At 38.4% G+C, this 72,089-nt stretch overlaps 1 protein-coding gene across 1 annotated transcript; it reads left to right on the top strand.

Annotated features, from left to right (window-relative positions):
- Positions 1 to 13,306: 13,306 nt before the first annotated feature.
- neurl1b (neuralized E3 ubiquitin protein ligase 1B) lies at positions 13,307 to 67,897 on the top strand. The gene is made up of 5 exons (XM_002941547.5): positions 13,307 to 13,743; positions 53,800 to 54,360; positions 60,360 to 61,064; positions 62,234 to 62,353; positions 62,641 to 67,897. The coding sequence occupies exons 1-5, from the start codon at positions 13,713 to 13,715 to the stop codon at positions 62,883 to 62,885; spliced, it is 1,662 nt and encodes a 553-aa protein (XP_002941593.1). The 5' UTR covers positions 13,307 to 13,712; the 3' UTR covers positions 62,886 to 67,897.
- Positions 67,898 to 72,089: the final 4,192 nt, after the last annotated feature.

Raw genomic sequence — 72,089 nt, 5'->3', positions numbered from 1 at the left:
GAACACAGAGGGTATGAATTTAAATGTTATATTGCCAAATGCATACTCCATGTATATTTTGTTGATTTAGCTGTGGTATATTATTCTATGGTTTGTTGTGAAGAGTATGTTGTCTTATTCCAACTTGCTCTGGAAACAGAATAATTAAGGTTTGATATTAACATTTACTTATAACAAATCTAACTTGCCAAAGGTAGATACTAAAAGGTACTGGGCCGTGCAGCAAATCTTTCTAGGGCCACTCCCCATTCTTCAAACCTTATGGAATGTTATCACATACATCTAAATGATCCAAAAATATTTTCTAGCAAACAAAAACATTAGTTGAAATGTTAACAGGTAGAAAAGCAGCAAGGGTGGTTCTTCACAGTGAGGTTGTGGAATGCCCTGTTGGTGCTGTGATGATTAACGCCTTTTTGAGTGGTTGGATGATTTTTCAAACAAGCATAACATCCAAGGCTGTTGTGATAATAGGATCTACAGTTAGTTAGTATATATATCAATATTTATATTTTAAAAATATTTATATATGTTTGTATAGCTTTTACAAATATAAATAAGTGCAATTCTCAGTGTATGCTCCTCACTTCAGATACCTCGTGTCCCAGGTCAAATAAAATTCAATAAATAACTCCAAAGTGCCCTCTTCTGCTTTAGACTTAGCGATGAGGTCTTATGAGGAAAAGAAGAAAAGAAGAAAAAAAAAAAAAAAAAAAAATATAGTGTAATACTGTTATTACTTCACAATGTGCACTCTCATGTGCTTTTTAACACCAGTGATGACTTTTACTTATATCACCCTTTTGTGCCCAGTTGTGATATCCCTTTCCGATTGCCAATCTACTTACAGACCCCCTTGGGTTTATATGGCATCCAATTGGTTCACTTGTAGCTCACGACTCTCTGCTTTCCCACCTCTTAATTTCAGGCAGTATTAGGAACCACTTCACATAGGTAAATTTCCAACTTTAGCAACTTTAGGTTAATTCCACGACCTTTCCGCTTCCCTTCCCCTTCTGTGCACTTACTGTGGGATAAATGCATACGCCATATGTGTAAAAACTAAAATACTTTAATATAAATAAAACTTCCCAATACACTCACAAACAGAGTATAGGATGCGCATGTCAGGAGTCACTGGTATGGATCAGGTGGCTGCTCCTTTTTCTTTCCCTGTTCCCGACCTGCAGTGTCGTTTCTGGGTTCAGCAGTCCTGCCCTGTATAGTGCTTCTCCTCTGCGTCCTCTCTCACCGCTGACGCGTTTCGCCACTTCCGGCTTCCTCCTGAGCGATGACCTCACTACATCCTGGCTATGTTTAAATATCCCACAGTTCAAAATGTCCAAACTTTATTGTACCATTTGTTTGCACAATGTCTCTAAGTCCATGTGTTCACTTTGTGCTTAGAGAATTCAATCAATTCCAACTTTATAAGTATTAAAACAGCATAAAAAACCAATAGATTTTTATATCAGCATAAAACAGCATAGAATAGCCAAAAAATTTTTTTTTAACCCTTTCATGTAAAAACACTTTTTTAACCCATTCATAAAAAAATTATTTTACATTTTTTAAAAAAAACTTTTTAGGAATCACAAAAATGCCCTCAGATTGTATATATATACAATCTATATCTATATATATATCTATATATATATGGATATATAAATTAAAAACATTAAACCCGCTAGGCCTAAATATTGATTACAATCTGAGGGCATTTTTGTGATTCCTAAAAAGTTTTTTTTAAAAAATGTAAAATAATTTTTTTATGAATGGGTTAAAAAAGTGTTTTTACATGAAAGGGTTAAAAATATTTTTTTTGGCTATTCTATGCTGTTTTATGCTGATATAAAAATCTATTGGTTTTTTATGCTGTTTTAATACTTATAAAGTTGGAATTGATTGAATTCTCTAAGCACAAAGTGAACACATGGACTTAGAGACATTGTGCAAACAAATGGTACAATAAAGTTTGGACATTTTGAACTGTGGGATATTTAAACATAGCCAGGATGTAGTGAGGTCATCGCTCAGGAGGAAGCCGGAAGTGGCGAAACGCGTCAGCGGTGAGAGAGGACGCAGAGGAGAAGCACTATACAGGGCAGGACTGCTGAACCCAGAAACGACACTGCAGGTCGGGAACAGGGAAAGAAAAAGGAGCAGCCACCTGATCCATACCAGTGACTCCTGACATGCGCATCCTATACTCTGTTTGTGAGTGTATTGGGAAGTTTTATTTATATTAAAGTATTTTAGTTTTTACACATATGGCGTATGCATTTATCCCACAGTAAGTGCACAGAAGGGGAAGGGAAGCGGAAAGGTCGTGGAATTAACCTAAAGTTGCTAAAGTTGGAAATTTACCTATGTGAAGTGGTTCCTAATACTGCCTGAAATTAAGAGGTGGGAAAGCAGAGAGTCGTGAGCTACAAGTGAACCAATTGGATGCCATATAAACCCAAGGGGGTCTGTAAGTAGATTGGCAATCGGAAAGGGATATCACAACTGGGCACAAAAGGGTGATATAAGTAAAAGTCATCACTGGTGTTAAAAAGCACATGAGAGTGCACATTGTGAAGTAATAACAGTATTACACTATATTTTTTTTTTTTTTTTTTCTTCTTTTCCTCATAAGACCTCATCGCTAAGTCTAAAGCAGAAGAGGGCACTTTGGAGTTATTTATTGAATATGTTTGTATAGATAGGTCTGTATGTGTAAATATATGTAAATATGTGTACTAAGTTTCATTTGAAGGGGTTGAACTTCATGGACCTTTGTGTTTTTTCAACCCAAATTTAATATGTAACTATACATTCATAAACTCCAAGGCTGGCGCAGGACTGGAACATCCCATGTACTTCAGATCTCATGATAATTACTTTAGAGTTGACATGGCATTCCACCCTGTTCAAACCTAACTTCTTAATGGCTGTATCTTAAAGACTTGTGGGGCATGTTTCTGGCCTATTATATGTTGTATAACATTTCCAGAAAGTTAATTCTCAGGTCACAGAGCATTTACACCTATAGTCTTTTTTTCATCCACCAGAAGAATTCTTGGCAATGTGATACATCCAATGGCAAAGTGCCACATGTCTTTTTGTTTATCACACAATCATTTTTAACTGTTCTTTTTATGGAACGGCTTCTCAGCAGATTTACTGCTGATCTCTGTTTGCAGAGACATATGATTTTGTAGCCTGTTTTGGCACTTTCAGCAAGTAAGGGGTTTCTTTCCATCTTAAATACAGTAAGCTGGCAAGACTCCAGAAAGGAATTACCTAGGTAGTATTGCTTAGAATTACATATGTTATCATACATATTAATTCTGGCTCACTAACAGTTCTACTTACTTACTATTATAATTAAAGGACTGGAAAATCTTGTTCTGCTAAGACAGAACTAACAATGTGACCACATCCTGTATTTTTACAACCAACCAGAATACAGGCATTTCCATTATTGTTGTTGTTTATTTAAATGCATGTATTTTATTTTGTATGCTGGATAAATATACACTTTTTAAGGTTGCCTCAAGGTTCTGTAATTGGTTTGTTGCTGTATACTCTTTCTGTCTTTGGACGAGCGTATCCATTCATTGGCTTAAAACATCATATTACATAGATGATATCCAAATATATTGATTTACCCCTTCACTCACTCCTGAACTTCTAACTCAGATTTCTGTCTTCTCTCCTCCTTAATGAATCAACATGTCACAAATTAAAAGATTTCAAAAAGGAAGCGGTCATATTTTCACTTAGGGGTCAAGACACACTGGGTTACTAGTAGAAGCTACTTTTTTATGACTACTAAACTCCAGAAATACCCTGCCATATACAATCATGAGATCACTGAGATATAATTATCAGTAAATGATCAGCATTGTCTATTATAGTAGCCATGACAAGTAGCTGCTACTAGTAGCTCTGTGTGTCTTCACTATAAACCTGTCCCTATTACTCTGTTTACGTTTAATACTCATGGCATGCTTTAACCCTTTTGAATCAGCACCCAGGGAGTAATGTTAGATTCTTCCCTCTTATTTTTTACTTATATCAACACCATATCCTAACCTGTCAGCAGCGCAGCAGTGTACCTGGGGCCAGTTTTTAAAGTTGTAGTCGATGCAAGCCAGTTAAGGGGGCTCTTATTCCTGGGGGGGGGGGGGGTGTAGTTCTCCTTTAAGCAACAGCTTAACATGCAACATACTACTAAATGATACATGTCTTTACAGGTGTCTTATTAGCTCCCCATTTTGGATTTTGTTAGGAGTGTCAGCGTGTTCTGAGCAGCTGTTGAGAAGTTAAGCTTAGGGATTGTCACAAATTATCAAGCTGAAAATGAGGTTTGTGTATCATATAAGCTGATGGTACAGGACTGATTACTAAATTCTGATGATAATTGCACTGGTTTCTGAGCTGCCATGTTATGAAAGTCTGAATTTATTACTAAATATTCAGGCCTACTATGCTTTTGGGAACTAGGTGTGTTATTCTTTGAATAATAATTATTGTAATTATATCCTTGTAACCTTTTTCCAATATATTTTACCTGATGCAAGACTTTAAAGCGTGGGCCCATTTAAGCAAAAACATTAACCTCTTTTATTATTACTGTACCTCCTTCACTACATAAAGCCTTACCTGCCTATCAAAAGTATCATCCCATAATATTTCTGTAATTGCTACCTTGAGTTCCCCATTTTATTTTCCATGCGTCTTGCTTTAATAAAAAAATAAATTTTTTTCGTTTTTGTCTTTGCTGTTATGTTTAAATAAAGTATGGGCAATTATTTATATACAGGTGGGTATTTTGAGCCAAATTAGACTCGCTTGACCAACCCTCTTCATATGGGTGACCAGCTTTACTCTATCTCTATGACTGATCAGAGCAATTAGAGAACACTCTGACACAGAGGAATAACTGAGATAAATTATCAGAGAAGATAAATGTACGGAATTATGTATTAAGACTCTCCATTTCCCTTAGATCAATCTACAGTTGGGGTCCCACAAATATCAGGAATACTCTCTCAATCTCCCTTTTTTTGTTTCTGTCTCTCTGTTGCATGCTGTTTTCCAGGGTTGTTGGATGATCCATTTTTAACTCACAAGAACGCCCGTGTTTCCTAGGATACAAAGATATGTATGCTTTCAGTCAATAGAGTGACAGATTGATATATACTCTAGTGCTTCTTATTCTCTCTACAGCCATCTTGTAGGGCATTCTTCATAACTTCCCTCAGGGTAATGATATAGGGGAGATACAGTGTTCTGTGGTGTACTACATTTTTATAAAAAATTTAACTCTGTTTTTACTTAAGACTCCTCTGTTAATCTGACAAGAAGTACTGATGGCAGGACTTCATTATTGTACAAGAATTGATCCATGATTGTGCATGGATATCCTGAATTTTATTTTTTTATCCATGTTTACATCACTGTCTAAAAGCTTCTAGGCTTTTCAGCCTAAGGTGGCCCAATGCCACCCCCTCTCCACTTCTTATCGTTAGTATAGAGAGCATAATTACTCTTCCCTACACAAAAAACAGAATTACTTCACATTGCTATACTTTGCTGTACTTGTAATGATCCATCTGGAGTCTTTTTCCATGTGTCTAGATTTTTAGTTCTTTCTTGCTTTTGCATTTGTCTGTTAAGCAAATAAAAAAAATAAAAGGGGCAATAAATAGTTATATAATTAAGCTGGGTTAAAAGAAGACCAAAGTCCATTAAGAAACCTCCTCCAAAAGAATCCCAGTGCACATACATACACAAACTCATACAGACTAATTTATACACTCATACATATAAAGTATATATACACTTATATCTATACTAATTGTAGATTTTCAAACACTTTTGCAATTAGAGAAGCAGAAAAGGTGATTTTAACTGATGCAAACACCAACTCTCTACTTGCCCAAGTGGAAAGCTGCTTGACCATTTCTGAAGATGATGCTTTCTAGCACATGCATATTTTTCAAGCTGTCAAAATATTTTAGGTGATTGCATAAAATGTAGCAACTCCTTAAAGATGCTGTATTTAAAAAGCTGTGGTTTCTGTTGCTGCTTTTTATGCACGCAGATATTTCCACCAAAATTTATTTGAAGCATTTTACCCATTGCTTTTTAATGGCTTCTGCAAGGTCTAAAGTTATGTAAAATATGGCATTCTGGCCACATAAAAGATAATAAAGCAACTACATTTTTTTTAAATTAATGATTTCGGCAATTGTATCAAATTGAGCATAAGGACAATTACATAGATTCATAAATACTTTTTTATTTTACATAATTTCTTTTATGCAAAACAGCTTAATAACTCCTTGACAGCCCCATGGTACAGTATAGATATTTCTGTTTTTAATATTTACCTTCAAAAATGTTCTTTACAGTGCAGTTCCTAATCTGCTAGCTCAGTTTCACTGCGTGTCCAAATGTCACCAATCATTACACTTACTAGCCAGTTTCCCACTGAATGTCAAAAATCATATTATAGGATAATAATATTTTTGCTTTAAGCCAGGATAATTAGTCTGGATTATTTTTTTCAAACCACCCTCTGCGGCAAATTAGAGAGGCTTCAGATGGGGTTTTTTTGCCTTCCTCTGGATCAACTAGTAGTTAGGCAGGTTATATATAGGCATTATGGTTGAACTTGATGGACATATGTCTTTTTTCAACCCAACTTACTATGTTACTATGTTACTATGTAAATACACTTGGAAGTATGTTATGCACCTGGAGGTGCAGAACAGACTAAAATGATTTAAGGGTGCTTTAGACAGAGGACCCTTAGTTGCCAAAATAATAAGGGTTTGTGTCTAAATATTGCAGTCTTAATTATGTTTCCTTATTTCTTAGTCCAAGGCCCTTTCTCTTGAATTTGGGGGTTAGTTATCAGCCCATTAGAGTCCTTTTAGGATGTCCATTGTTACAGTGGACTAGAATCCCCTGGTATGGGGATAATTATGATTTGGCAAATGCACAACACCTTTGTCTTTAGTGAATGCAAGGGCATAAGTACAGAGGAAGCATAACCTGCAGCTGCAAGGGGCCCAGGAGTGTAGGAGGCCCAAGAAGACAATATTTATGAGCAAATTCAATATATCTTGGTAGAACAAGTCAACTAACTTGTGCCCTAAATTGAATCTCCTTGAGGGCCCAGTAACATCTAGATGTACCACTGAGTGAATGGATTGTAAATTAGGGTTAGGGTTGCCACTACTTTGGGGAAAAAAGCAAAATATTTACCAGCCAAGTGGCAACAATATTGGAGCCAGATAAACATAGGAAATTGAATTACCCCTCAATAATTTCACCAAACATTCCGGGACCTGAGCCCCAGGATTTTCATCCCCGAATATGTTAAATTATGTTTGCTATGTTTAATTTTACTTCATCTCAGACCACTGAATAGTGCATTCATTAAACACATTCACACTGTGATATAAGACAGTGACATGATTGCAACCCTTCTCCTCAGTCTACCCACACCCCAAAAGCATAAATAGGTGATTCATATTCTACGTTTAAGCAGTGGCATGATGTAACATGCACACAGTTATACTGAAAAATAACCCAATGCTGCACCAAGTCAGACATAAACTATATCAACAAGAAGTGAGGCACCTAGTGTACAAGCACTAAAACCTGTTTGGATCCCTGGAGCCCAGCACAAAGCATTGTGGCCTCACCGGTAAATCTTTTTCATAAGCTTTTTCATAGCCTTACTTCAGTTGTATGCCCTGTACCACTGGCCTAACCAGAAATTTCTCATAGGAAATTCTTTTGTAGAACCCCTCTCTTCCAACTTTTCAGGAATATGATTCATTTCCAAAAAATACATTGGAATTGCGACAGGACATCACTGTGCTCCCCAGGTAGATTGACTTTACATGTCTGTATGCAAAATAACAGGCCCTATGTTTTAAAAAGCAGTAATCTTTAGGTTTAAATGTACATAAGCTATTACAGTTCCTGGTGTTACTAAGGGGCCAATTCATAGGTGCAAAATCACATGTTAAGAAGATTAGTCAGAATTTTGCAGGAGTTTATAGAGGGTGGGGAAGTACACAATTTTTTATTTTTATGCCCATAAGATGAAGTCTCTTGTGTCATTTCAGTTAAAAAAATTACAGTCTGAGCTGATGGTGCTAAGCCCTTTGAATTTAGCTACAAGCTTTGAGCTCCACAGAATTTGTATGAAGCCATTAGTTTATAGGTATTCATAAGAATATTTTTTAGTTGCAGCAGCTAAATTAAAGCTCAGTGGAATGATACAGGATATTCATTAATTATACAGCAATTTGGTCTTAAGTATGCTTGGTAAACTAAACCACAGCCACTTAGCCACCAATGCAATGCTGCATTCTGTTGCAGGTGCATACAACTGCCATTAGTTCAGGCTCTAAGGGAGAATTTAGTGATGAAAGGATTACAGCCATGTTGTGGGTATGAAGATGAATTTTAAAAAAAGGAACATTATTTTTTCAGTAAAAACAAAATTAAAAAAAAAACATTTTTGAGAAATAGCCAGCCTGTTGTAGATAGTTAATAAATGCTATACATGGTATAAATTGATTTGTAACATTTTTCAGAAAACTGTTTAAATGTGTCAGTATTTTTTCTTTGAACAGTTGAACCTTATTCTGTTTAATGGTGTGTTGGAGCTCAGCAGTACAGTGCCCTAACAACCAGACCCAGATTTGTGGCAAGATCACAAAGGCCAGAATCTGCGGTGACAAGATTTTAGGGGTGTCATGATGCACCCTGGGGGCTGGGTGGGAGATTAACAGCTGTCAAAATCAAATGCCTGCCCTGTGTGGCTCATTTCTGTAAGAAGCAGGTTGCAAGAGGGTGGGATTTGTGTAACAGGGCACACTAGCCTAGAGGTGCAGCACATTGAAATCTAGCCCTGTTATCAAGCTTCTAAATTACTCAACACTGATGCAAATTGCAAAGAAGATTAAGTATGCAATTAAAATATAGATAAATATAAAGAAAAATGTTTTTATTACTTAGCAAAAGATATACAAGTTGGATTTACAGCCATTGCTGCACTGTCCTTTCCAATCAGCCAAGCAAAGTAGCTATAGATAGACACAGCATCTATAACTATGCCAAAAGGGGTTTACCTTTTTGATGTTTTTTGTAAGGGTATAATAGAAAAAATGCAGATAAGGGTAGAAAGTCATGTTTTTTAAACAGGGGTGGATTAAAAGTGCCCTGGGCTGTTATCAACATGGGAAAAGTAGGTGTATGTTTTAAAGGAACAGTAACACCAAAAAATGAAAGTGTATAAAAATAATTAATATATTATATACTATTGCTCTGCACTGGTAAAAGTTGTGTGTTTTCTTCATAAACACTACTGCAGTTATATAAATAGCCTGCTGTGTAGCCATGGGGGCAGCCATTTAATTTGTAAAAAGGAGAAAAGGCACAGGTTACTAAGCAGATAACAGATAAGTAGCAGATTCCCATTGTATTCTACACGATTTATCTGGTATCTACTTATGTAACCTGTGCCTTTTCTCCTTCTTTCAATTTAAATGGCTGCCCCCATGGCTACACAGCAGCTATTTCTATTAACTATAGTAGTGTTTCTGAAGCAAACACACAACTTTTACCAGTGCAGGGCAACAGTACATTATATTTTAATTATTTTAAAACATTTTTATTTTTTAGTGTTACTGTTCCTTTAAGGTATATGGTGAAACTGCTTCTCATTAATTCATTTAATTGTTCTTCAGATTTTTAGACATGTCCCTATTCTTACTTGTTAATTTATGCACAAGTAAGATATATTTTCCCTAATTAGAAAAGAGTTCTGTATTAAGCAAATTATCAGTTACAGTTAACATTTTAGCAGCTGTAATAAAACTATAAAACATTTTTGAGGATCAGATGGCACAGGAATAAAGGGAGTCTCAAGTGGACAAACATATGCCAAACTGTGCTGCAAACATGTGACAAATGGCTCCAAACATGTTGTTTGAATAATAAAAAGGTTGCAGCAGCAATTTGTGCATATCCTAGCCTATCTGTATTTCCTATTTTTATCTTAAAGATTTATTTGGGACAGAAAGGGTGTAAGAAATTTTGGACTGGAGGGGTGCTAACAACTCCAACATTGCTCCAATGGTATACACATATATAACTATGATAATGCAAAATCTATACCACTCCTAATTAAAAAGGCTATGGTTCCATGCAGCACAACCTAACAGCAGACTCACAGGTCAGTGCTGGAAGAGTAATAAAGTTAAAGCATAGCTTTTATTGCAGTCTATAAAACCATAACATAAAAGGGAGCCAATCTGAAAATTAGCCTTGATATTCTCACAAATATGTAAGGGTATAATTAGCAAATACAGTATTTACTATAATTGGATACTATGAGCCATGCCTATTGTGTGACTATTCTTGCCTATTATCCAGTGATATAAACTTGGTGATCATTATGGTTGAACGTGATGGACGTATGTCTTTTTTCAACCCAACTTACTATATTACTATGATCTCTGAGCGAAATGTGCATCAGGTGCACAGATGTATTTTAACAAATTTTTTGTATGGGGACTCTGTATTCTTCTTTCTGTGGCCAGCACACCAGAATTTCTGGTTAGAGCAAACTCATCAATAAACATGTGTTGCAAGATCAATGACCTTCATTTTTTGGGGTATCCGTTGTTTCAGTAGTAGATGTTGTCAGAACCAACAGTGCAGAGAACAGCAACCAACAAACAGATACTGCTTTCAACAGCAATTACTTTTATAAAAAAAAAAGGAATTGAAAATGTATAATTAATGCATATTAGAGAGTTGCTCAAAATTAAATTTGCTTTCATTATCCATTTATTCATTTCCAACCCTTTAACAAATGAAATATAAGAGAGATTAATATAAAATGAATGAGACCTTGCTAATTTGACCAGTAGAGATTTCAAGCAATGGATCAATCACACTGTGTTATTGGGCTGGCTTTGTGTTGGCATTGCAGCTAGTTTGCCTACCACTAATCTGCACCTTTAAATTTAGGTAAGAAGAAGCCTTCATTCCTTTTGTGCAAAAACCGTAATATTAGAGCTGAAAACACAAGCTACCTCTTTAGAGTAAAACTGTTTTTTCAAAAGTAATCCATAGTCATCCACTAGAATAAATATATGTGTTTAAACTCTCTTCTGTTAGTTACATGGGATTACAGATTTTATAAATTGCTTACTGGAAGAATACTGAAAGGGCACTATCTGCACGGAATTTGTACAAAATAGCAACACCTTGATATAAAAACCCTATGTTACGGTTTTTAGGACCAGAAAAAATGGTGTATAATCCAAAAAATTGTAAAATCAGGGAAATGCATTATGCACTAAATGTTGGGGGCACAAAAAAAGCATACAAACAGGAAAACTTGAAATCAGAGTATGTAAAATTGAGCATTTGTTGTATTATTAAGTGACAAATATGGAGAAGGGCTAATCTTTGCCTTTAGAGATGTTTTGGTCCATCTTGAAATGAGGTCCTTTAAGTCATAAACTGTGTATACTGAGATTTTGCACCACTCTTCAATGAAAAAACCTTCAGTTCTTCAAGAAACAAAGGAGACAAATGTATTTACAGTCTGCTATTCATTTATATAGGTGATAGTCAGTAATGTTTAGATCTGGTGATTGCAGACCATGAGAAGCAAATTACTTCTTACTGGTATTCTTGAAACCACACTGAACTGAATTGAATATTAATCAGCATGATCATCTAGAAACACTGGCAATCATGAGGGAATAGTGTTTCGACCACAGGGTGCACCTGTTTCTCTAAAATCGTCTCGAATTCCTTGCCTATTATTTGTCCGTGATATCCAAACATTGGACCTAATGACTCCCATGTGATTGCTGCCTGTTTCATTATGGATCCAGCAGTATGTTGGCATTCTGTGTTGACGACATGCTTTGCTTTTCTCCATATGTCCAGATGTATGAAAAGGGTGAAAGAACACTCATAACACTCTTTCCATTGCTAAGGGGTATAGCTTTTGTGCTCCTTATACCAGTTTATGCACCACTGTAGTTTGGCCTTGGAAGCAAGTAGTTACTGAACAGCAGGCTGCCATAAATTCCAGTTCTGCAACACTCATGAGTCATGACATACAAATTTTATTGAGACTGGGTCACAGGGGTGCTGATATAATCATATGGTAATATCTCAGGCCACAGTTTTGTGGCGTTAAGTAACTATCTTAAGTGTACTTCTTCCTCTGTCAGTGAGCTTTGTTGTGACTGCTGTTCCAATGTACCAGATTGTCTGTGTATGGCACATCATTTTCAATTCCCCTGACACATTAAAACATTTTTATAGATTTTGTGAATAGTAAATGAAAATCTGTTGATTTCCTTATGTTGCTTTGAAAACTCACACACTGAGGCGCTCACAGAGTCTTTCATAGTTTGTACATTCTGATAACTGCCAAGCAACTTCGGTACATGAATCAGCAGTGTAATTACCTTTATCTGCCCCCATCCTTTTCTATGTGATATTTCCCTTATCTGTCTACCCCCTATATATTCTACCTGTGTTTGCGGCAGATACAACTGGATGCTCAGCTTTCCTGTCACAGTCCAAATCTCACTGTCAGGTTACTTAGCTCCCTACTATTTGTGTCAAGCTGCAATACATGTCCAGAACTTAGTCAGATTTAGATTAATATTTTAGCATTTAAGTCCTAAAAATAAGAAATCTGACAAAGTTTTGGCCATTAATAATGGATATGGTCAGATAGGCAATACATGCACAGCTATTAATGTTATCTGATAGAAATTTTCTAACCTGCCCTATCTGACTAAATGACCGATCACTGTGGTACAAAAATTGTTAGAATGATAATTCTAAACCCACACACAGTATAAAAATTGTACAAAGCTTTGTTTTATACAATTATATCTGCGTGTGTATGGCCAGCTTTACTGTGACAAGAAAATAAGATTTGGGCAGGGAATGCTGTAAGTCTTCTCAGTAAAGTGATGCACAATAAGATGGCACTATATAAATAAAGGATAATATTGTACAAGTGGGAGTACTGAAGCATTATCATTACTTAATGATAAACTTTCTCATACTAGAGAAAGGCATACCTCATAAATACTGTAAACAAATATTTTAAACATGGCAGACGTTAGTGTGTTACAGATGCCCTGTCATTTGCAGGGTTCTGAAAAATAACGTTTAATATGTCAAAAGATACCCCAATTGTTTCTCTTGTATTGGGGTCCCATAGAAGAGCACTAGGACTATAGAATTATTATCACCAGCCCAGCAACCGAACCGACACACGCTTCCCCACAACCCCGCTGAGCCTTTTTTTTATTTATGGAGACAGCTCCAGAGAGTCAGGCAGAGTCGGCTGGTGGGCGTGTCGTACTTTCCAGGAGGCGTGCCCGGATTTACAGCTCCGCCCCGTAGTGCTTGAGCAGGTCAGGCTGTGGGTGCAGTTAGACGGCTTGGGGCGGCTGTACAGTGAGGAGGGAGGCTGGGAGAAGGCTGCTACTCGGCAGCCCCGGCGACATCAGCGCATCGTGCTTATACACAGTGGGAGCTGCCAGTATCCTATACCAGAGAGCACAGGGTTAAATGGACCTTCAGTGCCCGGAACAGGGCAGTGTGACACCTTCCAGCTGCTGCACCCATTGGCATCAGATCGGAGTATGGGGAACACGGCGCACAAAACCTTGCCAGGTGAGCCACCAGCAAGCACCCAACCTGGCACCCTGCTGTGGGTGTAGGCGTGGGACCATGTGGGTAACAGTGGCAGTAGAAACGCATTTTACGATATGAAAGAATGACACCTGCCTGTTTCCTTGTGTTGTGTGCCGTGCCAACCACTGCCCAGGTACACTGGAACATGGTCCTAGCCCACTGCTGGATAACGCTTGCCCCTCGGCTACAGCTCCGGTATCATTAAGAGCCGCAGCTTAGCAGATTCAGGTGCCACATGCAGTGTGCCCATGCTTCTGAGTGCAAGCTCCTGTGCCAATGTGAACTAAGCCATTCACAGGGAATGCTGCCATGTGAGAATAAATAAAGACCGCTACACAGCTTAAATTCGATTCCTTCCAGTGATTCACTATCCTCCTAAACCTGTACTTTCATTTAATGCTTTGGGGATAGGAGATACTAGGGCTAAGAATTAACCAAATACACCTGGTGCTATCACAAGGGCTATGATCAAAGTAGTAGTATTACTACCACTTGGCAACTGCTGGGGGGGTCACTGCTTCTATCTGCCTGTCTATCTACTCTTAATATGCATGGCTATGTATCTTGACCTATATCTGTTTTTATACCTTCTCCATCTAATTGTGTATACATCTAATCCATCTAATCAGTATACAGGTCTAAAGCTAGCTAGCTCTCTACTTAACCAGTATATCTTCTCGGTCTGCTTTTATCTACATTTCTTAAGCTACATCAGTTGAACAAACTAATTAGTTATAGTTAAATATTCTTAGTTATAGATCTTATATCAGGTGACATTACCAGGGGAGTTAGACTTGAGAAACTCCAGATAAATGTCAGCAACCTCTGTCAAAGACTGTCACAGGATTCTGGGAATTGTAGTCCAACAGCAGAGGGCAGTAGCATTTTTGCAGTGTCTTAATTGTGGTCTTAAAATCTTTAAGGGGTCAGTTCAATTTTGTAAGTCTGCAGTTCTGTGTTGCGGGGGGGGGGGGCAGGTAAACTGATCTGCAAAGAGTCCAAGTAGAATATTCTGAGAAAAAGAATCCATGTGGTTCTGCACATTATACATGTAGTTCCTGCAAAAAAAATCTTTCTTGCACCCTGGCAGTTGTTCTCATCTTTCTACCTGGAGGGCTGGGTAGTTCCTGGATAGGGAGATGCATTATTCAGTTTATAAAGAGCCGTTCGGGGGTGGGAGGGGCTTTATTTAAACTTTTTTGTTGTTTCTCTCAACGGCAGTTGCTATGTAGCTTGGTGTGTTGCTATGTAACTTAAAGCAGTGGTTGAAATCGTGTCTGTATCAGGTTGAAACTGTTGGGAATCATGGACAGGTGCTGTATGCAATCCCCCTGATGCACAGGAATCTTACGATAACAGAAAAATAGTGCAACCCACTCTGCCAGGGCACTGGTTTTTATTTCACTTTTTCGTGATAAGCCACTTTAATTGCTATTGAATTCCATTTGCAGCTTTTTTGTTGTTGAAGAATGTAGGGAAAGTCCCTATTGTGTAAATCATGTGCCAGCTATTCCCATTATGCATTTTGTTTTTGTGATTGTAATTATGTTGGTTCCCAGTATCAGCCAGTCAGGGCAGTATCGCTACCTGCTGCTGCCATTTGTGTGGCTTTATTTCATATGAATGTCAGGTGTTTTGTATGGACATACATTGCACAGACAGTGGCTGCTTCAATATGTGGAGTGTAGCTGGTGTTCTTACATTGCACACTGTTAGGGCTCAAACATGGGGGTGTTTTACAAATGCAGTTGTAACTTTGCACTGGTGCAGTAGCCCATAACAACTGATCAGGTATTTGCTTTTCTTTCTTTAACTGGATTAGACTAGATCTAAGCTAGTTTCTAATGGCTTGCTATGGAATATTGCACTTATTCAAAACTGTGTCTCTCAGTAAGCATTTAGCCACTTACTCATTCATTCATTGCTCACTATGGCCTTTACACTCTGCAGTACAACTCAGTGAAGCCTGTTCACTAAGATGAACAATGTCTGCTGGCCTGAGGATATGATTTTATAGCAATTAGAGTTATTTTATTACATGACTTCATATGGACCTTAAAACTGTTATTTCTATTCAACAGAAACACTTGAGCGTGATCTATGAACAGATTGCACATAGCTAGATACAACGTATAAGTAATATGAGTGGCAGGCAATCACAAGGCAGGATAGAACATCACATGAGACATGTCTTAAAATGGACCATTGCCCAGTGATTTATAAAAATGGTAGAATTTAGGCATTATTGGTAGTTTTCTTGTTTTTTTCCTTTATGATACAAGCCAAACTGTGCAGGAACTTTGCAGAAAGAAGCACTTTCTACTTGAAGCTCTTTCAACTAGATTGTAAGCACCTTTATTACATCCCCAAGATGTTTTAGCCACAGTGTCATAAAAGTGCAAAGTTTCCTAGGTTTTTGTTAATCTATAGTGACCAATTAAAAGGAGCATTTAATAGTGAAAACAAACTGATTGGCTGCTAATAGTTATTAGACCTGGGCAAACTTTGTCCTCTAGGGTATCCGTGCTTCCCCAGATGTTACTTTACAATGCACACACCTCTAAACTCTGCCCTTTTTCTTATTATCCCTCTTTTGCCATTTGATTGTAATGCTTTTATCTTAGTCTATTTGTGTTTATAACCTTAATTACTCACAAGGAATTCTGACTGAACTCATTGTACTCCTGATTGTAAATGGTTTGTGGGCTTTTCCCTGCAATAGAACATGCTATACATTGCATTTAGTGACCTTGTGACCTAAGTATATTAATTGATAACTTGTTTCATGCTCACAATATCTCTGACATTAATAAGTATTGGTTAATTTTATTACTGTAATGGAATGTATCTGTACCACACCTACAAGAAGGCTATTCCATGTATTAGTTACTCAATGTGCTCTGTGTTTCGTCTCTCATAAATTGACATAGGCAATGAGACAGAAGGAACTGATGATGGGTTTAAACTGGTGCACATTCATTGTAGAAATTGAAAGGCAATTCAAAGCGGAGTCTAAATCTTTGGCTCACCATATAGTGTAGTCCCATAGAAAAGCCACTGTAAGTAGAAAGAGAGCAATCTGCAAAATAACCCTCCAATTAACCTGTGGATTGTTCAACAAATAGAGCAGGGACAATATTAATGGGGTTAATATCCCTGGGAATGGACTGAGGCTTTGGGACAGCATTTGTAGTGGGTAGAGATGATTTTCTGTTGTGGTGGAAATTATAGTCTCTGGGAAGAGATTATGGTCTTGGGAAGGATCTGTAGCTGGATAGCAGGTATAGTAGTGTGCGATTCTGCCTTGTAGTGTGCCTAATAGTAATAGTAACCTTGGGGATAAAACCTCTGGGAAGGAACTGTAACTGTGGAATAGTAGTTATACTCATGTGAGATTGTGCCTGTAGTAACAGTGGGATAATTGTCTCTGTGACTGTGGCATAGCAGGCATAGCAGGTATAGTAGGGAGAGATGGTGCCTATAGAAGCAGTGGGTTAAGAGTCTCTGGGAAGGGACTGTAGCTTTGGCATAGCAGGTATAGTAGGGAGTTATGGTGCCTATAATACAGTAAGAATAATAGCCTCTGGGAAGGGACTGGGGCTGTGGGATAGCAGGTATTGTAGGGAGAGATGGTGCATATATTAGCAGTGGGATAATAGCCTCTGGGAAGGGACTGTGGCTGTGGGATGGCAGGTATAGTAGGGAGAGATGGTGCCTATAGTAGCAGTGAGATAATAGCCTCTGGGAAGGGACTGAGGCTGTGGGATAGCAGGTATAGTAGGGAGAGAGGGTGCCTATAGTAGCAGTGGGATAATAGCCTCTAGAAAGGGACTGAGGCTGTGGCATAGCAGTTATAGTAGGGAGAGATGGTGCCTGTAGTAGCAGTGGGGGGGGGGGATAATAGCCTCTGGGAAGGGACTGTAGCTGTGGGGTAGCAGGTATTGTAGGGAGAGATGGTGCATATATTAGCAGTGGGATAATAGCCTCTGGGAAGGGACTGTGGCTGTGGGATGGCAGGTATAGTAGGGAGAGATGGTGCCTATAGTAGCAGTGAGATAATAGCCTCTGGGAAGGGACTGAGGCTGTGGGATAGCAGGTATAGTAGGGAGAGATGGTGCCTATAGTAGCAGTGGGGCGGATAATAGCCTCTGAGAAGGGACTGTGGCTGTGGGATAGCAGGTATAGTAGGGAGAGATGGTGCCTATAATACAGTAAGAATAATAGCCTCTGGGAAGGGACTGGGGCTGTGGGATAGCAGGTATTGTAGGGAGAGATGGTGCATATATTAGCAGTGGGATAATAGCCTCTGGGAAGGGACTGTGGCTGTGGGATGGCAGGTATAGTAGGGAGAGATGGTGCCTATAGTAGCAGTGAGATAATAGCCTCTGGGAAGGGACTGAGGCTGTGGGATAGCAGGTATAGTAGGGAGAGAGGGTGCCTATAGTAGCAGTGGGATAATAGCCTCTGGGAAGGGACTGAGGCTGTGGCATAGCAGTTATAGTAGGGAGAGATGGTGCCTATTGTAGCAGTGGGATAATAGCCTCTGGGAAGGGACTGAGGCTGTGGGATAGCAGGTATAGTAGGGAGAGATGGTGCCTATAGTAGCAGTGGGGCGGATAATAGCCTCTGAGAAGGGACTGTGGCTGTGGGATAGCAGGTATAGTAGGGAGAGATGGTGCCTATTGTAGCAGTGGGATAATAGCCTCTGGGAAGGGACTGTGACTGTGGGATAGCAGGTATAGTATAGTGTGTTAAAGAGAATAGAATATTGTATCTTTGATTGCACTGAGGTTAAAAAGTAACTGATCTTAGTGAAAGGCGTGAGAGTTGTTACCATTTACATGAGTACATGATATACAAATGGATATATATATGTCAGGGTAAAATGAGATCACCTTTTATTTGCTTTAGAACAGTGGTTCCCAACCTTCCTAATGCCGCAAACCTTTAATACAGTTCCTCATGTTGTGGTGACCCCCAACCATAAAATTATTCCGAAGACCATTGGAAATATGTGTTTTCCGATGGTCTTAGGCGACCCCTATGAAAGGGTCGTGAAAGGGGCCCCGACCCACAGGTTGAGAACCGCTGCTTTAGAATGACCCATTTTATTTCAGGAGTTGTACATGTGGGCAAGTGTCATATGTTATTGTATGAAGCTGCAGCTAAATTTATGTCCCTAATTTCTTTGATGGATCAGAGGACTAATTCTTCTTAGATTAAACATCATGGAACAAATATGCTTGAAGCCGTGTCTGGAGCATTTATCAGATAGAACTTATAGCAGAGCACCACAGAGCAGACATCTTCATGTGGAAATACTATTAAGTAGGGGCGGCATCTGCTTTGGGCAACATTTCATTCCTTCTTTGAGGATTATCTGTATGCCTGAACGGCTGGAGAGGGAACAGATGCAGCAGCAACTCAGCTGCTTTTGTCCCACAATTGGTACACAAGTGGTACAAGGGGAACAGCTGAGATGCCTAAATTGAATCAAGACATTGGCCTCCAGATAAGTTGCATTTTCGAGACATAATCATGCTCAGGGCGATCGATAATATTTTGATTGCAGCTAGTAGTCTATTAGAGAGGAAATACTCTGTATTTATATGCATGGATTATCTTTTTTTGGCTGTCTATGGAGAATCCTCAGAAAGAGCAGGAAGTATGGCAGCTCTCATTTCATACAGATATACATGAAGGAAATGTATTATACACAAAATAGGTGTCCTTATATTCTGCAACTTAAAAATACACTTTGTTAACAAACCCAATGAAATAAATATATAGTTATAAACACATATACACATTCACAAGCATGTCCTTCTTCGCCTTTTGTATTAACACCCTCTGTATTTCCATGTAAAAATACATGACAGTATAACTGAGGAAACCTTTTATGAAATCAATAAAAGTAATTACAAGGCATTTATTTGCGCGCGCCAGGTTAGTACACACCTTTATGTGTGCGTCGCGTTAATTTGCCCATTTACATGCATGCGTTTTGTGCGACGCAGGAACTGATGCGGCCCAGTGCCAAGCAGTCCGCGGCCCGCCGGTTGGGGACCCCTGCTTTAAATAGCATAAAATATTGGTGTGGGTTTAAGAACATATCTTTCTATAGCTATGTGTCACCTTGGGGCCGTGGCAGACGGGGATTTCGGTGGTGGGATGGCATTTTGGGGAGATTAGTCGCCCGCGACAAGGGAGATTTCTTGCGGGCGAGTAATCTCTCCGTCTGCCCCGGCCCTTAAAAAACAGAAGATTCCTGTGTCCCCAAAGACAGGAAAAGGTGATGTACCGTGCTAGCCAGTCAAAATGTTACAGGGTAAACCTTTTGAAATAAAAAATAATAATACTGCATATTTATATTGATGCTTTAGAATGGGTGCTGCCTGCTTGCTTATACTACTTAGGCATCTTGTGGCCCTTAGACAACCACACAACAGTGATTGTAGTTACATGAGGCTTACAATAGCTGCCTATGTTTAGTGTCTTCGCTGAGGCAAGCAATATGGGTGCTTCCATTAAAATATGCAAAGGTGTTACTTTCTTTTATATGTAACATCTGTTTTTCTGACTTTATGTAAACAAATAGAAAATAACTCCTATGTACAAAAACATATATTTTTAAATGTTGGTTGCTTTGGTCTTTTTTTCAAGATATTTTGTTGGGTTAAGGTAATTGTGACCGTGCCAAACATCCCTGTGTTGGTTCTGCAGAAGTGCATTGCTACAGGGAACATGTGACTTTTTCGAATTTTATAAAATGCAGTTGCACATTTAAAGAAAGGGGCATCTGCTATGAAAGGCAGCGGCAGCCACACAATGAAAGCCTCTGGCAGATGGTCTTTGTGTGTGGATAGAGGGAGCTGTCAGCTGACCCTTCAGCAGAATGTCTGGTCTTTTCTGCTTTTTTTTTTCCCCTTGCTAACCCCTTGCATTGGGCCAAGACTCCCAGGAGGCAAGAAGTTAACTATTACGTTGCCTGGAGTTTGTAGTGCATTTACTTGGATGAGCACTACACCCAGTAGCGATCAGAAGGTTTTCTTGTTGATAGAGAAGCAGTGTCCTATCATTTACATGCAACTTCTGGTTCTCCAGAAGTAATCGGCAACTCCCAGAATCTTGTTCTGAGTTGTAGCTCTACAATAACTTGAAGGTTTTATATTGCCCATCACAAAAGATAATGCAGTTTTTAGGGAAGTGTATGTGATACTGGATTGGGCTTTTGCTTTAATGGGCATGGGGATATTGTGTTTTTTGTGTCTTTTTTTTTGTTTTTGTTTAGGGGGGGACAGGGAAATATATTTGATTGAGACAATATATGGATTATCAAGAATAAGCTGTTAGTACAGATAATTTAGCAATAGAAATACACCCTGGTTTTGTGGCTTGAACCTTATACAGTAACACTGTGCCACCTACAATAGGCTATTATTAGTACTATAGCTTTTCAAGGGTGGCAGTATTGTTACAATGCTGATCCATTAAAAGTGGCCACTGGCTGAACAATGACAGAAGACCCCTCTTGTAGCCCCTGTGTCCCTCCGTGCTAATTTTCAACCTAAAGAGACAAATTTCTTGTCTTGCTTTTTTTTTTTTTAGACCAATGAAAAAACAATAGTTTTTTCTTAAAAAAAAAAATACAGCTCCCACCATTGCTAGGCTGCTCGCACCAAGAGGGAGCTCCCAGTATGGACAGCCATGTTGTTTGCCATGCATGCACATAATGAGTTTGTCTCCCCACTTTCTCATTATGCGCATGCACTTGATGTAGGAGCGGTGGATGTAATTCATCCTCTTACATCACATGAATACGCATGATGAGAGAGTTGTGGCACTCGCTCATTATGCACATGTGAGTGTTACAACATGGCTGCTCTCCTGGGGTGGTGGGCAGCCTAGCGCTGGCTATTTTTCCCTAACTGGAGTGAGGGCTTTATTAGCCCACACCTCTGGAACATAGAGGAAAATATGTTCACTTACTATACTTTTGGAAAATTATATAGCAATTAGGGATGCACCAAATCCATTATTTTAGGGTTCGTCTGAACCCCAAATCTTTTGTGAAAGATTTAGCCGAATACCGAACTGAATCATAATCCTAACTTACATATGCAAATTAGGCTTCAGAAGGGTTTAATAGAAGAGTGCTACGCTCACGATTACAAAGGTTTTTTTACGCCTGCGTTCATGTAACCAAACGGCACATGATTTTTTGGATTTGGTTCTGCCAGACACTTGGATTCAGCCAAAAAAGGAGGAATCTTTGCCTAATACCAAGCCAAATCCTGGATTTGGTGTATGCCTGGACAAAATTCCCATGTGTCATTAAGTGGAACTTGAACAACGTTTTTTGGTTTATAAGGCAGTAGTCTAAAAGTAAAAATTGAGTTGAAATTAATAGAAAACTACACACATTTTCTAATGTTACATAGTACATGTTATTGCTTGGGAACTAAACTAGACTAAAGCTTTGACATCTGTGGTTTACATTTTTGATATAAATATAATGTTGTTTATAGTCAACCACTTCTAAGTTCACACAGGCAGATCACCCTTTTAAATGTGTTGAGAGAATGGCCAGATCCACTTTGGCTAAATACCTCTGATTAAGTTGTGGTACATAATGTGTTTTCTCTTCTGTTTTTCTATTAGCTTGTTCTTTGTTCTTTCTTTCTCAGCATCTTCCTTTTCTATGCATTACATACTGGCCTGGCTGTTTAATGCATTAACAATTGGAAACATGAAAGTCTCTAATAAGCCGAATGTTTAAACCTTCTTGGCATATTTCATTCAGTGTGGTTTAGCCCGTATTATTCTATACAAAAAAAAATCTGGATGATGCATTATGTAATATTTGTAAAAAGCCTCATGATTACTTGAAGCAATAATATACTCTATATTTCACATATGTTTCTGTTTAAGTAGAAAACCCCTCTCGTAGCATTCAGCTCGGCATTCACCCTCTGAACGCCTCATAATGTATCAATAAACTAAGTCACTTTAGGGTTTGAATAACTTCACAATGATGTCTATTTCAATACAAAGGTTTTGTTTGGAAAGATTATCCTTGCACCCCCCCTGAAAAAATGCCTCCTGTGAAGGGTTGTTCAGCTCAGTTTGTTTAGTACTGGATGTGTTCAAGAGCTCTGCTAGGAGCAACAGTTAATTGTTAACTGTAAGTGCATACATAATAGTCCTCAATGGCGTGTGCAAGGCATTAGACTAACCCTAACACTCTACAATTGCCCTTCTGCAACGGCAGTTGTTAACTTGCAAAGAACAATCATTTTTATGGAGTGGTAGGGTTGCCCATTATTACATCTTCTTGTACAGTGTGCATGCGTCCTTGCTTTTGTACTGAGCGATTTTCCTGAATTCTGGAGATTGCACATGTGAACGGATTTTTATAATCAAACTTGAGTATCAGAGGGATGAGGTAGCACCACAGCATAGTCAGGGTGTGCGGACACACAGCTATATCTGGTGGTTTAGATGCATTTGAGGAAGCATCACATAAGCTGTGTGGGGAAGTATGAAAAAAAACCACAAAAGTTGTTGTCTACATACATTATCTCATTTGTGACTCTTGGTTTGTGGGTTGGATCTAAGAACTCTGAGCATGTTGGAGATCTCAAATCAGATTTCAAATCTATCTCAAACCAGAAACTAGTGGTGTTCTGTTCTTAGGAACTCCCCTTGCTTGGTTGGATTTCCACATAAAAAGAAGTCTTTTTTTTTTAACATGCCTCAGAAATTCCTCTTCTGCTTTTAAGTGTGGTGAATAAAGTGTTTTATGGCTGTGTAAATTTGAAGTTAATCTAAGATTCATCCCTGTTCATCTGTGCAGATTTATTTGGGAATCTAGAGAGTGGCTCCCTCCTTTTGCCTTTAACCCCTTGTTTGCCAAGTTGGGTCTACCTTGCAAAAATATCCTGAAACTATAAATTATGAGCCTGGTTTCCCAAAGGCAGTGCTACCATATGCTCCAAACAGGTTGGGTTTAATATTTGCTTCCCCCAAAAAGGAAGAACATTAAAGCCATTCTCCATTGCAAAGAACACGAATGGCATGTTATTAAGATTAGTGAGGGTGAGGCATCCTGGTACTTCTGTATAAAGCCTCTGTGATCTCTGACTGGCCCTGCACTTAGCTAAATATCACTGTACACATTACATAGTTACCTCAGTCCTAGAACCACATTCTAGTAGTTCCCATTTTAATAGATCCCAAACATGTTTTTCTCTTCTTGTCGACAGCTCTCTTTCTCATGAGTGGTTCTGCAGTTACAACCATTTTGTGCATCCACAACTGGCTTTAAACAGCTGTACCTAAACAATGATCATATGCTGTGCCACAGGTACACTGGATTCCATGGTTAATAAAAATATAGAGCTGGTTATGTAGGCACAAATAGCTGAGGGGCATAGTGAGAGGCATAACTAAATGATAGTATATAAGTGAGTTACTTTAACTACATGCATTATTTACTAAGGCCCTGAATGTGCTCTTAAGAGCAAATAGGTTCCAAGATGGATTTAAGGAGAAATGTTGGCTATGTGTTCCTAATTGCTGGTTTCTTTGTCAGTTGTCTGTTGGGGTGAGCCCAATGCACATAAGACAGGCCATCTCCCAGTGTATATTACCTGGTTTACATTAGAGTCATAATAAGAAGGAAACTGATGATTTTGGTCTCTTTACTGTGAAAAAAAAATCAATAATTAATTAAGGTTAAATGCATACAGTTTGGCTCTATACGAGGTAAGACAGACATCTGTTTTACTTTGTGGGTGGTTATGTCTCAATGTTTTTTGTGAAGCTCTACAATATGTAGTTTTCATACGTGACTTCTTTATAATGGAGGACTCAAGTACAGTATGTGAGTTATTTTGTTTTTGAAATTCTAGCAGCATGTCTAACAATAACACTAAACAAGCTGTACACGGTATGTTACACAGCAATTAAAAATTCTTGCAGAGTTTCTTATGAAGAGATATTCATTAATACCTTGGTTAGACACATGTTTAGAAGAAAACAAGATGTGACCTTGTGTATGCATCATAAAACAATGGCCAGCTGCATTTCCTTTGTGCTATGTAAGGCGTATGAAAGAAAGGCAGGACTTTGTTATGAGAGGGTGGTTCCCCTGATAGGGTTGGTGGCATTGTTGATTGTTCAAGTGTATTATTACATACATTATCCAGTACTCTGTGCCGGAGCAGGTTTACTAATCATGTTTACTAATCAATCACTAATCAAGGGTTATGACTTATGTGCATAAACATTTATGGGCTTATTTATCAGTTTTTGAATTTGAGTTTGTTTTTTTAAATCGAATAAACTTGCATATTGAATGTTTGCTTATTTATTAATGTGGTAAACTCATGCGATTAAAAAAAACTCAATACCTCAAATTTTTCGTGTTTACAAACTGGAATAAAACTCTAAATCTCGAATATCTCAAATTGAAAATATAACTTGACTTTGCCTATGACAACTTCCTTTGACTTTTATAAAAACTCACAAGCTTTTAAATGGGAGTTTTTGGGTTTTTTGCACTTAATAAATACCAGACATTCAAGTTCTTGGACCATAATTCAAATATGACATTTTTTTAGCACACAAAACTTGAATTGTGAAAAAAATCAAACTTGAACATTAATAAATCTCCCCCTTTTATAAAGGCATATTTGACACTATAAAACTAATTTTTGTTTGAGCAAAATAGATCTTTTCCTCAAGTCTCCTGTAGCCCATCCCTCCAAGAACCAAAGAAATGGATTCCACAAGGATCAACTTTATGAACAATTTACATTTTTATTGACCAAATTTTATTGGCAGATCCCACATTTTATTTTTTAGCCCCTCCGTCTCTTCTTATGGAAGAAAGTTTGGTTCTGCTAGTTGGTAAGGCTAAAAGCATCAGAGTGCCAGAGAAGATTTTCCATGTGCTATACTTCCTAAAAATAAATTGTCCGTGTCCATTTCCAAAATGGTCAGTTAAAAAATGTTTTGTACTTCAACCTGAGAAGCCTGTTCAAAAGATGCCCTTTGTGACATATTCCACATGGGTATATATATAGCATCTTTAGTGACAGCTGCAAATGCATATGGAAGAGCACTGAAGGCAAGCATTGTATAGCCGCTTGTTCACACCTGCCATTTACTTTGAAATACATACTTCACCGTGGTTCAGGGAACACTGGTTATCTTAGGTTTTGATGGTTCTCTCCTATTTTGGACTTTTAAGCAGAGCGTGTTCAAAACAGAACATTACATTTTTTAACAGATTTTATATTATTTTATTCAATTTATTTTTTTTGTTAAATCTAAATAATGTTAGTAAAAAATTCATGTCATCTTTTCATTGGATCATAATGACTTAGATACTTTTTTGACTTACGTTATATTCAAAATAAAGTATATAGTGTATAAAGCAGCCCCACTGTACACAAGCGTGCCCACTATAAACACTGTATGGTGTGTGCATACCAGCAACCAGAGGTATGTGGCTTTTATGAGTGGTGTCACTGCAGGGTGGATGGTCTGCAGTGACACCACATAGAAACAGTAACCAAGACCCTCAGGAAAAAATAAACAATGTGGCTAAAAAGAGCTCATGTGCATATGCAGAATCAGTAAAGGGAATGTCATCTAATCCTTATGAGGGTATAGTTCATTGGTGGCACAGAACATTCCTTACCTGAATATTTGTATTTTTCTACATGCTAGTGGAATGCCATGCTGCTTACCTCAGCAAGTGCAGTTCAGGGTATTTTTGATGTGTACTATGTTTACAGCAAATAGAAAAAAAGCTACATTTCTGCATAGTTGTCCTTTAGGAAAAACTACAAATCCCCTCCCTTCCAAAAAAAAAACAATTTTTGAGCATTGCTGCTTGCTTTATCTTGATAGATTCTCACAAGGATTGGCCGATAATTCGTTTTATATGCGAGTTTGCCTTTGCCAACAACCCCACCTTAACTGACTTGGAGGAAAAAATGTAGGCCATCTCAATTTAAAAGTAAATAGAAGCAGCAATGGCACATAATATGCCTTTCCTCTCTTTGTTGCCGTAGGGAAAGGCGTTGGTATATTTAGAACATGAATATAATATTAAGCCTTTGATCCTTCATCATTCTCCGTGCCAGGTTCATTCTCTATAAAACCCAGTGTGCAGTGGGATGAGCCCCTTCCTTTTCTTTTTAAATCTAAACATTTTTTTTTCCAAAGCGTCATTTGGGATATAGCAAGGAAACTGTCAACATCCTGAGCAGCTGCATTTTTTAGAATTCCACGATACCTCCTGAGACTGGCAGCCATAGTATGGGGATATTTTTGGTCAGACTATTGTCACTCTTTGAGGTCACTTGCATAGTCTATGCAGCCCTATCATTTGAAAAAAAAATAAGTTTCTGATTCTACAGCAACCATGGGTTTTTTTGTGAACAAAGAAACGTAAATTCCCTGGTTTACATTTTTCAGTAAAATGTTATTTGTCCCTTGATTTGCTTTCACCTTTTCTTTTGAAACCGTTGGCTTTGTAGAACATTGTACAAAAGATCTGTTTAGCTTTGTAAAGATCTAGAAACACTGAAATGAAAGTGTCTATGAGGAAAGCTACAGAGGTGACAGAGGGAAGATATCTCTGCATGCAGGCAGAAAGAGAATGAAATCAAGCCCTTTTTATTATAAAATGAAACTTCAAAGATTTTGTAACATTTTCTTGCTGAGTTTTTAAAAAGTCTACCCTCTTTTCATAAATATCCTGCCTTGTAAGTAAGTATTCTTCGAATCCAGTGTTCAGCTTAATAACCATGACTAAACTTAATTTCCACGAGAGGCAGTCATTTATTAAGAAATACGAATTGAAAAAGCACAAACAAAAACAGTTGGCGAAAAATTCGAAAAACACTACTTTTTGTCACACAAAAGCTGTGATTTTTTCTTTTTTTCAGTCGTACTCTCTGAAACCTCTGAAACCATAAAGCAAGGAAAAATCTTCCAGTTGTAAAAGGGACATCTGCCATTGACTTCTACATTATCTCAAGTTTTAGCTGGTGTGTTTTTGCAATTGAGTTTTCAGCAACAAAAAAACCCGAACTGAAAAAAATTGAGTATTAGTAAATGTTTCATTTCTGTTTAAATGAAACTGACAATTTTTATTAGAATTCATGCAGTTTGTCATGATTTGAATATGAAAATTAGATTTTGGATTCAGCCAAAATTATGCATTTGGTAAACCCTTACAAACAGGGCCTTTTGATCTAATGCTGCCATTTGTTAACGTTTGTTTATTGCCTTGTTTGTTTCTGGTTGCCACATTATTTGTATTCTCCCCAGTGCATATTATAATAGCGCAGAATATTGTGAGCCACAGGATCAGTGGAGCTTGTGATACCTGAATCATGCCTATGGAGATGATCTCCCTCAGTTGAGGCAAGGAACATGAAATATATAAGTTGGTGTTGAGTCAAAGGTTTGTATATTTGCAGGGGAAAAGGCTGTACTTTCCTGAATAACACTTGTGTAATATAGTGAAAGCTGCTTTTATACTGTACTTGTAATTGGGATTTAAGTGGACAAAACTTCCATTCATCAGAAAATTGGTGGTTGTGGATACCAGCGAGTGAACACAGGGAGGCCAGTCAAAGCGACAGAGCCATTAATAGTTTCTTCAGAAGAGATCCAGCTTGTTCTGCTTCTATTCATCTTTATATGGGCAGGGTCAAATCACATTTACAGGCAAATGGTAGCCTCCAAAACTAAGCTGAGTGTCTGGGACAAAACCATTGACAATAAAATTATATCTGCTTTGCAGTAAAAGATCTTCTATGTATCTGCATAGATTTTGTGTGTCCTAGTCCTTCTCCTAGTTCTGTTCATTGAAATCCTTATACGTTACAGTATTCTATATTTTCTAATATTTCTAGGACAAACACATCCTAAATTCTCTGACAAGCCTGTTCTTATAGCATGTCTCCTAGTAAAGCAAACATGATTTTCCTTTCAGCCTAAAGAAATTTCTACACCCCGGTATGGGGGCCCACTCCTTCAAGGTGGTGCTTATATAATGCAGAAATTCAGGTTTTGCTGACAATTACTTCTTTTTTTTTTCCTGCTCCAGAACATGAATTGCTCCGTGTTGTTGCTATTGGAGATACAGGGATACAGAACAATTGTCTAATCCGTTTGTGCGCTGCTAGCTGACAAATGAAACATTATATAGGGTTATTTTTTATTATTTGACAATGATATTGCTGGGAAAAAAGAATAGAGCACTGCCTCAGGCACATAGTTTAACATAAACAAGCTGGTAACCTTGTGACTTCCAAAGTACTTCATTTGTCTAGGCTGGTTAATTTTGATCAGAAATATATTTTTGTGTAAGCATTTATCTTATATTATGGCTGTTTTCATTTTTAATTCACTTGTGAATTTGATACTGTATGTTTTTTTAAATTACAAAGTTCTGCCCAGTCTTTCATCTGCCTGCATGTTTGCGTAGATGAGACATATAGGATGAGGGTAGCAAAGGGAGAACATTCACAGCTGGACAAGGAGTGTGCAAGGGGGCTAAGCATCATCATGTAACTGTATAACTAAACTAAACCTGTTAAAAAATACTGTCATGGGAAAACATGTTTTTTCCAAACGCATCAGTTAATAGAGCTTCTCTAGCAGAATCCTGCATTGAAATCTGTTTTTAAAGTGCAAACAGAGTTTTTTCTTTATTTTATCTTGAAATTTCACATGGGGCTAGCCATATTCTTCATTCTCCCGGGTGTGACATCCATGCAACTCTGATAAACTTCAGTCACACTTTACTGCTGAGCTGCAAGTTGGAGTGATATCACGCCCCTCCCTTTCCCTCCCAGAAGCTGATCAGCAGAACAATGGGAAGGTAGCAAGATAGCAGCTACCTGACACCTGTATTGCTGAAAGTGGTAGATATAATAATAGCGCTCAATAGTAAGAAATCCAAGTCCGGCTTGGGACTCCTCCAGTTACATGGGAGTAGGAGAAACAATAGGGTACCTGAAAGCAGTTCTAATGTGTAGTGCTGGCTCCTTCTGAAAGCTCAGACTCTGGCACAATGCACTGAGATGGCTGCCTACTCACCAATTACATTACAACTAAAAAGTGCATTTGTTGGTTTAATAATAACATTTTAAATGGTAGAACAAATTATTTGCTATAAACTGTGTAATTTTAGAAATAAAAAGTACACCATTAAAATCATGACAGAATCCCTTTAACACTAAGCTGAAGATCTGTTCCCAAAAGGTTCTATACTGGATATAGGCAACCCTTGCCATTGCCTGGGAGCATTCGGTCCAAGATCCACCCCACAATAAATGGTCTGCAGAAGGATAGCATTTTTTCTCCACAGAATAACTGGAGACGATGCAATTAAAAATTGCTGTAACCGGCAACAGATAAGTCTGAGACGATGTGTTACTTGTATAAAGGAAGCTTTTTTGTCTATTATGTTGCTTAACTAGAATGTTGCCCCACTCTAAGTAGTTATTAGAGGGGTGGTTTAGGTTAACCTTTAGGTTAATGTCCCACAGGGAGATTAGTTGCCCGCAGATAAATCTACCGCAAGTAACTAATCTCCCCAAAATGCTTTACCTCCAGCAATAAAGTGAATTGCTGCTGAGAGAGCATATGTGTCGCTTTGTTTTCCAAAGTCACACAAAGTTTCCTCCTGCAGAAGGAAGCAATTCCTGTCTGTCTTTCAAATCACTGCCTGGTTGCTATGTTAAATTGGACTCTAGCGACCAGATAGCTGCCAATATTACAAACTGCTGCTGAAAATCTGCTGAACAAAAAGCAAAATAATTCAAAAACCGCAAATAAAAATGAAGACCAATTGCAAATTGTCTCAGTATAGCACTTTCTACATCATACTAAAAGTTTTTTGAAAGGTGAACCACCCATTTTATTATAGGCACCAGGGAGGTTTGAAATACATTGGGGCTATTTTGGCATTTTAATGTCCATGTATGTTATACTTTTGAAAAAAAAAAAATTATTTATTTTATTGATTGATCACTTATTTTTAAATAGCGACTTTTTTTATTTTTGACAACATTGTAGTTTCTCTTGCTATGGTCACTATACATGGCACTTATTTTCTATCAGACAGCTGCCATTTAGAACATATGCAATATGTTTCTAGCACTACATACTGGTAATCAGTTGTGATCAGACTTTTTTTCACACATTTTTTTGGAAAAAAAACGCTTTCCCGGTGCTTTACCACATATAAAGGAGTTCGTAATACAGCCATTAAGACAGATATACCAGAGTTTATCTAGGTGTAAACCATTGTCACTCAGGGCTGTTGGCTGACACTGCTGATATCTCTGGGAAGTGCACAGTTTAAATACATCTCATACAAGTGACTGTGGCTTAAAACTGCAGTTCCTATTCTCATCCAGAAGTTGTTTTTGTGAGCCATACGCCCAAGAATGGCTAAGAAACCCAAAAGATAACTTCAAAGCATACAGAACAACAGGATATGCATTAAAACATCAGCTTTATTAATCCATTAGGGCTGTGGCACACAGGGAGATAAGTCGCTGCGCAACAAATCTCCCTTGTTGGGGACAACTAATCTCCCGAAATTCCATCCCACCGGCTAAAATGTAAATCGTCTGTGGGATGGTATACACGGTGATTTGCCGAAATTGCTGAAGTTGCCTTGAGCGCCTGACGCGTTTCGTGCACAAGCACACTTACTCTGTCCCTTTAGAATGGCTAAAATAAAGAAAAACATTAAACCTTAGCTAAATTAACCTTTACCTTTAACCTCATACTGTACAAGTAGAAATAGTGATTTTACAATAAGTTATATAGCATCTCCAAATTTTCTTAATGGCATGGTCTGTGACTTTTCCAGTCACTATTTGGCAGCGTGTATAGATTATACCCGTTGGTTCACAGCCCATCAGATGAGTAGCTTGTGCCAAGGCAAGGGATCGCCTGGTATTGCTAAGAGATTACTTACTCTGGGAAATTGTTTGCTCAGTTTTTCAAGCGCTTGCCTGGCATGTGAACCAGGCAGCAGAATAAAGAATGAAGAAACTGACAGATGGAAAAGGGCAGGACGTGGGTAAATTATTGAGAGGCCACCCTCGTGGAAAGTTGCATGCAGGAAAGCTTCTGCCAAAAAGCTTTTTGTCCTGTGCTGTTTGAACAAGGCCAGCCAATAAATTTGTGCTGGAGTTGTGCCACCCTGCCTTTCTCATCAAGCACTCGTTCTTAGTTGTCCTATCTTTACACTGTATACTTGGGCTTGCCAGCTCGTCTCATTAAAACTGAACACCTAAAAAATCTACATGCTAACTGCCAAAAGTGTATACATACATGAATAAATAGGATTCCCCTTTTAAAACTGTACTCCACAATTTCTACAACTGATTACTATTGAAAGTTGCGTAGCATCAGTATTATTAAATCCAGTGCAGTCTGTATTATATATCTCTGCTAATTAGTTATTGCCCGTCACCTTGAAGATTTTGTGTTTAAAGTTAAGGGAATGAGAAAGCAAGCTGTGTTCCATAGGCAACTTGTTTCCCACTCACATACTGTAGATGAAAAGTGACTGCAGAGCCGCAAGGTATTATGGCCAAGGGTATCTGAATAGTTGCTGTTTGTTTCTACAGTTTCTCTAGGAAGAAGTTGCAGAGATAAACCCCCTTTTTATTCTCTATGGGAACTGTGGTTCTTATTGCACTAAAATTGAGTCATGTCTGAAAAAAGAATCTTTGCTCGAATTATTCGTTATAACCCTAATACATAAACTGCCCTAGCAGCAGTCTTTTTGACACCCCTCTTTTCTATGGTAAGATTTCTGTTCGATCTGTAAGAGCTTTATACTATAGAGTATCTGAAATGCTCATTTTAAGTGTAACAGGATACAAACACATACAGTATGCTAAATGTAAATGATGTGAATGAGGCTGTAATATTCCACATAGAGGGTTCATATTTATTTATACGTGCAGATTAGCGTGGAGAGATGGAGGGGGTTTTTAGAGCACATGTTTTTTCGTTTAAGGAAAATTAGCCATGAGCATATACTGCCTCATTTTCTTTGTTGTTAGGAAACAGACTTCTTCAATTGTGCTGGAAACATTCATTGTACAGATCTAGGCTGGAGCAAAACAATAGCATTTTATGTTTCTTCTCTTATGCCAGATTCTCTTGCGTTTCCTGTGCAATTACATAGAGGGGTCATTTTCTGTGTAGTCTTATTTTTTCCAAAATATAGATCTCAAGCCCAGTTGTATGAATGGTCCTGAGATTTTAAATAGAAAGCTTATTTGTTTTATACCACCATATAGACCCTTTGAGAACAAGTTGCTGCCCAAAAGTGGAAACATCATCACTCCAAACCCAAGCAGTTCCCCAATTCTGGCCATGTTGCATGTGTTGAAAAGAAAAAATAAGTATAACACAGGGATTAATGTACCCCTTATTGTAAAATACAAGAATATTAACAGCCACCAAGGAGTTCCATGATCATATAAATGTGCTTTTATACATGTCAAGGAATTCCGCATGTTACAACAGTTTCATGACACAAAAACCCTCCCTAAAAACCAGTTAAACCTGGTGACATGACAAAGTTGATAAAATGCCACCTATTTTGGCTTACACTTCATAACGTAAACAACTGATAATCTAGAGTACAATTGTTTCTGTACTTGGTCTTTTGCAGGTAAGTGCCACCCTGAGGCAGCCTTACACTGTAAGATCTGCTCGCTTGGCGAGGTCACTAAGCGAGCAGATCTTCTCCCGATATGCCCACCTACAAAAACTGTGGGCATAGGCACCAGCGGTCGGGGACTGCATCAACAAACCAATGCGGTACCCCATTCGACGTCAAAATCGAACCTGCCTGAGATATCAGTCGGGGAGGCCTTTCATTAGTGGCCATTCAGGGACAGATAAGCTGCCAAATTGGTCTAAAGGACCTATATCAGCAGCTAAAATCTTCCTGTGTATGGCCACCTTTTAAGGCAGCCTGGTGGATGCCACTCCCTTTGCTTAGTTTTTTTTGTGTCAGGGTGGGTAGATTGGGGGCCACACACAATAGTGCTCTCTGCACTAGAAACACCAAAAAAGTCAGAATTTTGGCTTTTTGCCGTCCCTGGCAAGCTGCCAGGCACTGCTGCATGAAGCAAGTTTCTAAACTCGCCTCATGGCAGCAGCACCCCTGTCTGTACTTACATATGCGATGGCAAACAGAATCAAGTCCTTCATGGCACTCCAGACGGTGAAACATATTAATCTGCATGTATTGTAAATTTTCTCTCTCTCGCTTTCAAGAATTCCATGCACATTTTAACTCTCTGATTTACTCTAGTAGTAATGCATAGAAGCAATTAACAAGTACAATACATAATTAAATTATACTCTGAGCAGCATTTGGCGCCTGGTATAGCATGATCTCTTAATCTCTGGCTGCTGTCTGAAGATGGTTTTGTATATAAATACCAGTGACAGGAATAGATTTCTTCACACTGACTCAGTCGTTGGTATTTTATGCACATATACAATCGTACTGTACAAAAGTCCATTTTAAATTATACACTATGAGGCTTTTCCAAATATATCCATCATCAGAGTTGCTTATGTTAAGTGCACCAAATGCATAAACATAAAAAAAATAGCGTTAAACACTTCTACTCACTTTCTAGAAATTTCCAGTGCTGTCCATGTTAGCTTGGATACAATTGGCTTGCACTGTGCAAATGCAACCAAAGGGGGGAAATGGCTAATAAGCATGGCATGAATGGAAAGCAGGAGTGGCAGTTTCTAGTTCTTCACTGGCAGCTGAAATACACTTGTGAAGAATATGCCCCATGTGTTTTAATCATAACAAATACTTTTATACTTAATTTTTTAGATTACAAGGCAGTATGGTAGAGCCCAAAGCCCCTAAGCTGTTGAAACAACAACATGCTCTCTACACCACAAGGAACCCCTGGACATTACACATGCTTCTGACCATTGATTACACCAGTATGGGATCTGTTATGCAGAAAGCTTTGAATAACGGGAAGGCCATCTCCCATAGACTCCACTTTTTGTAATAATAAAACAGTACCTTGTATTTGATGGTGACTAGGCTGCATGAATAGCAGATAACCCCTTATCCAAAGAATCCCTGGTCCTGAGCATTCTGGATACCAGGTCCCATACCTGTACTTAGAATTCCCTAGTTATTTTGCTACTGCCCCCAATGCATGTATTAATACATGTGCTTTGTATTTTGTCCCCTTGAAGTGGAGATAAAATGTTGCAAGCACAATGTTGATAGAATTCTTAGAAAATATTGCATTCTGCATGAATTCATGGCAAACTATGATGTCAGTCAGTGAGTCCTGCTGTTGTCTGTACCCCTTATGCATTCAAGACAACCTGGCTTCTTGTAAAGAGGCATGGACCTGACATCAACACAGAGTCAGTTTACTTATACTTTATTCATTTTTCATTAGTCTACTAGAAGAGTGTTCAGTCTTGGCTATTTATTTGACAGTGAGTACAACATTTTTTAAAAATGTTAACATTTTGTATGCAAAAACTTCAAAAAGCGTTACATTTTGTTATATTGCGATCAAGGTATGGAAGCATTTACCTTTGTGTCTGTAAAGGTTGCCGCAAAATTTTTTGTCATAAAAAGCAGGAAGTATTTAAACTGCAGTGTTTCTTTAATCTCCATCCAAGCAATCCCATATACAAGTACACTGAGTAAGCCTTGCAGAGAATTGGCTGCCATTCAGAATGTATACAGTACTCACTATGACAATGACATGTTCCTATTACTGAGCGCACAGAGTCTAGCGCACAGATGGTACTTATTCCCAGACAGATGAAGAATATAGGAAACATGCATCTCCAGCACTCATTACTGTATGAATGTTTAGCCTTTGCTGGGGTCTTGTATCACATGGAACAGGCACATTTTTATTTCCTTCAGTTTATAATAGACAGATCCGCATGATGCCATCTATTGTTTCGCTTATTCCCATTTGCACATTTTGGCATGTTCTGTTTCAGCATTTGTTGTTATACGCTGGAGAGTCATATACTTTATAATAACCTTGGAAAATATCAGGAGTTTTGATTTATTTTTATTGATTTTTGTCCAGATCAGGATTCTGGTAAATCGTAATTCTTTATTTAATGATATAGTGTTTAGTGCAGTCTAACCCATGGAACTAAATCACGGCATTACCCAGTACTACTTGAATAACACCCAGTGTATCGCTTTTTCCACTGCCGCTATCACAACCAGTGGCCCTGGATGAAGCCAGGCTTTCTTTGAATTGATGCGCTCAGTCTTTAACCAATCTTGACAGACCTGTCACTGGCTAGCTAAGGAGCATCCTATGGGCAATTAAATTACATCAGCATGTTTGCATTTCTGCCTGCAGCCTAATGGAACTCCCATAGCTGAAATTCCACTTTTTTAAACAAGAGAAGAGCATCAGCTGATGTTGTCACATTGCGCTATTAAAGTGTCCATGTGGCACTAGCCACACAGTGTATGCCTTTCAGCTGGAAAGCATGTGAAGATCTGTAGAACCATGGTTGCAAGCAATGTACCATGTACGATGTGGTTAAGAAAGTTTAGGAATGTTATGACTGTTGTACAAGTAATACGTGTTACGTGATCCATCTTTTTGCTGGTGAACGTTACATGTAGTTATTTATTATGCTTTGGGTATTTGGCTTAATTGTGACTCATAGGGAATGTATCATTTATGCAGGAAGGGGAGACTACACATTTTGCAAAGTAATTCATCCAAAAACAGATGAACAAGATAGTGGGATATGTATATACAGTAAGTATCTCCTTAAAGGAGACATATTGGATAAATGGGAAAAATGGCTAATTTTGTAGGCAATTATGAATAATATCCGGTGCTGGTTTCCCTTTGGGCTAAACATTAACCCTATCTGTAACAATGGCCCCTTTATTGGAGCTCCCTATAGATCCTCTCACTTCTCCCTCCAGTGTGAAATGGAGAGTGGGCGTGTCCTAACGGTCCCTGCCAGAAGCACAGTAGGAGGGGGAGAGCCAATCACAGCCCTGCACTCACACAAGCACAGACAGGCTTCAGTTCCCTATCAGGTCAGCCTAGCTGCTGATTGGTTCCTACCCTACAGTGCAGGGTACGGAGGGCCGCCGGCTCCCCAGCTCATCCAGAGAATTCAGCCAGCAGGAAGTGGGACAGATGGGCGGGGCTAGTGGGGTTTGGGGGGAATTTCTCAATAAATCAGTCAGAAACACAACTTTTTAAGCCCAATCCTTCTATATCTAGAGGAGTATAATTCCCTGGTACATTCATCATTTTTATAGGATATGTCTCCTTTAAAGGGGTTGTTCACCTTTTGAATTAACTTTTAGTATGATGTAGAGAGTCATATTCTAAGACAATTTGCAATTGGTCTTCATTTTTTATTATTTGTAGTTTTTGGGTTTTTTTTTAGTTCTTTAACTTTTTGTTCAGCAGCTCTTCACTTTGGAGTTTCAGCAGCTGTCTGGTTGCTAGGGTCCAAATTACCTTAGCAACTAGGGAGTGGTGTGAATGAGAGGCTGGTATATGAATGGGAGAGGGGCTGACTAGAAAGACAAGTAATAAAAAGTAACAATAAAACTGTAGATTCACAGAGCAAAAGTTTTTTGGCTGTGGGGTCACTGACCCCCATTTGAAAGCTGCAAAGAGCTGGAAGTAGAAAGCAAATAATTCAAAAACTATAAATAATGAAGACCAATTGAAATTGAAACGTTGCTGAATATAGGTATTCTATAACATACTAAAAGCTTTCTTTAAGGTGAACCACCCCTTTAAGCAAACTGTTTGGGTGTTCAGAAATGCCTGGGTGCAGCCAATGATTCTCTGGTTATACAACCACTTGTAACAAAGTATTAACAGCACAGACGCTGCAAAATTCCAGTTTGAAAACAAATCATACGAATGAACCCAATTCAGATTACATTCATTGCTTAAATATAAGAATTGTGTCCACACACAAGCTACTGCCTTCTGTTATCTGCCTATGTAGGTCCATGGTACATGATTGAATGGCCTTTTCTAGAGACAGCTGCTTCGTATTCGCAGTTTTCAGCATTGGGCCCTCGTGGGCCTCAGTAATCCCATCCAGCCCCAAGGCTCACAGCTGGACAGTGCTGCAAGTCAGGCCAAAATGTTGACTAAATAAATCCTCTCCGATATTTAGTCTCATGTCTGTGGTTACTTTATGTTGGCCTGGTGTATCGCTTTCCATCGGCTTGTATCCAGAAAGCTACTGGCAGGAAAACCAAAGCGTGTGAGTGAAACCTCCCAATTTAATAATAACATTTTCAGTAATAATACTAATATGTTGTATCTTATTCAGCCTGGCAGGAGGTCACAAACATAAGAGCACGCATGATTAAAGTCAGTAGACTTGTCTGGTTTTGGGATCAGTTAACTTTTATATAATTACAGCATTCTCTTCAAGATATGCTCATATTGAATATATTACTATATTATGTGCTATTTGGTTGTACTCCATACACTGGGGTTTATGAATTTACAACACAAAGCAGAATGGGGAATGTGACGGCATTCTTATTGACACACTGTGGTATCTTGGCCAGAACTGAAGCTTTCGCAGATCTCTCTTTGACCGCTTTAAATGCATTCTTCCTCTCTTACCAAAAGGAAAACAGGATACTTTATCAGTTTATTAATGTATTTGGATGAGGAGCTTTACTGTATAGAGCATTTCCCATGCTCCCAGCTTCTTCCAGAAAATAGTCCTCATTAGTTATTGTAAATGGCAGGAATTTTGACGTATTTCTGATGCAGTGCATCTGGCGCCCGCTCTTCTCAAAAAATCTCAAAAATCTTATTGCTTTTAAGCTGTTGTCTGGAATAGAAATCCCCTTGCTCTGCTGTGTGGACAATTGTTCCATCTAATGTATTATAAGTATGCATTGAGCTGAGGTGTTTTGGAATGACTGTCACGACTCTCAGGTGGCGTCCGGGTTATGTAAGGTTACAATGTGAGTAAGATGTGTTTAGCAATGAGAGCACCGTGTCCTGCCCTTTCAGTGCCACTTGCATAATGACATTATATCATTTTATATGCCATTACAGAAAATGTACTACCAGCCTGGATTTATAAGATGTATTTGCAGAGTTAATCTTTATATATTACAAAAGTAAAGGTTATATAAATGTTTGTGGAACTTTATCTTTTTTTGTGTTGATGGCACTTTTGCATAGGAAATAGCACAGCATATGAAGCTGGTTACTTTGGCAATGAGAATTTCCTGTGATATTGTAGTTTCAAGGCTTTCGAGGAAAGTGAAAATCGGCCATTCAGAATACTAATCAACTGATCTACCATTTTAATTTTATCCCATTATTCTTCAATTGATCACACAAGGTCTTAGGCAGGGATCCCCAACCTTTTATACCTGTGAGCCACATTCAAATGGAAAAAGTGTTGGGGAGCAACACAAGCATTAAAAAGGTTCCTGGGGTGCCAATAAGAGCTATAAATGGCTACTTAATAGCCCCTATGGGGACTGGCAGCCTACAGAAGGCTGTGTTTGGCATTATACTTGGTTTTTATGCAAACAAAACTTGCCTCCTTACCAAAAATTCAAAAATGAGCACTTGCTCTAAGGCCACTGGGAGCAACATCCAAAGGGTTGGGGAGCAACATGTTGCTCACGAGCCACTGGTTGGGGAACACTGGTCTTAGGTAATAAAAATATGGGGTACATTATGGAAATTAGTCTGCCTAAACAGAAAGAAGACGGAAGAAACTGAAGAATATAGCCGAGAAGCTTCTGCAGAAATACAGGAGCACCAGGTTATCAGGTTAGCAATTATAATCAATGGGGGACGCCCAATATTTTAAAACCCCTTAGTAATTATAGCTTTAGTACTCCTTTAACTCCATATGCAGACCCATCAGGAGAGTAAGCAGAAGCTTATTCAGGCAGTATAGTAAGGCTTCTTCTTCAAGGAAAAAAAATGTATATGTACAGTATACAAATAAATAGTATGTTAAATAGTTTTTATTTTTGGTGCTACTGGTCCTTTAATAGTCATGTTTACTTATGGCCTAATTCCATTTGAAGACTGTTGCTAATTATAAGCATCCATTAAAAAGAGAATATTCTAGTTTCATTACTGCCAGGATTGCACTGTGTCCCGTAGCATTGATTATGCACAGTGTAAGTGTATTGTTCATCTTAGCAGTAGTAATTAAAAGAGCTTGATTGTTATGTAAGATTCCAAGAAGACTGAATAGAGACTTCTTGCCATAATCTGTTGCCCAGACTGGGATAGCCAGCTCTTTTGCTTCCAATACCATAAGCTGTGACTTTTTTTTCACTTCTTAAGATGGAAAGAAAACATTGGGGGGGATTTAGTTTTTTTTTATTTATATTTAAGGCTTGTTGTCTGTTTATTCTGAATAATAACTGGAATGCTTTCTGTAATGTGTAGCATTGTACCTTAAGGGCAGTGATATGTGGGTTGTTTCCAGGTATTTGGCAACTGCGATTTTTAATAGCCCAAATAAGTGACAGTAAAACAGAATAGACTCGCCCGAAAGTGCTAGAAGCATTTCTACTCAGGTAGTTGTTACATGAATATGGTTTGGTGCTATTTGCTTAGACACCATCTTAATCCCCTGTTAGGTATTCATACATGTTTTCTAAACAGTAATACTTTTCTATACTAAAACTGTCTGACAAGGAAGCGGTTATTGGCATTTGCTTAGTTTGAATAGGGACCGTTCTCCCTGATGCACAGTGGCTACATGACTAAAGCACCTGGAGGTCATTTTTGCCACATGTTCACTGAAACACATAAAACAGTAGTGTACATCTGTGGGGATATAACGTTATGGACTCTCTCCTACAGAGGGATGTATTCTGCAGCCACTTTGTACATTCCAATCCCATGGGCAATGCCTATTAAACACTATATTCATACGTGATCCCCATAGACACGAAGAACATGAGAATTCCCCACAGTGTTGCAATGTGCACATTCTGCCTAGTGTTAGGCTTTGGTAAAAAATAGCAGTTGGTTCATTTTGTTTTCTACACCATAAATGTTGCACTCTTATGCAGCTGGAACTAATCTTTAGAGATCTTAAGTACCTTGTCTGTGTAGAACATGAACTGTAGCCATATGCAATATACATTTAATAATACACATTAAAAATCCACTGATTTAAACTTTTGTATCGTTTACACATAGCACTGAAAGTCTTCATATATTGGGTTAGATTCAAGTTGATGAGAAAAGCTTATCTCCTAAATCAATTTCAGATTTTTACATAGAGCCAGATGCAATGCAATGAGAAAAATATATCTCACTGTTTATCACATGAATACCTTATTAAGTCTATGGAAATAAACTAGAACTGGAACTGGAGAATTCAAATTGAATCTCACCCATAGGTTTTAACGTGATAATCCATAAAATAGTGTTTTCTTGTTGATTTGAATCTCCATTGCTCCTGAAACACATACATGGATCAATAAAGGAAGACGGCTCCCAAACTGTGGGGATAGGTCTTGGAGCATTGTCTGGGGTGGGAATCAGTCTGAAAGCCAATTTGGGAAAGATTTAAGGAGAATGCCTATTTGCTTTGCTAGATACACTGGAAGGCTAAGCTATACAGTGATTTAGGGTGAGATTGAGTGTGAACGCGTATATGATGTCCTAGATGTTCTTCGAACTACAACTGATACACTGATGTCTGACCAAAGCTCTTACCAAAGGTCGAACCTCAAAGGGGAACTTGGACTGAAAAAGTCAAACAACTACTGGACCTAGGGAATATAGAAATTTTTGCTCAGTGTGGTCATAATTGGTTAATGCTTCCCATTTCAATGCTAATATGTACTATATATATTCAGTACCTTTCTACTAGTATGTAAGAATCATTCTGGAATGCTAAGTTCCACATACCCGAGTGATAGCTGTCTTATAGTTTCATCCACCCATTCAAAAGATAGAAAGTGATTCACCACTGAAATGAGCATATTAATTAGCTTTCAAGTGCTTTTAATCCTTGATTTTAATCCATTTCTCTATGCTATCTATTTCACTGTGACATGGTTTACAGGTAATGGGAAAATCTAACCATTTTGTGATTTTTGGAATGCCTATCAAATAATGTTAACAGCCTGCTGATGTCCTTAAATGTGGTCTACAACTAACTCTCCTATCTGTTGTTATTAGTAAAATGAAGATAGTAAAGTCCTATATTGGGTGAATTATTCTGGTAAAACTGATTTATCTTTTGCTTCTGCATACTGTGTCTTCAAGGCACATTCAGCCCTGCAATCAGCATTTTCCATTGTTCCTTTTTCACGACCCAGATCACTCTAATATTTTTATCCGTGTTGGTGTTATTGGCAAAATTTAATCTATTTAGTCATAATATAAAGAAGTGATCTGTTTCTTAATGGGACATTCCCATGTGGAAGCCAGAATCCCAAAACCAAGTACATTTTTTATATTCCTGTTTTCCTCTTGTACATATCTCCTCCCAAACAATAGCGCTTTTTGTTTGTCTATGTCTTTAGGGTATTTTGGCTGATTAGCTGGGATTGACCACAAATATTCAGTTAGTCATTCCTTCCCAGTTCACACTGCTTCCTTCTATACACAGGAGCCCTTAGAGGTTCCGTACAGCCGATGTTGGGAGGATTTTGATTGCTGGAATTTAATATGAAAAAGGTGATAATGCATAAACACATTTTCTTTCCATTTCCAGTGACATATTTTTTCTAAAAGAAACTGCTTAGAAAAAAAAGAATAGTAGCTGACTAAATAAATACAGCCATCTGCTAATCTGATTAACATATGTATCCATGTATATTTGCAATTTTGTCATAAACTAGCCTCGCAATACATTTATTGGCATTATATCAAATTAAGGCACATCTGGTTTTATGCTTAAAACTTGCTGCCTGGAAAGTATTTTCACAGTTTAGTATGTAGAGCAGTATTTGCATAAACGAAAGAGCCACTGTTAGTTTTGTATTTGTTCCACAGAAGGTACTAACAAATATACTAGTTTGTATGGTAATTTTTGCACAGTTTTTTAGATATACATAAATATTTATATCAGTCTACATCAGTAAGACTTATTAATATGGGGCCTGTGTTATATAACTACATAGTCAACCTAGTCATTTTCATAAATATTTATGTTCTACTTTTATATACATGAGTAAAGATGTACCGTGGAACCTGCTGTACTTTTAATTTCCTATAAATAATATTCATTAATTACAGGGTTCCACTGTTGACTCTCTGATTCCCATTTAATTGTTTGCAATTTCAAAGAAGTGACGTCTGGAACGTCATAGTTTCTAGTCTATATTAGGTTTAACACATCAACAGATGCCCAGTTTGACCAGACTAGCTGACATGCTCAAGTCCCTTTGATCTAGTTTGTGGTGGACATTCAACCGATGTTTATGTAAGAAAAATTGTACAACTAGGAATTAGCTGAATGAACTGGTGGCTTCGCCCACTTGGTGGTTTGCTCCATGCGACTACTAAACCGTTGGGACCTTATTTTAAGGTTGTGCAATCATTTAAGGTTTCTCATTAAAATGCATTAACTGTTCAGTGTGTGCCACCCTGCTACGTGTATTTATCTGAAATATTTTAAGATGATCTAGTAACCTTTGGGCAGAGGCACACAGGGAGATTAGTCAACCCGCAACAAATCTTTGTTGCCTCGGGCAACTAGTCTCCCCGCAATGCCATCCCACCGGCAAGAATGTAAATCGCCAATTGACCAGATATCAATAAGACAGATTAAAAAAATCTTATTTAGCCTGTATCCTTGTCGTTATCATCTGCACAATCTCATAGCATAGGAGCTGTCGGACTAAGGACTGCATCAATGAGCCAATGCAATCCCCGATCTGACTCGGAAAATCAAACCACACTTTCCAGACAGTACATCTTAAAACTGAAATAAGTTCAGACTTACTTCATGGGACATTCACACTATTAAAAAGGACAGTAATGCTCTGTTCGTCTACTATGGCATCACTTTTCAGTATCCTGATGGCTGGAGGCATAAGAACAGTTGATCACAGAGACATTACAGAGATGTCCTGGCTAGGCTGATTTTAAGAGGGGACACAGTTGCCACCTATTGATCATTTGCTTGATTTCCAGTGTTGTTATATGGCCATCACTGGAGACTGGCAGCCTTTAGAATTTCCTGGCATGTGTCCCAGCTGACACTCACTATTTTGGGTGCAACCAAGCTGAAGCTATAGGATTGCACTGTTTTGTGAACAGCACAAGAAAGTCTCTCAGACCTTGTCCAAACCTAATGTTTAATCTGATTGCATTCTTGTATGGTAAATCAAATGCAACTCAGCTGACTAAAAACACTTCTTATGATATAGATGTGATTTTTGTAATGGTGGTCATTGTGTTGCGTCTTATGTTTCTTAAGAGTTCAAACATGCTGGGATTGGAACTTCCCTGGTATTGGAACTTCAACGTTTTACCAATGAGCCACATTCAAATATAAAAAGAGTTGGGGAACAACACAAGCATAAAAAATGTCCTGGGGTGCCAAATAAGGGCTGTGATTGGTTTTTGGGAGCCCATATATGGACTAGCAACCTACAGGAGGCTCTGTTTGGCAGTACAGGTGGTCTTTATGCCTCCAAATCTTGCCTTTAAGTCAAAAATGTAAAACTAAGCACCTACTTTGAGGTCACTGGGAGCAACATCCAAAGGGTTGGTGAGCAACATGTTGCTTGCGAGCCACTAGGTGGGGATCACTGTTCTAACTACTGTTCTTACCCACTTTCAGCTTAGAATGCATTGCTCCTCATCAGAGATACCTCAGTTAATAACATAGTTTCTGTTGTGTCATTGCTTAATGACACAAAGGCCACTTTGAGGGTCTCGTTTTACAGAAGCCCAGAAGTGTTGTGCTAAAGCTCCCCCACAGGCACAATGAATTTGTCTACAGGCTCTTGCCACAGGCCATCAATTGTTAGGAGGCAGGTGCCCGGGAAAAGCTTGCATACCTGCATTTTTTGGGCTACATTTATACACTGTACCCAGTGTGCCAAATCAGTTTAGACATTGTTACATTACTGTCATGTATATTGTGATGTGTAATTTGTACATGGATAATATTTAACTACATGGGATCTCTTATCCGTTATCCAGAAAGCTCCAAATTATGGGAAGGAAATCTCACATTGACTCGATTTTAATTAAATTTACATTTATTTTTTTTAAAAATGATTTCTCTATCCTCTAATAATAAAACAGTACCTTGTACAAATATCGGACCCCTTACCCAGAAACCCTTTATCCAGAAAGCTCCGCATTACGGAAAGTCCATCTCCCATAGACTCCATTTTAATCAAATAATTCAGAATTTTAAAACTGATTTCCTTTTTCTCTGTAATAATAAAACAATACCTTGTACTTGATCCCAACTAAGATATAAATAAGCCTTATTGTATGCAAAACAATCCTATTGGGGTTAATTAATGTTTTATTGATTTTTTTAGCAGACTTAAGGGCTCTGGCACACGGCGAGATTAGTCGCCCGCGATAAATCTCCCTGTTCTCGGGCGACTAATCTCCCCGAAAATGTAAATCGCCGGTGGGATGGCATACGCGGCGGCGCGATTTCAGTGAAATCGCGGAAGTTTCCTCTCAAGGCAACTTCCGCAATTTCAATGAAATCACGCCGCCGCATATGCCATCCCACCGGCGATTTACATTTTCGCCGGTGGGATGGCATTTAGGGGAGATTAGTCGCCTGCGAACAGGGAGATTTGTCACGGGCCCTAAGGTATGGAGATCCAAATTACGGAAAGACCCCTTATCCAGAATACCCTTGGTCCCGAGCATTCTGGATAACGGGTCCTATACCTGTACTTGATCCCAACTAAGATATAATTAATCCTTATTGGAACAATAAGAACAATCCTGTTGGATTTATTTAATGTTTAAATGATTTCTAGCAGACTTGAGGCATGGTGATCCAAATGACAGAAAACCACTTATCTGGAAAACTCCAGGTCTCAAGCAATCTTGATTATAGATACTATACATATTATATATAAGTCCTAAAGGACATTTACATTATGTGCTAGAATAGCTTCTAAAATCAAAGTTTCTTCACAATCTGTTCACATATGAAGTAAATGTCTTTGAAATTTCATTAATCTACCTCTTATCATAGACAACGTCTACTAACTGGTACTTAGTAAAGGAAAATCTATACTTTGTTCTGCAATCTTATCAGCACAGCAATATTAATTCACTACAAGTATGTAGAGATTGTGAGAACAAGCAAGAACTTGTTTTAGTCTCACTCAATATTTTCATTCATTATTTGCTGGAAAAACCTGAACCATAATGTGATAAATTTAATTAAGCAACTTCCTGCACTTTTTATGGCCTGTGCTAATTATTTATTTCAGCTGGAGTTAAATTGGAAATAAAGATTGCAGTTTTTAATAAAATGATATGCCGTGCATCCAGTATATACAGTGGTGTGAAAAACTATTTGCCCCCTTCCTGATTTCTTATTCTTTTGCATGTTTGTCACACTTAAATGTTTCTGCTCATCAAAAACCGTTAACTATTAGTCAAAGATAACATAATTGAACACAAAATGCAGTTTTTAAATAAAGGTTTACGTTATTAAGGGAGAAAAAAAACTCCAAATCTACATGGCCCTGTGTGAAAAAGTGATTGCCCCCCTTGTTAAAAATTAACTTAACTGTGGTTTATCAATTTCAATTTTCAATTTCAATATCAATTTCTGTAGTCACCCCCAGGCCTGATTACTGCCACACCTGTTTCAATCAAGAAATCACTTAAATAGGAGCTACCTGACACAGAGAAGTAGACCAAAAGCACCTCAAAAGCTAGACATCATGCCAAGATCCAAAGAAATTCAGGAACAAATGAGAACAAAAGTAATTGAGATCTATCAGTCTGGTAAAGGTTATAAAGCCATTTCTAAAGCTTTGGGACTCCAGCGAACCACAGTGAGAACCATTATCCACAAATGGCAAAAACATGGAACATTGGTGAACCTTCCCAGGAGTGGCCGGCCGACCAAAATTACCCCAAGAGCGCAGAGACAACTCATCCGAGAGGCCACAAAAGACCCCAGGACAACATCTAAAGAACTGCAGGCCTCACTTGCCTCAATTAAGGTCAGTGTTCACGACTCCACCATAAGAAAGAGACTGGGCAAAAACGGCCTGCATGGCAGATTTCCAAGGCGTAAACCACTTTTAAGCAAAAAGAACATTAAGGCTTGTCTCAATTTTGCTAAAAAACATCTCAATGAGTGCCAAGACTTTTGGGAAAATATCTTGTGGACCGACGAGACAAAAGTTGAACTTTTTGGAAGGTGCGTGTCCCGTTACATCTGGCGTAAAAGTAACACAGCATTTCAGAAAAAGAACATCATACCAACAGTAAAATATGGTGGTGGTAGTGTGATGGTCTGGGGTTGTTTTGCTGCTTCAGGACCTGGAAGGCTTGCTGTGATAGATGGAACCATGAATTCTACTGTCTACCAAAAAATCCTGAAGGAGAATGTCCGGCCATCTGTTCGTCAACTCAAGCTGAAGCGATCTTGGGTGCTGCAGCAGGACAATGACCCAAAACAAACCAGCAAATCAACCTCTGAATGGCTGAAGAAAAACAAAATGAAGACTTTGGAGTGGCCTAGTCAAAGTCCTGACCTGAATCCTATTGAGATGTTGTGGCATGACCTTAAAAAGGCGGTTCATGCTAGAAAACCCTCAAATAAAGCTGAATTACAACAATTCTGCAAAGATGAGTGGGCCAAAATTCCTCCAGAGCGCTGTAAAAGACTTGTTGCAAGTTATCGCAAACGCTTGATTGCAGTTATTGCTACTAAGGGTGGCCCAACCAGTTATTAGGTTCAGGGGGCAATTACTTTTTCACACAGGGCCATGTAGGTTTGGATTTTTTTTCTCCCTAAATAATAAAAACCCTCATTTAAAAACTGCATTTTGTGTTTACTTGTGTTATCTTTGACTAATAGTTAAATGTGTTTGATGATCAGAAACATTTTGTGTGACAAACATGCAAAAGAATAAGAAACCAGGAAGGGGGCAAATAGTTTTTCACACCACTGTAGTATAGCAGTGACAAGTCAGTCACTGGCATTTGTGTATGCAAATACCTTCCTGTTTTATGGCTGGGGCATTTTGATTGGCTCTTCTTCCCCTTATGTTTGCATGGGTTAACTGTTAGCTCTCTGGTTTCGTAACATAATTCAAAAACATACTGGCAATGGGTCAGTGGATGCTATAGTTATTTTATATCAGACCTAATGTGATAATGTGGTGGTCAATCTATGTAAAAGTGCTAACATGTTTGCAGTATATAAATAAAGCAAAATAATACTGGTTAATACCCAGAGAGTTCATAGAAGCAAATCTCCTGCTCCTGTCATTAGCTTCCTGCTGCAGCTCTAGCCACTGGTAGATCAGATCACACATTCTGTTGGGAGGGGGAGAGAGTTCTTATGCATTCTTGTGGGAGGGGGGAGCAGGAGAAGGGAGAGAGCTGCTCAGACTCTGGCTTCGGGAATGAAGGGTTTTTCTGAGAGAGGAAGTCTGATACAGAATTACATGTGTACACAAAAAAGACAAGAAATCCAGTGTTTCTTTTGAAAGTGGACTTAGTGCAGCGTTTCTGTGAGTGCTTATGGCTGTATTTACATAGACCTTTCTGTTAAAGCTTACTTAGTTTTTACCTTTTACAAATATAAATAAGTGCAATTCTCAGTGTATGCTCCTCACTTCAGATACCTCGTGTCCCAGGTCAAATAAAAAGGGTGATATAAGTAAAAGTCATCACTGGTGTTAAAAAGCACATGAGAGTGCACATTGTGAAGTAATAACAGTATTACACTATATTGTTTTTTTTTTTTTTTTTTTTTTTCTTCTTTTCCTCATAAGACCTCATCGCTAAGTCTAAAGCAGAAGAGGGCACTTTGGAGTTATTTATTGAATTTTAGTTTTTACCTTTCCTTCTCCTTTAACATAATATAAAATCTGTTGGTTATGTAATCATTCTGGAGGTATCATTTTTCGTTTTTTAAGTCCTGATCTCTTTCCATTCACTTAAATAGAAAGTGGAATGCGTCGCCTACTCCTACAGTTAGACAAAAATGCATTTTGTAGTGGCATTCATGTGGCTTTCCTTCATGTTATCTGGACTGGATTGTCTGTTCGCTAGTTTACTTAACATGTTGATAGAACCTTGCTCATGGACTTATTCCAAGGTCTCATGTACAGTGGAAGTAGATAAACAGAAGATATTTACTAACTTATTATCCACCACCATACAGACCAGATGACTAGGGAAGTTATTTGTTTATAATGAGTACGGACGTCTGTTGGGTGGGGGATTATTGCAACTGAGAAGGTACAACAGCCTTCCTACAAATCTATACTAATATTCAGCTTGTAGCTATGTTGCTTTTGAAGGGCAACACTTAGCATTACACACTGACATCATATGCATGTTGTTTGAGAACATTATCAGAGAAAACAAGTTAGTTAATTTCAACAACAGAAGAAAGAACGCACCACGGCTCTCCATTGTTGGGCTTATCACTGTAGATAAAACCTGCCGTGCTGTACTGGAGATTAAGCTGCAATTCCATTTGCTGACATTTCTCTTCCTCCTTATAATTGCATTCATGTCCACAAAAACTTAAACACTTCCCCTAGAAATGCCATCTGATTTTACGCCTATGCTGTCTGCAAACTAAGGCCAATGACACACGAGGAGATTAGTCGCCCCATGATTAATCGCCTCATATGCGTCGTTGCAGCTTTCTGAAGTCACCCGAAGTTTCCTTGTAAGAAAACTTTAGCCAACTTCAGAAAGGTAAAACTAAGGCTTTTAGGACACCTAATGGAGAAACACCACATACCTTATTGCCCTTACAGTACAGAGAACAATATTAACAGATTTAGTAGGAGACTTGCATTGTGTGACCATATAAAGCCCCCATGGATCCAGAATTCATTAGATATTATCTTGGATGAGAAATAAACCATTTAGCCCATGTTATGATAAGGGCCAAGCTAATTTTGGATTTTTTAGATTGTTCTCTCTGTAATTGTTTGCTGTATTATTAGCGATCAAAGCCAAAAGTAAACTTGTTGGACAACTGATTGACTCCAGTCAAATTTGCAACTATTCACATGACATGAGTAACGTCGGATCCTGACCCACCCTTCTCCCAACCAACACCCCCTTTTACCTCTTTACCTACCATCCCCAATAAACACACGAACACCAATTCTTGGGATAAAATGGCCGCAGAAAATTTATTAACAACAATCAAAGTTTTTATTTAAAACATAACATAAATAACAAATGTGAAACAAAACATCTCAAACATAACACAAATGTTTGTATAACAAACAAACCAACTTTTAAATAACCAAACACTGTAACAATCCAATAACTGCGCAGCGCAACTGGCGCTGCCAGCTGCCCTTCTAGCCCGGAACCAACTACCCAACAAAACTCACCTCCTAATCCACTTTCTTACCCCTGAGGTTCCAAGCATGCCAGTCCCAATTAACTATAAAACTAACCCAACCATTATTTTCCCCCAACTAAATCACCCCGCCCACAACACTCCTCTATCTCCACCTCTATAGGGAGGGAGGGTGGGCGTTTTACTATGCTGACTAAAATGGATTGAGAAGCAGGAACGGTTTACCAGCATTTATACCTTTTATGAATCAATGAATCACCTGCAACTGGGAGTGGCTAAGTCTGTCCAACGTATCTGTCATGCCCCTGCTTCCCTACGTTACACTACGGGTCATTGGGCTACTTTCCATAAAGGTTGGTAGGAATACATTGGCGTTTCAGGTGTGAGCATTTTGCTCTTTTTTTTTCAAGTGCTAAAAATTTATGAAACAGAGCAGAAGTCATATTCCCCTAAATCCGTGATCCCCAACCAGTGAACATTTTTCATGCTTGTGTTGCTCCCCAACTCTTTTTACATTTGAGTGTGGCTCAGGGGTAAAAATGTTTGGGGACCCCTACCCTAGATTATGCAAACAATCCCACTCAATAGTATGTATAGCTTTGTAAACAAACCCACTTTGAGAAACCACATCTTCATTTGCTTTATTACCAATTGCTGCTTACAGTTTCCATGACCTGCTCTACTTTATTCTATATTTACTTGTTGAGACAAACAAGATAATATTAAGTTAATGGCAGTTTTATTATTGTGGAAGCCACTGTACATGCTTTAGCAGTTCCTTGTTAGGAGGGAATTGTTTGCACACAACCGCACACGGCAAGTAAAGTATTTATATCCTGGCGAATTGATGTAACCTTATTAGATGTCTGGAGCTACCACTGTAACTAAGTTGCATTGAGCTTTGCAGAACAAGTTCAGAAATAGTGCAGTTGTGCTCCACCCCACTCCCCCCCCCACAGACTTCTTATGTCTCTCTCCATCCATTTTCAGTCATGTGAGGAAATCTAAAAATACAGCCATCGCCAACTGCCCTTACTCAGCTACAGCCGTTGTGTACCCCGGATAACACTGAAACCTGCTGCACAAAAATAAGTGTGTGTGACAGCAGAGAATAAATCTTCCAGTTAAAATAGTCATGGCACCTCGCAATGCAACAGGACAGAGAGTGATGGCTGCTGTGTGAGGACTCTGAGCCTGACAGTGAGATGAATTATTGTGCAAAACAGAGAGTCCGGGCAGTTTTCAATACAATTCAGATTTAAATGAGGTTTTATTCTCACCCTTTGTTTCTTATTAGAAAATCTCATTTCTATTCATGCCTTTTTTTTCTTCTCTTATACGCTCTTCCCCTCACACTTCAGTAGGCGCTCGAGCAAAGCTGGAATAAATATGGAAACTCACAGCCAGACAATGGACAGTGCGACGCTGATAAATTTTTCTCTCTAGAGCAAACTCGCTTTTCTAGCCCACTGTTTATTTATATTTCTTTGAAGTATAGAAAATATAAGCAGCTTTATTTAATATAATGTTGTGGGGATGATTCTCATATATATGGACATAAATTTTTTTTGATATATAGATACATTAACTTGAGGTTTTCAATTTTTAACAGCTCCCTGTGGAGGGAATAGGTTTAATTTGACCTTACAAATTGCATGCCAAACATCTTCCCCTACACTTATAGAATAGCTCATTATATATTGCAGCTTTCTTTGAAATAATAAAAAGCATATGCCCTGGGAAATATTGCAAGCTTTTTAAATTCTTTTTATTTCACTCAGCCCAAATTTACAGGCAAAATATTTTTTATTGAATACATGTAAGGAACCTACCAATGCAGATGTCATCGCAACCTTTGTTATATAACATTGGCAGTCATCATCATAACTGCACCAGACTGGTCAAATCTAACTTCTTAGTTTGTGTTTTCTACTAGAAGAGGTCAAGTGTTGCTTATGTTATTACATAAACTGAGTGTCATGCATATGTGTATGCGTGAGGAACAATTACCTGTATTCAAACGCATAGTTTATTTGCAGGTGTTATTATTAATATTTGGCATGCTACAGTTAACTGTGGAAGTACCAGTTTATCAGACGATTTACTCAACATTTTTAGTTGCATGCAGGAAGATAAATTGATTTTAAAACCCAGTAGACAGGATTGCCATCCCAGCTCCCCTTGGCATGCTTAAGGACACATAAACATCTGTCATTAGGCTTCCTATATAGTTCACTGAAAGCCGTTTCTTACACAGAAACATGACTAGGGACAAAAGGGTTAAACATTGACAATAACAGGGCACCAGGGAAAGGAAGGAAATGCAGGGGGGGGATCATGCAATGTCCAGTGGGACAGCTTTAAATTACCTGTTGTTTTTATGGTTTCTGTCAGATGGTCCCGTGATTGGAAACAACCTCACGAATAATAAAGGGAAACATTCTGCATATTGTAGGGGTAGGAAAGAAACCTGTTCCCCTCTTCCCAATAACTCATAATTATAGATATTTCCCTAAACTCTCACAGCCCTTACATTGGCCATTCCCTTATGTTTCTATATGCTATATGTTTCTGTAGCACTGGTGATGCTACATGTGCACTTTGTCAGAAGGGGTGCATTCTGGGAGACAGGCCACAGCTCAGTGGTCAAATGTAATACACCTGTGTCAGAAGGGCATGTCCTTTAAACTTATTAATCAGTTATATTATTTACTTTAATGCCGTCACAACATTTTAAAATATATTTTAATTATATTCCAAAGAAATGACAAAAAAAATCTTCCTATAAAAGAATATTACCTGAATGGAATATTAACAGAACCTGCTATTAAGAATGGCACGTGCTGTAAAAACCAAGGCTCTGAGAAGAGCAAAAACTTTTTTGTGATGATTTGATTTTTGTATGGAAGAAACTAAAGGTGCTCCTGGCTTCCTGTTGTAAGCCTGTAATAAGGAACAGCAGGGAATTACCAGTGCAAAGACAGAATGTTCTTTCTGTACACATGGATGTTATTATGGCTATTGTAGCACAATAACATTTGTGATTATAGAATCTTAATCTTATTTTTTTTTTTAAATGTGTGTGTGTATATATATATATATATATATATATATATATATCCTAATATTCCTGTTGTATGTCATTTACCTGCAAATGAAGCTCCCCTCTGGCTGACTATTATTTCATGTTAGTGTAACCCCATTAGTTTGCAGTGCTTTAGATTTATAAGATCAAGATTTGCCCCCCTCACTGCTAACTGGTATGCTCTGCTCCTCCTCTTACCCTGTACATGAGGGTGGTTCAAGCGATATTTTTTAGACTAATCTGCCCATTATAATCTGAATAGCCTCACATTTCTAATTCTGTATAATATTAAAGCTTTTTGTCCATGTCTTCCTTTACAGACACCAGCCATCATAGCCGTACAGGTGCCAATAGGCCTTGCTACACATTTCTTCACTGTGGCCAGGAAAGAAGACTCGTCCTCTCCCGAACAGAGTCTCCTCGCTTCCACTGCCAAGCCAAGGGCAAAAATATCCGCCTGGACACTTATGGAAGGAAAGCCATCCGGCGCAACAGCTTTTGTAATGGAATAACTTTTACTAGCCGGCCCATCCACTTGTATGAAAAGGTCCGCCTGAAGTTGGTGTCTGTACACCATGGATGGAGCGGGGCACTACGTTTTGGGTTTACTATACATGACCCTGCTCAAATGAAGCTAGAAGATATACCTAAATATGCTTGTCCTGATTTAGTTACCCGACCAGGGTACTGGGCTAAAGCTTTACCGGAAAGGTTTGCTCAGCGGGACAATATCCTGGCATTTTGGGTTGACAGACATGGAAGAGTCTTCTACAGTGTCAATGATGAGGAGCCCGTATTATTTCATTGTGGAGTGAAAGTCTCCAGCCCTCTGTGGGCATTGATTGATGTATATGGTATCACTCAAGAAGTTCAGCTACTAGGTAAATCACTTATGTTTTTTGAATTTGCAAATAGATACATTTTTTGGTCTCACAGGTCTTCCTGATTTATTACAAATCTTATGTTTGGTTGGAGTAAGACAACAATGTCTTATTATGTGACCAAAATGGCATGCTTTTATGAAAAATGTTTTTGGCACTATGTTTATCTATAACATTTCTAAAAATGTAAAATAATAATGAATACGTGTTACTGACATATTCCTGTCATTGAGAGGTAACAGGTCAATAGTGACAAATAAGTGGTTTGCAAATCACCCCTCAGGCCACACAAAATCAGACCAGTCATACTGGCTTAGGAGCAGCCTGTAGTGCTGGTTGCCTTTGTATCTGAACCTTCTGGAGAATTGGGCCATTCCCAGCCAATTAAGAGTGAGACATTTGACTGTCCGTCTCTCAAATTAGCTAAGACAAGTGATCCCCAACCAGTGGCTCCCGAGCAACATGTTGCCCACCAACTCCTTTGCCGTTGCTCCCAGTGGCCCCAAAGTAGGTGCCTGTTTTTAAACTTCTGGCTTGGAGGCAAAAAGCCCATGTTTACTGCCAAAAACAGCCTTGTGTAGTCTGCCAGCCCACATTGGGCTACCAAATAACCAATCACAGCCTTTATTAATCACCCCCTAGCAACTTTTTCATGTTTCATCACCAACTCTTTTTTTAAATTTAAATGCTGCACATGGGTAAAAAAAAGTTTGGGGACCCCTGAGCAAGACCCTTGTGTTGGTTACCATTGGGCTGGGTAGGTGGGTAAGGCTACAGTTAGTGCAAATATAAGCACATAGTTCTTGTTTGCAGTGATACTTACACATTCCTATTATTAAGGTACATGTCATCAATTTAATTTGGCCCTTTCCTTAGGTGAAATGAAGTAATTCTCCAGTACATATATAGCTAGCACTTAGAGGCTCCTATGCCATAGTCATATACATCACAGTAAATTAAGAGAGCAAACTATTTTAAGTGCCCTGCCATTAGCTACTTGCATCCTGCATGAGGCTCTGTGATTGAGCTGTTTACTTCAATGACTAGAGGCAAAGTAGACTGAATTAGGCTTCCTTTTATCTCATGAAGCATTACCTCTTGCCAACTGTGTACTGTTCAGCATGGATCTCATGTTAACCCCCCTTTCCACTGGCCATCATTGATGCTGCCTACTGTATATCTTGTATCTCCCACAAGAGACTCTTTAGTGCCTCTTACATTGCATTCCTGTGTTATCGAGCAAGGTTTTTAGAAAGTCCAGCACTTGACCCTCCAGAGAAACACCAGCTTCCCATCTTATCAGTGACTACAGGAGTGTTCTAATTCATTTTAAAGATCTTGGAAACTTCCAGCTATTAAAAAAAATAAGGTCAACAAATTACCTCATTCAAATAAAAGGCTGATGCATTTTGCCTTTCTTCTTGGTTGACCCCTTATAAAAGTGTGAAGAGCCTGCATGGATAGTGCAGATCTTTTGGTTTGAGGTTTGCATCTGAGGTGTATTTGAAAAATTCACACGCTTTTACACATTTCAAAGTTACTTTGCTTGCCGTGGTTTTAGTGTCTGCAGGACTATTAACGCACCTTTTGTATAGAGAGCCATAACTACTACTTTATTGCTTCTTACTTCCTTTCTTCTTACTTCACTTTCTGCACTTATTTTCTGTATTTATCTGTATGAGGGAAGTGAAGTTTCTGGCATTCTAAACTTATATATGCAAACAAGGATTTCCACATCAAAAGATAAATGCAGAGAAAGAATATTCTGAACTTGTAGTAATGTATCACCTGTACGTGGCAGTTCATTTATGCACAATTTATTTGGTCATGTTGCATACTTTATCTGTAGATATCTGGGGATTAAATAACAATGTTAAATGTGGCCATTGTATTTTAATGGTTCAGTATAGGTTGGAAACCTACCTTACTCTTTTATAGAAATACTTAATGCTAACCCTGTGCCCCAGATATCAATGCTGTCGGGCTGACATTTGCTAACTCCCTGACAGCCAACAGTCATGGGTGATGCTTATTGTTATGTTCAAAGCCACTCTGCCTTTTCCACCTTACAGTTATTATCCTGCAATGAAATGTCATGCACATCATGCTGTTCATTTGGTTTGTGAGCCTGGCAGTTTGCTTGCTTTGCTGATGGATTAAAAATTCCTACAGAAAACGGTCATGTCTTTCGAAAATCACAGGTCTGAGTTTCAGCAGCAGCAATGCCACAGGGACTGAAAATAGTAAACTTGGTGATGTTATATGTGTCTTCTCACTTGAGTGTCATGACGTCTTAAGAGGTCAGGTGAAAGCGCTTAATCCCAAAGCCCACATTAGTGTCATGGTTATCGTTCCCGGATGCTCTGTGCCTCTGGAGTCAGCCTGTGCGCTCCTTGAGATTACTGGCACTTTGAGAAATTCTCAGGCCCCTTTTGTCATATCAATTTGTATTTTTACAAAGGCATTAGCTCATTGCATTGCCTCTTATGGAAAAGCCTCCTAAGACTTCAGTCTATCAGTCGTTGGGAGTGTGGGTTAAACACTATATTCAGTTCCTCTTTCCACTCTCTGTCTGCTCCTCTTTCTACTCTGTGTCTCTGACCTTTGCCAAGTCATTAATCTTTCTAGGCCTCATACTCCTAAAATTAGATTGCAAGCTTTCCAGGAGAGGCATTTACTGTACCCGAAACATTTCTTTGTGTAGTGCAGTGACATATAATGATTTAGTTATTGAAAAAATAAATCATAAAATAAGTATGCATTGTATGTAAAGGGAAAAATCTCTGTTTTGTCTTTTTTTATTTTCCCATAAATAGACAATAAACTATGAGGTCATGGCATACGGCCTCATTTATCAAACTGCTTTGCGGTGCAAAATGTAAGAATTATACACAATTTTGCATTCATAAAATGAAAAGATTGCACTCTTATTGCATTTAGCAGAGGTAGCTATAGTGGCAACTATTGTGAATTAGGTGCAAAGGGAACCCTGTTCTTTACACCTGCTTTGTGGCATCAAAGTGCAGGGTTCAGAAGTGTATAAATGGAATGCATGCAAGTGAACCTGATAATTAATGGGAAGAACAATGATTTTGTTTGGAACTTGGAATTAATGTTGTACACTATTTAATAAGTAGATTTTTAGACAGCCGGCCTTTGAAATGCCAGGTTAACTATTATGTTTGACTGTACTTGGCTATGCTGTGAAGCCAGCACTGTAGATGTACTAGAGCACCCCACTTACCCACTTGCAAATAGAAGTGTGTTATATGCATAGAGTCATCTGATGTCCAGTATATTTGTACTTCACCTGGATTTTGTGTTTCTGGAAAAAAAAAGAATTCATTGAAATGAATAAAGAGTTATGCCAGTTTAGCATTTTGCACCTTGCCACCAGCTGGTAATAATGCTACCTTACCAAATTTGTATTCATAAATGTGTTGAAGTTGTCATAATGGAGAACAGCTCCCCTACTGGCTGTGCCAATATCCATGCCGAAACGTATGTGCGCATGTTTAACAAGAAGACAGCCTATATGTATGAATGCTTATCATTTGTGCATATATTCTACCTCTTGGCTACCTTTACTACTGGTATTCAATACTTAAAAAGCATTGTCCAATGAAGCTGGCCCGAACACACCATGGATTCCTCAAAGACAATTGGTTCATGCTAATTTATAGCTTATTTACCTCCATGGACTTTTCATGACACAGAGCCACAAGCCAGTTGCGTGCTTCCAGAATTCCATACAGTTCAAACAGCCGCAGAGACCACTCATATAAGTATTGGAAACTTACTACAGGTACTTGACAAAGAACAGAGCCTTCTGTATTAAAGTTCACAGGATTTGGTCTATCTTTCTGTCATGCTCTGTTTATATCCTGTGGGATTGTAACATCCCAGTTTCTAGTAAGAGAACGCTTTCTAGTTGTTCTCTGGGAGTGCAGAATTTTCGCCAGCTAACCAAAATTTGGCTCGTTACCTTGGGTACAAATATCCGTCATATATAACTTTGTTTTATTTTTCCATTTAATTTTCTTTGTTGATCGCGTGATATTTTAAGTTCAGTATTTTGTGCAGTTTGCAGAAGAAACTGCCCTGCCTTGGTATAAATCAGAGAGAATTCCTGGCCATAAAAGGCAGTGAATGAGAAAAAGAAATAGGGGACTCTGCATACTCTGCCCCTGATTCAGGCTGTTCTAATTGATTGAGTACCCTGGTGCTTTTTCATTATATTCTACATCTCCAAGAAAATGGATCCAGCTCCTCACAAAGAATTATCCCCCTTTAGCCAACATTTAAATCTAAGCTGTCCTCTTTCTCGGGGCATGCCAAACACAGTTCATTTGCTTTTTACTTCATTCACCTACTCTAATAGCATGGCAAGCTATATCTTACATTATAGTTAAGGGATCCCCTTTAAAATATGAAATATATCCAAACCTGTGACAGTTCCAGTTCACATACATGAGGATATATAATCACATAAACATGGGGGTTTGAATGAGAGCAAGTGTTGTGTGTGTTGCTGGCCATAACTGTTAATTAAATCAATTAAGGGGGTGGTCTAACTTGCTCCCCTTGGTTATGCAGAGTGGAATGGATAACTTATCTCAAACAGATATTTTTCATAAAGAAAGTAAAATATGAGAGCGTTAGACATTATATACCCTAAATATTCCTTCTTTGTATATTCGCCCTTATATTGTTAGCAGGGGCTTCAAAAAATTAGCAGCCATATCTGTCATTAGTAAGTAATACTATTTCTGTCCAGTGAAGGGAAACTGCCTAAATGCTGTCAAGCTCAATAGCAACCACAGACATGTCAGCTTCCTAGGAACTGAATCTAAGTTATTATTGCCCGCAGTGCTCCCTGTTACATCCTCACCACAATCCTTATCCACCCCCACCAGGGGTACAAATGCACATGACTAACAAAAAATGGGGTACGTGACAGAATGTATTAACTCTTCATATTAAAAATGTTGATACAAAGAGGTGCAATATAAACAGAAAGCAGTTTAAGGGGAAATCAACTCCATTTATGAATTGTCTGCAATCACCCTTTAAAATATGCATTAATCGTTAGGAAGTATGAGAAAACTAACCAAAATCTGCTTTGATTTTAAGGAAGATTAAACAAAAACAGACCAGGGGAAATGTTCACTAAACATGACTTCACCCCATAGCTTTGTGAATTTAGTCTTTCTTCCCAGTTAGACATATGAAATTATATTTAGCATTGCTTCATATTTTATCAGGCCCCAATGCGTTGAAACACCTTTGATTCAAATCAACAATAAATCATGTGCTCACATACTTATTGTTTATTACAAAAGCCTGGAGTGGCTGCAGGCCCGAAGGCAGACTTTCATAACAGACATTGCTGACATGCAGCAGCTGTTAGGATTCAACATTTGTTGAAAATATAATTTCCATTTTCATTAAAATGTATAAGTGGGGGGGTTGCCATTGTGCTTGACAGTATGGAGAATATCTTTTATCTTTATTTGCCATTTAAGGGGCAGGTATAGAAAATAAGGGGGCAGTTATACTGCTATGGAAGTTTACCCTGCTAATTATTATGAGGATGAACAGTGAAGGTGTTTAGATTTAACAGCGTTGAAGGGTCTGTATTGAAATTAGATTTGTGGGGCTGGCTCTTCTTTCCTTTATAATATGATGCCTCAGAGTTCCTCTGAGCTTCTTGGCCAGTCAAATCACACCCATATTGAGGGGCACCACTGGTTGATGTTATGTGTATCACCCTGGTTAGTCAGAATGCTTGGAGGATATTCTAAGGGAACAAGAGAGCAGAAAAGAAGGGGCCTAAAGACTCGGGTAAGAAATGTATTACACACAACACTTCATAAACAAATACAAAATTGGTAGTGTGTACAATGTTGTGACTTGACCCAACGCCAGTTAAGTTTGAATAGGAAGTAAGACTTATTTATATAAATGACTGCTAATTTATTGTTCTTTGTCTCTTACAGATAGCATGTTTGCAGATACAATGGCCCCTAGTCGCCTCAGCAGTCCCCGACTTAGTACATGCTTGCCTCAAACCAGCCATGATTCTGCTAACTTCAACAACAATGAACTGGAGAACAACCAGGTGGTAGCCAAAATTGCTAACTTGAACTTGGGTCGTTTACCAGCACCAACAGATAATCATTCTATACCCTGTTGCCCAAACAGAAGGCAACGAGCACAGGGTATTCCCACACTGTTGGACATGGAACTTCATTTTCATCCTACACGGGGTGCTGACATCACCCTTTCTCCGGACAGAACAGTGGCATTTACTAACTGGCAGGAGAGTAATAGGACGATAGTATTCACAGAGCGGCCAGTCCATATAGGCGAGACTCTCTTCACTGAGACTAGTCAACTGCCTCTGCCTTACTATGGCTCCCTCTCATTTGGTATTACTTCATGTGATCCAAGCACATTACGGACTTACGATCTCCCAGCCAACCCTGATTATCTTTTGGACAGAAAGGAGTATTGGGTCGTTCACCAAGGGCTGTACACACTGGGCAATTGGGATATCCATAGCTTTTCACTTCTGCCCAATGGCGAAGTTCACCATGGTATTAACGGGAACAATCGTGGAATGCTGATGTGTGTAGACACCTCCCAGCCTTTGTGGATGTTCTTCTCTGTTCAAGGCATTATCAACCAGATAAAGATTATGGGTATGTAATGAATGAATCTTTTGCTTTTATTCGTAGATTATCTTATTGTGTTTTTTTTATTATTATTGATAAAGTTCTTGGATGAAAATGAAATACTGTTTTACATTTGGGTCTTACATATACTCAATAAATTTCATAGAGGTTGGACAATAATCTTTGGTTCATGCATGTGAGTATTTACCATAGATACCAAATATTCACGTGCATGAACCATGCTTTTTTGCCTTCTTGGGAAAAGCAAAAGTATTAAAATGTCCAGAAATGCCTCAGGTTGCTTCCCATGCAATGTAATGCACCTCATGAAGCCTATAGCTATAGCCTGCATTTGGTTTCCTGAATACATAAAAATTATAATTATGTAGATCTGAATTTAGCTATAGCAATTGTATGAGAAAGGGTTGGCTCTAATCCACATCACTCAATTTATTAGCAAATAAATATCAAAAGATAGTAGAGATATAATCTCATGTAAAATGTAGTTCTAGCATCCAATTAGGTGGAATTCAATTTAATGTTTACTCTTGTTCCTCATTCTTTGCAAATAGCAGTTTGTACAGGATAAAATGTTACTGTTCCTGACTCTGCAACATATCTTTAAATGTGTTTGCCTTTAGGCCACCATGGGACAGCTTTTTGTGGTTTTGCAGTTTCCTCTCTGCATCAAAAACCATGAGACCAAGTGCATTTCCCAAGACCTTTAGAATTCAATCTCTGCCCCGACTAAGGAAGTGTCTCCTGACTCTCAGAGTTATTTTTATTTGTGGGATAATATCTGGTTTGTAAGGTCTGCATGTGGAGGAGGCTTGTGATTTAGGAATTGTCCAGGGCTTCTGTGGGAGCAAACTCCATTCTTTATATAATAATAACATTCAAGGGCCACATTATACAAATTTGTTACAGCTTGAATGATCTACATTTATTAAAAAAATATGTGAAATCAGTGTTGGCTTAGATGCAGTGCCTATGTTTATGTAGCCAATGATTTCATCTTAGACCGAATTGCCAGCTAACCAAACAGCAAAATAAGATATGTAGGCATCTCAACACATTATATTGTAAAATTACTGCTGGGTGTATCTTATATGTAGAATTGTGTACGCATTTTCAGACTGGACAATGTCTGTGTAGTATAAAAATGAATGATTAAATAATACTTATTTCACTTTCAGGTACTGTGCAGTCCAGTGTTCTTTCTCCCTCTGGCTCACCAAGTGGTTCCCCGTATGACAGTGATTCAGATATGGCCTTCAGTGTAAACCGGTCCTCTTCAGCATCTGAGTCTTCATTAGGTAAGTTTATATGTACTTTAATAGGTTATTACAGATATTTGCACTAGCTTGTAAGAAATCATTTTCCCACTAGTTCTATGTCCATATAAGTAATGTCAAATAAAATAGGAAAGAATCTATGTAATATAATGAAAGATAGCATTTTAGTTGACATTCTTGAAGGATATAGATAAAGGGTAAAGATATATTTATTTATAATGTACAGATATAATTAGTATTTAGTCTTTGGTATGAACTATCAAATTTCGTTGATGTTTGGATAACAAATAATCATTTCTTTTTTTCAGTGACTGCTCCAAGTTCCCCACTGAGCCCTCCTGTGTCACCCGTCTTTGCCCCTCCCGAACCACAAGGAAACAAAGATGGAGAATGCGCAGTCTGCTTTGACAATGAGGTTGAAACAGTCATCTATACTTGTGGTCACATGTGCCTCTGCAGTAGCTGCGGTTTGAAGCTCAAGAGGCAGGTTAATGCCTGCTGCCCCATTTGCCGGAGAGTTATAAAAGATGTCATCAAAACGTATCGTCCTTAAACATTTCCCCTTTATACAGGGGCCTCGTGTGGACCTTTTATGTGACTTTTCTAAAGGTGTTAAATCAGGGATTGTCCGCTCATGGAAACCATACTTTTTAATTTGGCTTTGGAATTAAATATAAGGGTTTAAGTCTTCACTGCCTAATCAGTTCTCCCCATCTTTCTCCCAATGGCTTTTCCAGCAGATATCCAGGTGATAGCACGTGGCCAAATTTGGTGCATATTCTCAGGGTTTCAACATGTCCAAACATTCTTTTCCCCAAAAATGATAAATTATTTTGTGAGAAAAGCAATAGGCTGAAAAATATCATCAAGTGAGAAAAGTTTCTAGAGTCTTTTCACATCAGACCATTTGCACCTGGGGCCATGGTCATTGCCAATACTTGAGTTTTGTATTTAAGGCAGTACCAGCAGTAAAAAGTAATTTGAGAATTATCATCCTGTAAAATGATAAATATAGGGCCATGTCCATTGCTTGGCAGTGGTTATTGCTAGAATGGCTTGGCACACAGAGTATGTATAAAAAGGTTTATTAACATGCTGCCTTAGTTTGTGTTGCACTGGCGATGTTGCTGGTGGGGTTAAAAAGGTGCTTATGTCTCTCACAATTATCATTTTGGGCAGTTCCATAAAAAGAAAAAACTACAAAATACCCTGTATATTTATATATATATATATAACAGTTATTTCATGTATTGACAACATTCATTTAAAATACAGGATTAAATTCATACACCCCTATATTAACCACAGCACAGCTGCAACTTTCTGTAGCCCAGCACTTCTTTATTGCTGTGATTTCCCTTCAGAAATGTCATTTGCTGTTTAGTACCCACATTATACCTGTATATGCACAGTGTAATCTCTAGTAATCTAAGAAATAATAGAAAAGAATTCAGTTGGCAGTTGGTTGTTGGGACCTGTAGTTTCACAATAGCTTTTCTGCCAGAGGATACCTACTGCTAATGTGCTTTCAAATACATTTCTGGGCTAATCTGATGATTCCATACTGGCCATCCTTAATTCTAAATGAACTGCAACCTGTACAGAGCCACTATCAACTATACAGCAGTTGCTGAAAAGTTGCTGATTTGTTTATCCAGGCTTTAACTGGAATCACATTTCTTTTCTTGTGTTTGAGAAGAGAGGAAGACATCCCAGTCCAGTATAGCTTACACTGTTATAGGTGCTATTCCTTTTCTGTTTTTTTCAGGTATTAACCAGTTTTTAAACCATAAAATCTTATGGAGCCAACAGTGTGAACTGGATGTTTCTGTACATTTTTAACACTGTATTAATGTTACCAGGCTCTACAGAAATATGTTTTATGTACTCCCACAGGCAGGAGCATCTCTCAACATTTCCTGATATAGTCACATTCATTTGTCCGGTGGGGGTAACTATTTGCCCAAAGCAGAACTGCTCAGCAGGAGTTTGCTTTGAGCTGCACTACTAAGGACAAACAGGGTTCATTTTTAGAAACTTGCCATTTCTTGGCCAGCATAATGAGATAGACTACAACATTAAACCAGAAGTCCAGGAGGAGCTTCTTTCACAAAACAGTATTGTAATTCCAGAGGGACATTTAAATATTGGACTGTGTGAAGTCATGGTGTAAATGAGACTTCTTGTTGTTGATGTGTCTAAGTAGGAACTTTTTGTAGGTAGCTCTGTGTTCTTGTGTGTTCTGTAGTTGATGTTTTATAATAGAAGCCCCAGTGAGTTTAGTTCTGGCAGTGGCTTTTTCAGGCAAGAAGATATAAGATAGAGAGGTGGTTGTGCAGTAAGTTTATGGGGAAAGAAGAGATTTGGAATGAAGCATGTGAATTGAAGCTAGCACAATAAAGCTGTTCCAAGATGGCAGCTTAATAAGGGAAGCCATTGTATCCCTACAGCTCCTCTATGGTTACTTTCTGCTGGCTGAACGGAAGTCTACTTTGAAAAATAATGAGCAGTTTTCACGCCCACTTGAAGAAATGATAACAGACTGAAAACATTTTCTCAAACTAGGCAAGACTTGTTTCATTGAGGAATATTCTCCACTCACTTTCAGTCTATATAGATTGATTTACACAACCCAACAGAGTATTTTTGAGAAATGACACCAGCATTTAATTCAGCTGGATATAGATATACTAAGATTAGATCATGATGAAAGTATTCTCCAATAATCAAACATTCACAAATGTCCATAAAGGAGAATGGCAAATGTTAACTTTCTTTTTAATATGGGCTTTACTTTGTTTGCTGAATTTCGCTTAGTGAGGGGAACTACTTTTACTGTTGCTGCTTTGTGATAGCTGTACCTAGAGAGTTGTTTTCTGCTGCAGCTGCTACACTTGTCCATTAATGATCATTTTCTTCTGCCCATTTCCCACCAATGACATTAGACCATGCCCTCTAGTCCACTAACTCACAACTCTTGCTAGATTCTTAAAATGGGGATTTTAACACTACAGTAGGCCTATGAATGGAGATATGGAAGTTTATGGCTAGGCACTAGAACAAAGAAGTCTTATCCAAGGCTGAATTTTTTTGTAGAAGTTATTGAAAATAAAACAAGGGGAAACATATTATAAAGTCATCTCTTAATATCCCCAATAGACAAATGTAACAAAAAAAATATAGCTTTTAGAGTTCAAATATGATCATATTACATTTTACCTTTAATGGCATATATTGCAGATTTAGCCATTTATACTGTACAAAATAGCGGAGCCATATTATTTTAGGTTAAGTTTGGATTGGCTGTAAAAACCACTTTACATAATTTTTTACTCATTGTTAATAATCTGGCAAATTTGAGTAACATGGACAAGTAATAGATATATGACAGTATAGGAGGTAACTGTGCTTGGTTACCTAGCAATGTAAATGTTATATAGTGTTTAATGTGGATCTTAGTGAAGGAAATATACTTGTAAAATATATTTAAATTATTTATTGATCTCCCGTGTTTCCCCATTTCTCCTTAACATTGTAATCACAAGTTTATTATGGATTTTTTTTTTTTAATTTAGAAGTTTTTGCTAAACAGTGCATTGTGGGTAGGCCACACCATGTGATGGGGATGTGATAGTAGTCTGTTATTTTGAAGCAGAGCACATTTACACACAATTTATCATATCTTTAGTAACATGGCACTGACTTGGAGACACAGTATGTGAAAAGCTGAAATTCAGTTCTGTTGTATTTGGTTGTTTTGGTATTATTGCTATATTAGATCCTCAGACCTAAGAATTTCCATTTGTGATCACTGCGTTGCTTTCGGAAGTGTCCTATACAGTGTATTGTATTCTGGAACACATTGAAACTTTAAGGAATTGTGGTAAAAATATCAGGGACTCCGGCTCATAAGGCTTTTCCGAAGAGACCTCAGGATTTTTTTTTAAAGTAAGGTTGGCACAACAACGGTGCCTAATAGAGCTGTACTCTGTATAATAATCACCTCTTCTTAATGGTTTCCACTCTTCTGATTTGCTGGAGTTTTAAGCCAATCAAGTTTTATAAGGATAAGTAAACTATTGATTATGGGAATTAAGGCATAATGTTGCTGAATGCACGCTTTGCTTTGGGAGAACTGAAACTGCAAGGATGCAGCCCAAAATGGTGGTAGCAATTTGTAAAAAAAATATTTTCAGTTTTTTTTTATAAAGATTATAGCTTTCTCATCTGCCGATACATCATACACTGGAAGACATGGTGCATCAGCAGATGAATTTTTCAAATTGCCCAATCCATGAACCACTATCCACGGTACAAAGTTATTGGTCTGGATTGTCTGGCCACCATACCTTAGTGACCTTTGTATATAATACAATTGTATTGGTAAGTGTATGACAAGTTTACTAACATGGGCCTGGCAGTTAGGAATGCATAGGCATTACATTAATGGTGGCACCATCTCTTTGGCTAGGGATATCCAACAACATATTCTAAAAGCCACGGGGAGTTCAGCCAGATCTTAAAGGTGTATTGCTAAGAGCTGGAAAACCATTGTTATAGTATTTATAATAGTGATAAATATATAAAATGTGATCAGTTTAACTGAGGTTGGTTAGGAACAGGTTCTATAGTCTTCTGTAGGTAAAATACATAGTATTACATATCATCCATGTGGTTTGATCCACAGAATACAATGAAACCTACTGACAGCCAGTCACTCTTAGGGCGAAACACAGAGCTACTAGTAGCAGCTACTTGTTACGGCTACTAAAATAGACAATGCTGATCATTTACTGATAACTGTCTCTACGTGTGTTTTAGCAGAGGCAATTCTCAGTAGCCATGATACGTAGCTGTTACTATGTAGCCCCATGTGTCTTCATCCTTATGATTTAACTTTTTGGGGTTATCAGAGTCTTGGATAGGTTGTGCCTCCACTTTGCCAAGCCAAATCTAAGCAGGTATAACGTTTCCTGTCTACAGCAAACGTCCCTGTAAGGTGTACTTAATCCTTCTCCGCTTTCCAGAAAGACAATCGTTTGTACAATTAATGTCATTCTTTGTAACTTAGAAGCTTATAATGGAAAGGTAAATGATTTGTATAGCAGATGTCTGTGCCTTAATAAGGGTGTTTGTGCACTTTTTATATTCAAACAAAAGAAAAATCTAAAAAAAAAAATAATGACACATTACATGTTAGTTTTATATAATTACCACTGGTAACTGCTTTTTGATATTTGAGTGAAAACTGTATATTTCACAGTTTATTTTTTCCCTCAGAAAAACAAACAAAAAAAAAAACAACTTTTTTGAATGATGTTTGGAAAATGATCTTTGGAAAAAATCCTGTTGAATTCTGGTTCATGACTGTGATGACTGTGATATCTGTGCTGCCTTGTAAGCTTAAAGGAGCCCGCATAAACGGCTCCCGGTTTTCTTTGCACTTTGTTCTCCATGATTTTGTGTCGTGATTGTGATACTTTTGTCATTGTATATTTTTCTCTGTTTTGCATCAGTACCATTACTTTAGTTCAAATACAAATAAAAAATTAAGCCTGTTAAACTCAAGGGTATTAGTATTTTTTTGTGCCACAGAAACATATTTGTATCAATATTCATTACAAGGCTGTTTGCCTTAAAGGTCCATTTTCGGGTTTACAGAAAGAAAAAATCAAAGCAATCCGCAGCTTCTCATGGAAATCTGGGCACTGAGGTCACTGTTTAATCAAAGTTGCTGGATGAGCTTTCATTTAAGAGCTTCCATTTAAATAAAAAGAAATAAATAAGGTTCTTTGGGCAGAATAATATTCATATATTTTACTAAGCTTTGGCATAAAAATAAAGTTCATGTAATGCAAGCTTAGAAAAAGTCTGCTCTCTTATAAGGGTCACTATCCTTTAGAATTGTGAAAAACATGCTGGTATTTTCAATCAGAGACCATCAGAAAAAGGTAGGTATTCAGTGGAAAATATTATTTTCTACTAATATGTGCCAAAGGCACACATACATGCTACAGTGTATAGACAGAGCTGCGTCATTTACGCCCATACTACTTCCTGTTCCTGTCAGAGCTGCATTATTCCTGGTCATGTGATCTCTGAGGGAGCACACAGCCCATCCCTAAATGGTGGATATATTTACTGATATATATATTCCAGTTTGCTAAGATTCTTTAATAGGCACTTATTGGGAAATAAAGTTCATGATATATTAGTTTTCCAGTAACCCTGGGGCTGCTGCCCTAATGTTACCCCTCAGCCAGAGCTGGAACTAGGGCACAATGCCTAGGGCACAATGGTGGGGGGACACTGAGCAGGTACCTCCCCTGCCTTTCCTAGTTCTGCCTGTCTTTCCCCCGCTAATCTGTACTGTCCTTTCCTGCCAGCCACCCCCCCCCCCCCACAGTGAAATTGTGCCTGCACACATGTGTTCTTCAGTCATGCTGGTGTGCGAGGACGAGGCTTGACCCACCCCTGCCCCAGCAAACCCTGCGCTTACCTCTTTGACATCGAAGTTGGTTAAAAGGGGGCTGCATGGCTAGTGCAGAGAGTGCTATTGCACTGTTTGCACTAGAAGAGTCAAATTTTAGACCTTGAAGGTATTCTAAAAAACCTCATATATATTTAGCAAGGCGGCATCTGTAAATTGTAAAAAACTCACCAAGGTAAACAGGATGGTCCAGGTGCTCCGGCCCCAGACCCTCCGCTCTAAACGTCAAAACAAGAAAAAAAGGAGAAGGGTACTCTGGCAATCCAAAAACAGCCCATTCAAATAGCTAAAAAGATAAAACGTTATTATACACTCATGCCTGCCGTGTTTCGTGTCCATCTGACACTTAATCATAGGCTTTGAAGGGATTCTGTTTTGATTTTTATGATGTACGTTTTTTTTCAAAATTACACTGTTTACATAGCAAATAATTCAGTCTACCATTTAGAACTGTATTCTCGAACCACCAAATGAGTCTGAGCTTTCAGTGGGAGTCAGTTACATAGTTACATAGGGTTGAAAAAAGTCCATCAAGTTCAACCCTTCCAAGTAAACCCAGCACACACAACCTATACTTACCAATCTGTACACTCACATACATAAACTATATATATACAACCACTAATACTAACTGTAGATATTAGTATTACAATAGCCTTGGATATTCTGCTTGTTCAAGAACTCATCCAGGCCCCTCTTAAAGGCATTAACAGAATCTGCCATTACAACATCACTAGGAAGGGCATTCCCCAACCTCACTGCCCTCACCGTGAAAAACCACCTACACTGCTTCAAATGGAAGCTCCGTTCCTCTAATCTAAATGGGGGGCCTCTGGTGTGCTAATCGTTTTTATGGGAAAAAAGAACATCGCCCATCTGCCTATAATCCCCTCTAATGTACTTGTACAGAGTAATCATGTCCAATCGCAAGCACCTTTTTTCCCAGAGAAAACAACTCCAACCTCGACAGTCTAACCTCATAGTTTAAATCTTCCATCCCCTTAACCAGTTTAGTTGCACGTCTCTGCACTCTCTCCAGCTCATTAATATCCTTCTTAAGGACTGGAGCCCAAAACTGCACTGCATACTCAAGGTGAGGCCTTACCAGGGCCTTGAGTCCCTTGAGTCGATGCCCTTTTTTATACAAGACAGCACTTTATTTGCTTAAGTAGCCACCGAATGACACTGCCTGGAATTGCTACACATTAGAACTTCTTTCAGATAACTGTTTCTCCTACTCAATGAAATTGGAGGAGTCATGAGCCAGACTTGAATTTTTTTGCCATTGAGTGCTTTTCTGATATTCTTTATTAACTGATGCATTTAAAAAAAAAAAAAAAATGTTTTCCCATGACAGTATTTCTTTAAAGCTATTTCAGTGCTTAAAGGAGAACTAAAGCTTAACTAAATAAGTAGGCTAGAAACTTTGTGCACTATGGTTTTGGGCTCCTGTACCAGCCCAAGGCAACCACAGCCCTTTATCAGGGAAGATCTGTGCCCCAAAGATGCCCGGGTAGCTCCCCCATAGCTCCCCCATCTTCTTTTCTGCTGATTCCCTGCACATGCTCTGTGCTGCTGTCATTTTCCTGAGCTTGGGGACCCACTCACAATATACTGTATATATAGAATATAAATGTCACAATATAAGGCTGATTAGTAATTAACACAGATGATTACTGCATGGCAGCTCAGAAACCAGTGCAATTAGCATCAGAATGTATTAACCAGTCCTGTAGCTTCAGCTTATATGACACACAAACCTTATTTTCTGCTTGATCATTTGTGACAACCCCTAAGCTTGGCTTCTCAGAACATGTGAGTGCCAATGACAAGATGGGGAGCTCCTATGACAACTTTGAAGACCTGGATCATTATTACTATAGGGATGCTAAACCTTTAGGCTGGGGCAGTAAGTTCAGTATATAAAATATGGCATTTTTAGCCATATTCTTTTAGGGTTTAGTTCTTCTTTACCAGAGGTATTTTTTTCCATCCCTAGTGCTCACATGGCAGGAGTGGTTCTGCTGCTTTGGGTAGATAACAGTTTAAAGGAAAAAAAAAATAAAAATATATATATATATATATATATGTAGAGAGAGAGAAATCATAAAATATGAACAATAATTTTGACTATAATACTGATTTGATTAAAAAAACAATATAGACACTAAGTACTTACAGTAACAGTGAAGAATGCATAACATAGTTGCTATAAGGGGGGGGGGGGGGTTGTGGCCACCCCTGCTTTACCCCTCTTAGTAATAATACCTACATGGGCTCATAGTAGTAGTCGCTCCCAGCACCTAACAAAACAGAAAGAAGTCATTAACCATTTTACTGCCAACGACATATGGGATACGTCGTGGCAGAAAAATGGTTTAACTGACAACGACGTGTCTCATATGTTGTTGTCAGATAAAGGATTCTCTCTGCAGTGACGATGAGAGCCCCCTGGGAAATGAGCCAGGAGGGCTGTCATGTCGGTCCTGCGACGAGATTGTTGCAGGACCGACCTACAAGCAGCAGACGCGATGCTGCTTCCTCCTTCCACCCCAGCACCGGCCCACTGACTTCCTGATCCAGGACTGCAGCATGGAGGACAGAGCAGCGATCTGATCTTCAGGACAGGAATGGTGATTTTTTTTTTGCACTTACACAGACACTTACATGCATTTATACACATTTACATACATTTACACATACTTACATCACACAATTTAACAGTTTTTATTTTCTTTTGTTGTTTTTTTTTAATTTTTCACACTTATATACACTCATATACACACTTACACACTGTCAACTTTTACACATGTATACACAAACACTTTAGTTTTTTTTTTTCATTTTACCACTCTGTTTTTAGTTTCTTTCATTAAAAAGTGTTTGTTTTGACAGCGTGACTATTGGATCAGATATTCTGACCACGAATCGTGTGACTTATTTTATTGTTTCACTGATTTGCACGCATTTTTATCTCTGTGTAAGTGTTCCTAATCTGTTTTTAGCATAGCTTTGCCATGTGTAACTTTGGTGTACAAAAATAACTTTGCCTATTTTGAATTCATCAGTATGTGTACTTTCCAAAAATATATGGTTTTCTGGGGGTCTCTGTATAGTTAGGGGGTGTTACGGCACATAATACACTGACAGGGGGCTCGGTATGCAAAAGCTGTTGGCAGGCGAGAAATCCATATGCACTATTTTCATTTTGGGGTCAGTACACAACAAACACTTTGGTATATCTATGCATATTGGGCATCAAACTGT

This window comes from Xenopus tropicalis, chromosome 3 (genome assembly GCF_000004195.4).
Source record: "Xenopus tropicalis strain Nigerian chromosome 3, UCB_Xtro_10.0, whole genome shotgun sequence".
Lineage (NCBI taxonomy): Eukaryota > Metazoa > Chordata > Amphibia > Anura > Pipidae > Xenopus > Xenopus tropicalis.
Note: the sequence above shows the minus strand (reverse complement) of the source record. Positions and strands in the feature narration are given on the sequence as shown.

Coding starts and splice junctions, on each gene's coding strand:
- neurl1b (XM_002941547.5), top strand. CDS start 13,713: ATGGGGAACACGGCGCACAAAACCTTGCCAG. Junction 61,065..62,233: donor CAACCAGATAAAGATTATGG/GTATGTAATGAA, acceptor TTTCACTTTCAG/GTACTGTGCAGTCCAGTGTT. Junction 62,354..62,640: donor AGCATCTGAGTCTTCATTAG/GTAAGTTTATAT, acceptor TCTTTTTTTCAG/TGACTGCTCCAAGTTCCCCA.